The sequence below is a fragment of the Rhinoderma darwinii genome, chromosome 10, assembly GCF_050947455.1.
Source record: "Rhinoderma darwinii isolate aRhiDar2 chromosome 10, aRhiDar2.hap1, whole genome shotgun sequence".
Taxonomy (NCBI): domain Eukaryota; kingdom Metazoa; phylum Chordata; class Amphibia; order Anura; family Rhinodermatidae; genus Rhinoderma; species Rhinoderma darwinii.
The window spans coordinates 17,676,122-17,738,550 of record NC_134696.1 but is presented as its reverse complement, the minus strand read 5'-3'; the positions used below and the strand labels follow the sequence as shown (position 1 = coordinate 17,738,550).

Below are 62,429 nucleotides of genomic sequence, written 5' to 3'. Positions count from 1 at the left end.
ATCAGGAACTACTTCAATTTTTCTGTGCACCGGTTTTGAAGACCAAGCCAGAAGTGGATCCAAAAAGAAGGAAAGGGATTAAAAACAGACTGATCTACTTTCTTTTGTGCCCACTCCTGTAATTGGCTCCCAAAAGTGAGTAAAAAAAAACAGCATCAAAACCTACGTATGTGTGATCCTGGCCTTTTTAGGCAGGTTTCAAAGGGACTCCATACCTGGACCTCCTGTGGTTTCCACAATGGTGATCTTAGTTTGGTTCAGTAGAACTTTGGGGGGTCCAGATATTACATAGACACAGATGATGATAAAATGTGGCCACGTTACAGCCGTCATCTGAGAGCGGTTTTATAGGTTCCTTTCTAAGATCTCGGCTTTAAGCTACTTTGATTGTTTTCTTAGAACTCCTCTCTGATCATTCACGTTTTCTAATTAAAATCTATGGCGGGCCTTCAATCCTGCTCCAGTTGGGAACAATCTGCTATTCTCCTTAAACCTACCAGAGACTGATATTAAGTTCCAGGAACAGGTGATTCAAGAACTTTACTAGAAATTGCCCACGTAGTTCAAGCCTTCGCTGTGTGTTACCCACCTCGCACTATGGACTGTATTTTTAATAACCTCTAACATGGACAACGGTTTACTAAACTAATGTCATAGACGAACCGCTTGCGATTAAGGCCATCAGTACACCTGGTTGGCAATATTTACTCCTATCCTGTGCTGCCAACAAGTTCAGAGTACACTGTTCTGTCTAGTGCAGCACTTGAGCATGACAGAGGGAGTCTCTTATTCTTTGAGTCATGCTCTGTGTATTGTGGTATAGAGGACATGCCAGCTCTCCCGTGTGGTGTAGTCTAGAGGATCCGTCGGCTCTCCCGTGTGGTGTAGTCTAGAGGATCCGTCGGCTCTCCCGTGTGGTGTAGTCTAGAGGATCCGTCGGCTCTCCCGTGTGGTGTAGTCTAGAGGATCCGTCGGCTCTCCCGTGTGGTGTAGTCTTGAGGATCCGTCGGCTCTGCCGTGTGGCGTAGTCTAGAGGATCCGTCGGCTCTGCCGTGTGGCGTAGTCTAGAGGATCCGTCTGCTCTGCCGTGTGGCGTAGTCTAGAGGATCCGTCGGCTCTGCCGTGTGGCGTAGTCTAGAGGATCCGTCGGCTCTGCCGTGTGGCGTAGTCTAGAGGATCCGTCGGCTCTGCCGTGTGGCGTAGCCTAGGGGACCCGCATACTAAATAACACAGGAGCATTAAGTATGTGACCATACTTTCGTCTGGTGCTCTACATTACAGCTTGGCTTATCGTGTCATATGGAAATAGTGCCAGTACCTATTAAAAGTAAATGGTGGTGTATTGCTGTGTTTTCACCGGACTATGTGAATATACACAAGTTGCTCATCTTGTCTCCCTGCTAGTAGATCTAGAAGGGTATGTTCGGAAGCCCCATGTAAGAACCCGTTCCTGGTTTTATGGGACTGTAGAATCTAAAGTGATGACTAATCTACGTTCTTATATAACTCGTCTTCTACACTTGGCAGTAAATGCTGTGAACTCCACGTGTCTCCTGCTCATCGCTCAACAACCAGAAAATAAAACTGCTCTCAAAGACGTACGTATGTTTACTGAGGAGCCGGGACTTGTCTTGTCGTTCTTTGCATCCTTTCAGGTTTATTGATATTCTTACTGAGGACAATGGCAATAATCTGCGCAGATCCATCTATTCAGCTGAGAATCCCAGTCACCCTGTAACTTTCCACTCGACCGCTTCATCGGAAGCTTAAAAACAGGAGGTTCAGAGATTAACAGAATTAGATATATATATGTATCTAGCTCTGTCGCTCCCTCTCTTTCTGTCTTGCTCGCTCTATCTGGCCCTAAACAGTCTAATTACAATTTTGTGATGTAATTCTGAAAGAAGAAACACAAGGAGATGGAATTATTAGAAAATAACTTGGTCCGATGAAGTCAACTTCAAACTTTCAGATTCTGTTAATAGGCACAACTGTGTATATTACTCAGAAAACACCCCCTCCCCCCCCCCCCCCCAAACAATTGAAGAACAGTTGAGTCACCCTGGGGTTACGGATTGGGCGGCCCTCTCATGTAAAGGGGTATTTAGACCCGTCTTCTACAATACAACGGTCACCTCAGACCTGTAACATGATCCAAGAAAATGTAATACCACAATTGTAGTTGGAGGCTGAAAATGCAGACGATCTTCAGCAAGATGGAGCCCTCCTCACTTTGCTTTAGCGGTGCGTCATTCTCTTGACAATAAATGACCCAATGGGTGGCAAGGTAGATGAGGCCCGGGTTGAATGGCTGCAACAATCACCAGACTGTACCCCGATGGACTTTTTAGTTTGGGGAGTTATCAAAGATCAGGTATATTCAAAAAAACTGTGCAGGGTTGATAACAAGAGTGAGTTCATAAAAGAAGCAGCTAAAATGAATGCCAATAAAGAAAGCTGGGAAATGTCCTGCTAGACGCTGCGCTGACTCTGGACTTGATATAACACAGTGACCAACACCAGCAGATGACACGGCCCCCAAACCATCACTGACTGAGGAAACTTCACACTGGACCACAAGACACTTGGATTGACGCCTCTCCACTCTCCTTTCCAGACTCCGGGACCGAGATTTCCCAATGAAATGCAAAATTTACTTTAATCTGAAAACAGGACTGTGGACACTGAGCAAGAGTGTTGGTCCACTGTGTTATATCAAGTCCAGAGTCAGCGCAGCATCTAGCAGGACATTTCCCAGCACTTCATGCTTCCCTCTGCTGACAAGCTTTATGGAGAGGCTGATTTCATTTTCCAGCAGGACTTGGCACCTGCCCACACTGCCAAAACTACCAATACCTGTTAAGGTATCAAAAAAAATGAAACATTGATACAGAAGTGATAAATGACACAACGAAAAAATCAATAAGTGATAAGTGTAACAGAAAAACATGCTAAAAACATAATTATATGATAATTGAATATTCAAAAAGCTGTGTTGCGAATTAAGGCTGCACCACTCACCAATCAGAAGCATGATGTTTAATTTGTATATTAAATATTCACTTGATGTTCTGCTGGTATACATATATATATATATATATATACACTACCGGTCAAACGTTTGGGGTCACCCAGACTCACACGTATATTTATCAAATGAGTTGCAAAATGACTAGAAAATATAGTCAAGACATTGACAAGGTTAGAAATAATGATTTTTATTTTAAATAATAATTTTCTCCTTCAGACTTTGCTTTCATCAAAGAATGCTCCATTTGCAGCAATTCCAGCATTGCAGACCTTTGCCATTCTAGCTGTTAATTTGCTGAGGTAATCGGGAGAAATTTCACCCCATGCTTCCAGAAGCCCCTCCCACAAGTTGGATTGGCTTGATGGGCACTTCTTGCGTACCATACGGTCAAGCTGCTCCCACACACCTCTATGGGGTTGAGATCTGGTGACTGCGCTGGCCACTCCATTACAGATAGAATACCAGCTGCCTGCTTCTTCCCTAAATAGTTCTTGCATAATTTGGAGGAGTGCTTTGGGTCATTGTCCTGTTGTAGGATGAAATTGGCTCCAATCAAGCGCTGTCCACAGGGTATGGCATGGCGTTGCAAAATGGAGTGATAGCCTTCCTTATTCAAAATCCCTTTTACCTTGTACAAATCTCCCACTTTACCAGCACCAAAGCAACCCCAGACCATCACATTACCTCCACCATGCTTGACAGATGGCGTCAGGCACTCTTCCAGCATCTTTTCAGTTGTTCTGCGTCTCACAAATGTTCTTCTGTGTGATCCAAACACCTCAAACTTCGATTCGTCTGTACATAACACTTTTTTCCAATCTTCCTCTTTCCAATGTCTGTGTGTTTTTGCCCATATTAATCTTTTCCTTTTATTAGCCAGTCTCAGATATGGCTTTTTCTTTGCCACTCTGCCCTGAAGACCAGCATCCCGGAGTCGCCTCTTCACTGTAGACGTTGACACTGACGTTTTGCGGGTTCTATTTAATGAAGCTGCCAGTTGAGGACCTGTGAGGCGTCTATTTCTCAAACTAGAGACTCTAATGTACTTGTCTTGTTGCTCAGTTGTGCAGCGGGGCCTCCCACTTCTCTTTCTACTCTGGTTGGAGCCTGTTTGTGCTGTCCTCTGAAGGGAGTAGTACACACCGTTGTAGGAAATCTTCAGTTTCTTGGCAATTTCTCGCATGGAATAGCCTTCATTTCTAAGAACAAGAATAGACAGTCGAGTTTCACATGAAAGCTCTCTTTTTCTAGCCATTTTGAGAGTTTAATCGAACCCACAAATGTAATGTTCCAGATTCTCAACTAGCTCAAAGGAAGGTCTATGGATTTTTGTATTGATTATCCATGTTCTGTGACATAACTGTAAGATTTTTTTCCTGTGCAGTTTCCCTGTGTGCATTTTCAGGTGGGTAAGTAAAGGGGTGCAGAGGCAGAAGCTAGGAACTGGTTCTGAAGATGGCCAAACAGTTCCCCTGCCAAATCATAAGAAATCAGTCCTGTAAAATGTGTGTGCATTTGGGGGCCCTCTTATAGATTTTGCAGCAGGACCCAGGAGGAACTACAAGTTACACTGCTGACCAGAAGTTCCTTTTTTGCTACCATAGATGGACTAGAGAATCAACAAGCCCCGGGATGCTCTGCTATAGATGGCATTGTGCCATGAACCAGCATTATGAGGAGACATCCTTTAGCTCTTACTATAGGGCCCACTCTCCCCTTTGCCGGCTCCTGCCCAATGTAAAGATGAGGATTTTTTTGTTGTATTTTTTTAAAGGAAATGTTTCTGATAAAGCAGATTTATTGCATGTAGAGCTCACTCTTGTATCTAATAACGCACGCAGCTCGCCCTAAAGCTTTATTTAGAAGGCCATATTAGGGATCTTTTCCAATGCCGTATACACAGCCCTAAAAATCAGGATCTGATCCCATCAGGGAAATGCAGGAAAACTTGTGAGAGCTTCACTGAAATCAATGGAGAGCCTGAGGAATTGAAATCTCCATTACATGAGTGTAATAAGTACAATTGACTCCCATGTATGTATATAATAAGTGCTAATGACCCCCCACAATGATTGTACGTATACATGTATGTAATAAGTAAAACTGTCCCCATGTATGTATGATTTTACGTAATTAATGCAACGGTCACCCTATGACCGTATGTATGTATGTATGTATGAATGATTGTATGTATGTATGATTGTATGTATGATTGTATGATTGTATGTATGATTGTATGTATGTAATTAATGCAACTTACCCCATGTATGTATGATTGTATGTATGTATGTATGTATGTATGATTGTATGTATGTATGAATGAATGTATGTTTGTATGATTGTATGTATGTAATTAATGCAACTGACCCCATGTATGTATGAATGTATGTATGTATGAATGATTGTATGTATGTATGTATGTATGTATGATTGTATGTATGATTGTATGTATGATTGTATGTATGTAATTAATGCAACTTACCCCATGTATGTATGATTGTATGTATGTATGTATGTATGTATGATTGTATGTATGTATGTATGTATGAATGAATGTATGTTTGTATGATTGTATGTATGTAATTAATGCAACTGACCCCATGTATGTATGAATGATTGTATGTATGTATGATTGTATGATTGTATGTATGATTGTATGTATGATTGTATGTATGTATGATTGTATGTAATTAATGCAACTGACCCAATGTATGTATGATTGTATGTATGTATGAATGATTGTATGTATGAATGATTGTATGTATGAATGATTGTATGTATGTATGTATGTATGTATGTAATGCAACTGACCCCATGTATGTATGATTGTATGTAATTATTGCAACTAAACCCTCATGTATGAATGTACGTAATAAATAAAACTCACATCCATGTATGTAATAAGTATAACCGACCCCTGATGTATGGAAGATTGTACGTATGTATGCAGTTAATGCAAGTGACCCCCATGTATGTATGATTGTAGGTAAGCCTGTATGTAATAAATGCATCACCCTATGTGTGTATGTATGTATGTCATTTATGCAACTGACTCCTCAAGTAGAAATGTATGTAATAAATACAACTCTAACCCATACCTGTATATATGCAATACATACACCTGACTCATGTATGTATGTATCTGACCCCTCATATATGTAATAATCCCCCCAGCGTTAAGTAGTTATTGACTTCATGTTTACTTTGACTTGGAGTTTGTGATTTTACGTCATTGTTAATTTCCAGTTATTATGCCGCCCCGGGTTCTTGTATTTACTCTAATATTCTATGTAAAGTGGAGATTACACATAAGTGGCGCTCGTCCGCTCTTCTATACTTCACAAAGCTGATCTGTGTTTATAATAGAGTGGACATTGCAATCATTGTGCCGGGGGTGTCCTGCTACTATTATAACACCTATCATTGTGTCATTTGGCCGCTCATTTAAATAATGAGTTCCGCTCTTTGATACGTTAAAATAACAAATTTCCCATTCATGAAAGTCTGATGACGCCAGACGGAAAATTGTTAATTCTCTCAGGAAGACTTAATGTTTCATAATAACACATTACAAAGACAATTATACTCAACCTGCCTGACTGTGTCATACTCCCATCCAAATTACATTCTTTTCACTTTGTAAACGACAGTTTTGTAAATCTGAAGTTATATAACAGCGGGAGGGGGATAACATCAGATCTTACTAGAAGTTACTCGTCTGGAAGTTTAGAAATAGACATGAAGTAATAAAATTCAATTTTAGGGTCATTGTGATGTAACATATCGCACTGTGCCCCTGAAGATTCATTTTCCCCGCTGTGTAATTTATATTATCAATTGGCATTGACAATTAACACTGGAAAAGTGGGTCAAAACATGTAACTAAAATTTATATTTGGATCAAACTTAGAACAACATAAACTTAGCAGGAAAAAAACTACTATAATACTGCCCCCTATATACAAGAATATAACTACTATAATACTGCTCCTATATACAAGAATATAACTACTATAATACTGCCCCCTATATACAAGAATATAACTACTATAATACTGCTCCTATATACAAGAATATAACTACTATAATACTGCCTCCTATGTACAAGAATATAACTACTAAAATACTGCCCCCTATATACAAGAATATGACTACTATAATACTGCCCCCTATATACAAGAATATAACTACTACCATACTGCTCCTATATACAAGAATATAGCTACTATAATACTGCCCCTATATACAAGAATATAACTACTATAATACTGCCCCCTATATACAAGAATATAACTACTATAATACTGCTCCTATATACAAGAATATAACTACTATAATACTGCCCCCTATATACAAGAATATAACTACTATAATACTGCCCCCTATATACAAGAATATAACTACTATAATACTGCTCCTATATACAAGAATATAACTACTATAATACTGCCCCTATATACAAGAATATAACTACTATAATACTGCCCCCTATATACAAGAATATAACTACTATAATACTGCCCCCTATATACAAGAATATAACTACTATAATACTGCTCCTGTATACAAGAATATAACTACTATAATACTGCCCCCTATATACAAGAATATAACTACTATAATACTGCCCTCTATATACAGGAATATAACTACTATAATACTGCCGCTATATACAAGAATATAACTACTATAATACTGCCCCTATATACAAGAATATAACTACTATAATACTGCCCCCTATATACAAGAATATAACTACTATAATACTGCTCCTATATACAAGAATATAACTACTATAATACTGCCCCCTATATACAAGAATATAACTACTATAATACTGCTCCTATATACAAGAATATAACTACTATAATACTGCCTCCTATGTACAAGAATATAACTACTATAATACTGCCCCCTATATACAAGAATATAACTACTATAATACTGCCCCCTATATACAAGAATATAACTACTACCATACTGCTCCTATATACAAGAATATAACTACTATAATACTGCCCCTATATACAAGAATATAACTACTATAATACTGCCCCCTATGTACAAGAATATAACTACTATAATACTGCCCCCTATATACAAGAATATAACTACTACCATACTGCTCCTATATACAAGAATATAACTACTATAATACTGCCCCTATGTACAAGAATATAACTACTATAATACTGCCCCCTATATACAAGAATATAACTACTATAATACTGCCCCCTATATACAAGAATATAACTACTATAATACTGCCCCTATATACAAGAATATTACTACTATAATACTGCCCCTATATACAAGAATATAACTACTATAATACTGCCCCCTATATACAAGAATATAACTACTATAATACTGCCCCCTATATACAAGAATATAACTACTATAATACTGCTCCTATGTACAAGAATATAACTACTATAATACTGCCCCCTATATACAAGAATATAACTACTATAATACTGCCCCCTATATACAAGAATATAACTACTATAATACTGCCCCTATATACAAGAATATTACTACTATAATACTGCCCCTATATACAAGAATATAACTACTATAATACTGCCCCCTATATACAAGAATATAACTACTATAATACTGCCCCCTATATACAAGAATATAACTACTATAATACTGCTCCTATGTACAAGAATATAACTACTATAATACTGCCCCCTATGTACAAGAATATAACAACTATAATACTGCCCCTATATACAAGAATATAACTACTATAATACTGCCCCTATATACAAGAATATATCTACTATAATACTGCCCCCTATATACAAGAATATAACTACTATAATACTGCTCCTATATACAGGAATATAACTACTATAATACTGCTCCTATATACAAGAATATAACTACTATAATACTGCCCCCTATATACAAGAATATAACTACTATAATACTGCTCCTATATACAAGAATATAACTACTATAATACTGCCGCTATATACAAGAATATAACTACTATAATACTGCTCCTATATACAAGAATATAACTACTATAATACTGCCCCCTATATACAAGAATATAACTACTATAATACTGCTCCTATATACAAGAATATAACTACTATAATACTGCTCCTATGTACAAGAATATAACTACTATAATACTGCTCCTATATACAAGAATATAACTACTATAATACTGCCCCCTATATACAAGAATATAACTACTATAATACTGCTCCTATATACAAGAATATAACTACTATAATACTGCCGCTATATACAAGAATATAACTACTATAATACTGCCCTCTATGTACAAGAATATAACTACTATAATACTGCTCCTATATACAGGAATATAACTACTATAAGGCTATGTTCACACGGAGTATTTTGGGGGAGGAATATCTGCCTCAAAATTCCGTTTGGAACTTTGAGGCAGATATTCCTCTCCCTGCACGCCGATTTTCGCGGCAATTATCGCGCCGTTTTTCGCCCGCGGCCATTGAGCGCCAAGGGCATAAAACAGCGAGAAATACGCTTTCTCCTGCCTCCCATTGAAGTCAATGGGAGGTCGGAGGCGGAAGCGCCCGAAGATCGGGCATGTCGCTTCTTTTTCCCGCGAGGCAGTTTTACTGCTCGCGGGAAAAAGACGCCGACGCCTCCCATTGAAATCAATGGGAGGTGTTCTCGGGCCGTTTCTGCCGAGTTTTGCGACGCGGTTTCCGCGTCAAAAAACTCGGCAAAATACCCCGTGTGAACATAACCTAATACTGCTCCTATGTACAAGAATATAACTACTATAATACTGCCCCTATATACAAGAATATAACTACTATAATACTGCCGCTATATACAAGAATATAACTACTATAATACTGCTCCTATATACAAGAATATAACTAGTATAATACTGTAGTAGGAAACAAAGGGAGAAATCCTCCAGCTCACCTGACACAGAGATTTGAGTGTCGCTGTCAGCGCCTGGATCTTTTTCGTGTCGGCACACGATACAGGAACAGAGGTAGCAGAAAAAATGGTCCAGCGCTCTGGTAGTAGTAAAATAGAAAAAATATTTTTCCAAGTTTAATAGAATTGCGTTAAAAAGTCCATTGTAGTATGGTCTCGGTGTGTGGATGGAAGGAAAGAATGATCCTGTTAGCCTACGCGTTTCGGACGAGGCAACGTCCTTAGACTTGGCTGTAGTGTAGTTTGAAATTGGCGCTCTGGCGGATTTATACTGTGTCCAGGGTGACAGCTGAGTCCTAATTGTGTTTCACGACTCTGTGTCAAATGGACCGCAACCCGGAAGTGGAATGATGCCAGCGTTTGGTGCGCCCATGTTAGTGTTACGTAAGTTGACTTGTCATGTTGGGCAACTTGCCCTATGAAACAATATATGTTTCTTTGTTGGACTATGTTATGGATTATGGGTTATGTCTAGCATGTATCACTAAAGTATTTAAGGACGCTTATAAAATGGATCTTAAACTTGGTCATGTGTGCGTTCCAGGTCATCTGACTACGTGGAACGCAAACATGTAAGACGGATCAGCGGCATGCAAGCTGGATGAACGTGAGTCATCCTAATTCAATTACTTATGGTACGTAAATATTTGATTCCTATGGGATTAGCAAAACTTGTACTTGAAAAGTACTTAGGAAGGAAATGTCAAAGTTTGATGTCTGTACCTATGGGCATAATTGATTACCGTTCGGGTCACAATATATTTGGTGTTAATGTAACGAAGAGCGGCCAGATTAAAGACATGTTTGCGCATCTAAAATTCAAATTTTTACTAATTGAAGATGATTGGATCATAAGTGCACGGGTAAGGAAAGTGAAGTGAAAGAAAAAATTAAATTGTGAAAATGTAATGCATGACAATCAGCATATGTTATGCATGCACCACGGGGGGTGATTGGTTAAAATCATGATTATATGGAGAGGTTCCTGTGAAGACAAGATGTCAAAGTGTGTTATATTATGAATTCATGGGACTGTGTATGAGGAGGTGGTACGATGTTAAATAGTTTTATTTATCAATATTGGAACATGAGTTCTTTTTTCAAATTTAAGCCGTCTGGAAATCTTGTTTTTAGTCTATAAATCCAGAAGGCTTCTCTTAGGTGAGTTTTGTTTTTTATGTCACCTCCTCTTTTCGGCATGTGAATTTTTTCGATAGCGTAGCAGCAGAAAGTTTTAGTTGTCCTATTGTGTTTGTGTATGAAGTGTTTTGATGCGTTGGAAATGTTCACAATATTTGGATTTCTGACATAACTCAGATGTTCCAGTATTCTGGTTTTTAATTTCCTGTTAGTGCATCCCACATATTTTAAACGACACTCTGTGCATTCAATAATATAGACAACCGATTCCGTGTTACAATTTATATAATTTTGAATGGTAAATGTGTCCGTTTGGGTAGAGTTACTGAAATTTTTAGTAGGGTATGCATAAGAACAAACTTTGCAGGGGTGTTGGCCACACCTGTAAAAGCCTTTTGTTTCTAACCATGTGGTATTTGTTTTATCATGTGAACTGAAATAGGACGGGGATAGGACGCTGCCTAGGGATGGTGCTTTGCGGGCTACTATCCTGATTCCTCCTGCCAAGATGGTGCGCAAACTGTCATCCTCCATGAGAATTGGTAAGTATCGATTTACTAGATTTTTGATTTGTGAGAATTGATTACTCTGTTGAAGAATTAATGTAGGCTGACTGCTGGTATTTTGCTTAATGGTGTTTTTATTGTGGTACTCAAGTAGTTGTGTTCTAGGTTTTTTAGACATAATGTCACTTGCTCTATTCAGTGTCCATTGTGGATATCCTCTTTTGGAGAGTCTTGATTTAATCTGTTCTTCTTCTAGTAAGAAACGATTATGTGAACTGCAGTTCCGTTTCGCTCGGTGCATCTCTCCTACTGGTATGGCCCGAATGGTTTGTTCAGAGTGATTACTTTTGGCATGAAGTATGTTGTTAGATGCTGTTGGTTTGCGATGTGTTTCGGTGCATATTGTCTGGCCCACTTTGCCGCTTAGTTTTAGGTCTAGGAAGATAATCTCAGTAGTGTTGTGGTTATGAGTAAATTTAAGATTACAGTTATTACGGTTTAGACTCTCGACAAAAGCTGGGATGATATTAATGTCTCCTTTCCAGATAAGTAAAATGTCATCAATGTATCTACCGTACCATTCAATACAATTGCCATATATGTTGTTACTGGAAAAAATGTGGGACTGCTCCCACCACGACGTGACCAAATTTGCCACTGAGGGGGAAAATTTTGCCCCCATAGATACACCCCTTAATTGAAGATAATATTTTCCATCGAATAGGAAATAATTGTTTGTCATTAGAAACACCAGAACCTCCAGTATATAAATTTGGAAATTCTTGTCGTAACTACTGTGTGTAGAAATGTGTTCTTCCAAGGCAGTGTAAGCTATTTGGTGGGGAATTGAGGTATATAGTGAGACCACATCACAAGTGAGCCATGTGTTATTTTCTTGCCACCGTAGATTGCTTAGTGAATTTAGGACATTTTTAGTGTCACTTAGGAAGCCAGGTGTTCTTTGTACTAGAGGTTGCAGCAAAGTGTCAAGCCATTCTGATAGTCTCTCAAGTATTGAACCAATACCTGAGACTATGGGTCTCATTGGTGGAGGGAAAAAGCAAATTCAAACGAGACACTAAGGACTATGCACTAAATGAAATTTACACCTGGAACAAGAGAGAAAGAAACTATAACAGACCAAGACCCATCCTAAAAAAACGGAATTATCAACATAAACAATATAAGGATCTACCCAACAGAGTAAGCTTCAGCTCCACTGAGCCAGACTCAGCAGAGGGCTTTTCAGAAGATGAAAATATGAGAACACGGTCCTACTCCAACCATAGACAAGATGGTCCAGGTCATCAGTCAAAAAACGAGGAAGGAGGGGCGGTAGGAAGCACAAACAGACCAAATCAAGATCTAAATCGCCGCCTCCGTCCCCGAAAATTTCAGCATTATTAGAAACTAACGTCACTAACTTATCTTCTACTACGTTAACCAAGGAACAAAATCAAGTTCTATCATTGGGCCTCAATTTTGCCCCGAAAAATAATTTCAACTTGTTCAACACCATACTCGATATCAATAAATTTATCCGCAATTTGACTGTTAAAAAACATTTTTCAGCACCAGAAATTGCCACTGATAGCTTGATACCTTCATCGAATACAATTAACGTTATCGAAGATCCACCAGTGGACATATCTCACATTCCATCTAATTTCTCGTTTCAAGAACTTACGACCATGGTATGCCTGGACCACCTATGCACGGAAAAACCAAACCAAACAGTCATGACTGCTAGAAATTTTGAAACATCAAACCCCAAGTTCTATCCAATAGGTTCACGCACAAACGTTACAGTCCTGAACAAACACGACTACAAATTATCCATTCTGACCATGTTATCAGACGAAACAACTTACAAAATTTTAGAAAAAAACCCAGTGGATAACATTAAAACCAACATGAAAAAATTACTCACTGATGGCCTACAACAAGGTTTCATCACTCAAAAACAGTTGGACTTTATATATATTGATCAACCCATTACTCCAATAATCCACGCTCTCCCAAAAATACACAAAGAAATTTTCCCTCCACCAATGAGACCCATAGTCTCAGGTATTGGTTCAATACTTGAGAGACTATCAGAATGGCTTGACACTTTGCTGCAACCTCTAGTACAAAGAACACCTGGCTTCCTAAGTGACACTAAAAATGTCCTAAATTCACTAAGCAATCTACGGTGGCAAGAAAATTACACATGGCTCACTTGTGATGTGGTCTCACTATATACCTCAATTCCCCACCAAATAGCTTACACTGCCTTGGAAGAACACATTTCTACACACAGTGGTTACGACAAGAATTTCCAAATTTATATACTGGAGGTTCTGGTGTTTCTAATGACAAACAATTATTTCCTATTCGATGGAAAATATTATCTTCAATTAAGGGGTGTATCTATGGGGGCAAAATTTTCCCCCTCAGTGGCAAATTTGGTCATGTCGTGGTGGGAGCAGTCCCACATTTTTTCCAGTAACAACATATATGGCAATTGTATTGAATGGTACGGTAGATACATTGATGACATTTTACTTATCTGGAAAGGAGACATTAATATCATCCCAGCTTTTGTCGAGAGTCTAAACCGTAATAACTGTAATCTTAAATTTACTCATAACCACAACACTACTGAGATTATCTTCCTAGACCTAAAACTAAGCGGCAAAGTGGGCCAGACAATATGCACCGAAACACATCGCAAACCAACAGCATCTAACAACATACTTCATGCCAAAAGTAATCACTCTGAACAAACCATTCGGGCCATACCAGTAGGAGAGATGCACCGAGCGAAACGGAACTGCAGTTCACATAATCGTTTCTTACTAGAAGAAGAACAGATTAAATCAAGACTCTCCAAAAGAGGATATCCACAATGGACACTGAATAGAGCAAGTGACATCATGTCTAAAAAACCTAGAACACAACTACTTGAGTACCACAATAAAAACACCATTAAGCAAAATACCAGCAGTCAGCCTACATTAATTCTTCAACAGAGTAATCAATTCTCACAAATCAAAAATCTAGTAAATCGATACTTACCAATTCTCATGGAGGATGACAGTTTGCGCACCATCTTGGCAGGAGGAATCAGGATAGTAGCCCGCAAAGCACCATCCCTAGGCAGCGTCCTATCCCCGTCCTATTTCAGTTCACATGATAAAACAAATACCACATGGTTAGAAACAAAAGGCTTTTACAGGTGTGGCCAACACCCCTGCAAAGTTTGTTCTTATGCATACCCTACTAAAAATTTCAGTAACTCTACCCAAACGGACACATTTACCATTCAAAATTATATAAATTGTAACACGGAATCGGTTGTCTATATTATTGAATGCACAGAGTGTCGTTTAAAATATGTGGGATGCACTAACAGGAAATTAAAAACCAGAATACTGGAACATCTGAGTTATGTCAGAAATCCAAATATTGTGAACATTTCCAACGCATCAAAACACTTCATACACAAACACAATAGGACAACTAAAACTTTCTGCTGCTACGCTATCGAAAAAATTCACATGCCGAAAAGAGGAGGTGACATAAAAAACAAAACTCACCTAAGAGAAGCCTTCTGGATTTATAGACTAAAAACAAGATTTCCAGACGGCTTAAATTTGAAAAAAGAACTCATGTTCCAATATTGATAAATAAAACTATTTAACATCGTACCACCTCCTCATACACAGTCCCATGAATTCATAATATAACACACTTTGACATCTTGTCTTCACAGGAACCTCTCCATATAATCATGATTTTAACCAATCACCCCCCGTGGTGCATGCATAACATATGCTGATTGTCATGCATTACATTTTCACAATTTAATTTTTTCTTTCACTTCACTTTCCTTACCCGTGCACTTATGATCCAATCATCTTCAATTAGTAAAAATTTGAATTTTAGATGCGCAAACATGTCTTTAATCTGGCCGCTCTTCGTTACATTAACACCAAATATATTGTGACCCGAACGGTAATCAATTATGCCCATAGGTACAGACATCAAACTTTGACATTTCCTTCCTAAGTACTTTTCAAGTACAAGTTTTGCTAATCCCATAGGAATCAAATATTTACGTACCATAAGTAATTGAATTAGGATGACTCACGTTCATCCAGCTTGCATGCCGCTGATCCGTCTTACATGTTTGCGTTCCACGTAGTCAGATGACCTGGAACGCACACATGACCAAGTTTAAGATCCATTTTATAAGCGTCCTTAAATACTTTAGTGATACATGCTAGACATAACCCATAATCCATAACATAGTCCAACAAAGAAACATATATTGTTTCATAGGGCAAGTTGCCCAACATGACAAGTCAACTTACGTAACACTAACATGGGCGCACCAAACGCTGGCATCATTCCACTTCCGGGTTGCGGTCCATTTGACACAGAGTCGTGAAACACAATTAGGACTCAGCTGTCACCCTGGACACAGTATAAATCCGCCAGAGCGCCAATTTCAAACTACACTACAGCCAAGTCTAAGGACGTTGCCTCGTCCGAAACGCGTAGGCTAACAGGATCATTCTTTCCTTCCATCCACACACCGAGACCATACTACAATGGACTTTTTAACGCAATTCTATTAAACTTGGAAAAATATTTTTTCTATTTTACTACTACCAAAGCGCTGGACCATTTTTTCTGCTACCTCTAGTATAATACTGCCTCCTATGTACAAGAATATAACTACTATAATACTGCTCCTATATACAAGAATATAACTACTATACTACTGCCCCCTATATACAAGAATATAACTACTATAATACTGCTCCTATATACAAGAATATAACTACTATAATACTGCTCCTATATACAAGAATATAACAACTATAATACTGCCCCTATATACAAGAATATAACTACTATAATACTGCTTCCTATATACAATAATATAACTACTATAATACTGCTCCTATGTACAAGAATATAACTACTATAATACTGCCCCTATATACAAGAATATTACTACTATAATACTGCTCCCTATATACAAGAATATAACTACTATAATACTGCTCCTATATACAAGAATATAACGACTATAATACTGCCCCCTATATACAAGAATATAACTACTATAATACTGCCCCCTATATACAAGAATATTACTACTATAATACTGCCTCCTATATACAAGAATATTACTACTATAATACTGCCCCCTATATACAAGAACTACTATAATACTGCCCCTATATACAAGAATATAACTACTATAATACTGCCCCCTATATACAAGAATATTACTACTATAATACTGCCCCCTATATACAAGAATATTACTACTATAATACTGCCCCCTATATACAAGAATATTACTACTATAATACTGCCCCCTATATACAAGAATATAACTACTATAATACTGCCCCTATATACAAGAATATAACTACTATAATACTGCCCCCTATATACAAGAATATAACTACCATAATACTGCCCCCTATATACAAGAATATAACTACTATAATACTGCTCCTATATACAAGAAAATAACTACTATAATACTGCCCCCTATATACAAGAATATAACTACTATAATACTGCCTCCTATATACAAGAATATAACTACTATAATACTGCCTCTATATACAAGAATATAACTACTATAATACTGCCCCTATATACAAGAATATAACTACTATAATACTGCTCCTATATACAAGAATATAACTACTATAATACTGCTCCTATATACAAGAATATAACTACTATAATACTGCCCCCTATATACAAGAATATAACCACTATAATACTGCCCCCTATGTACAAGAATATAACTACTATAATACTGCCCCCTATGTACAAGAATATAACTACTATAATACTGCCCCCTATATACAAGAATATAACTACCATAATACTGCCTCCTATATACAAGAATATAACTACTATAATACTGCTCCTATATACAAGAATATAACTACTATAATACTGCTTCCTATATACAAGAATATAACTACTATAATACTGCCCCTATATACAAGAATATAACTACTATAATACTGCTTCCTATATACAAGAATATAACTACTATAATACTGCCCCTATATACAAGAATATAACTACTATAATACTGCTTCCTATATACAAGAATATAACTACTATAATACTGCTCCTATATACAAGAATATAACTACTATAATACTGCCCCCTATATACAAGAATATAACTACCATAATACTGCCTCCTATATACAAGAATATAACTACTATAATACTGCTCCTATATACAAGAATATAACTACTATAATACTGCTTCCTATATACAAGAATATAACTACTATAATACTGCCCCTATATACAAGAATATAACTACTATAATACTGCTTCCTATATACAAGAATATAACTACTATAATACTGCTCCTATATACAAGAATATAACTACTATAATACTGCTTCCTATATACAAGAATATAACTACTATAATACTGCCTCCTATATACAAGAATATACACTACCGTTCAAATGTTTGGGGTCACTTAGAAATTTCCTTATTTTTGCAAGAAAAGCAGTTTTTTTCAATGAAGATAACATTAAATTAATCAGAAATACACTCTATACATTGTTAATGTGCTAAATGACTATTCTAGCTGCAAACATCTGGTTTTTAATGCAATATCTACATAGATGTATAGAGTCCCATTTCCAGCAACCATCACTCCAGTGTTCTAATGGTACATTGTGTTTGCTAACTGTGTTAGAAGGCTAATGGATGATTAGAAAGCACTTGAAAACCCTTGTGCAATTATGTTAGCACCGCTGTAAACAGTTTTTCTGTAATCACACAGTGATCATAATCCCAGCGTACCACCATACAATAATGCATGTCACAAACAGAAATAATAAATACAGTGATGTCGCAATATATGGACAATAAACACAGTGAAGTCATAGGAAAGGATGATTGTGCACAGTGATGTCACAGAACATGGATAATAAACAGTGATGTCACAGATAGTGGCTAAGGACCACATTAAGGCTATGTTCACACAGGGTCTTTTGCCGAGTTTTTTGACGCGGAAACCGCGTCGCAAAACTCGGCAGAAACGGCCCGAGAACGCCTCCCATTGATTTCAATGGGAGGCGTCGGCGTCTTTTTCCCGCAAGCAGTAAAACTGCCTCGCGGGAAAAAGAAGCGACATGCCCTATCTTCGGGCGCTTCCGCCTCCGACCTCCCATTGACTTCAATGGGAGGCAGGAGAAAGCGTGTTTTATGCCCGCGGCGCTCAATGGCCGCGGACGAAAAACGGCGCGATAATTGCTATTCACACGGAGTATTTTGGGGGAGGAATATCTGCCTCAAAATTCCGTTTGGAGCTTTGAGGCAGATATTCCTCCCCCAAAATACTCCGTGTGAACATAGCCTAAAGGGTAACTAAACGTTCAACAAACTTCTGACATGTCAGAAGTTTTGATTGGTGGGGGTTCGAGCATTGAGACCCCCACCAGTCGCTAAAATGAAGCGTCAGAAGAGCTCGCGTGAGCGCTGTGTCACTTCGTTTCTGTTCGGCTTTTTCCAGAAAGCCGATGTAGTGGTGTACGGGCTCATAGACTTTCTATTGAGCCCGTACACTGCTACATAAATTTCCGTAAAAAGCCGAACAGAAACGAAGCAACTCAAGCGCTCACACCAGCGAATCTGCCGTTTCGTTTAAGCGATTGGTGGGGGTGTCTCAGTGCTCGGACCCCCACCAATCAAAACTTCTGACATGTCGCTATGACATGTCAGAAGTTTGTCGAATATTTAGTTACCCTTTAATGCCACAGCAAATAAATAATAAACACAGCATCATAATACAAATATCGTGTGCAGTGATGTCAGAGTACATGGAGAGTAAATACTGTGAAGTCATAGGAAAGAGTTATTGCACACAGTGATGTCACAGTACATAGATATTTATAGTGATGTCACAGCTAATGGCTAAGCATTACAGTGATGTCACAGTACAGAGGTTTCATGGATTATGAGTCTAAGGCCTCATTTACACGAGCGTGTGCGTTTTGCGCACGCCAAAAAACGCAGCGTTTTGCGTGCGCAAAAGGCACTTGACAGCTCCGTGTGTCATCAGTGTATGATGCGCGGCTGCGTGATTTTCGCGCAGCCGCCATCATAGAGATGAGGCTAGTCGACGTCAGTCACTGTCCAGGGTGCTGAAAGAGTTAACTGATTGGCAGTAACTCTTTCAGCACCCTCGACAGTGAATTCCGATCACAATATACACCAACCTGTGAATAACAAAAAGACGATCATACTTACCAAGAACTTCCTGCTTCCTACAGTCCGGTCTCCCGGCCGTTGCCTTGGTGACGCGTCCCTCTCTTGTCATCCGGCCCCACCTCCCTGGATGACGCGGCAGTCCATGTGACCGCTGCAGCCTGTGATTGGCTGCAGCCTGTGCTTGGCCTGTGATTGGCTGGAGCTGTCACTTGGACTGAATTGTCATCCCGGGAGGTCAGACTGGAGGAAGAAGACGGGAGTTATCGGTAAGTCAGAACTTCTTTATTTTTTTACACGTTCATGTATATTGTGATCGGAAGTCACTGTCCAGGGTGCTGAACCAGTTTAACTCTTTCAGCACCGTGGACAGTGACTGTCTCCTGACGTCGCATCCCGGAATTTTTTTTGCCGGGTTCGGTCAAAACGAGTTCGGCCGAACCCGGTGAAGTTCGGTGCGCTCATCTTTAATTTGACACTCCGTTTGGATGTTTGTAAACAGAAAAGCACGTGGTGCTTTTCTGTTTACATTCATCCTTTTGACAGCTCTTGCGCGAATCACGCAGTTCGCACGGAAGTGCTTCCGTGCGGCATGCGTGGTTTTCACGCACCCATTGACTTCAATGGGTGCGTGATGCGCGAAAAACGCACGATTATAGAACATGTCGTGAGTTTTACGCAACGCACTCGCGCTGCGCAAAATTCACGCATTGTCTGCACTGCCCCATAGAGTAATATAGGTGCGTACGACACGCGTGAAAAGCACGCGCGTCGCACGCGCGTATATTACGCTCGTGTAAATGAGGCCTAAATTTGAGAACAATGACAGACTCTATGGACCGTGTCTACAACCATTGTCTAGCATGATGGAGGATCAGTCCAGGTATCAGGATGAAGTAGAACATCTGAGTTGATGATTTCTTTATTACTGACGGCATCATGAGTGTTAATTCTACAGCAATGAATGTGTTATAAATTACTTGGATTGAGAGAAGCAAAAAATGTCCCTAGCTGGAAGGACTGCAGTGTCAGGCAAAGCTCAGCTCCCAATCGGGATTAGTATATTAGAAAGTGGCAGAACTTTTCATCGTCCACTATCTAAACAATATTTGCATAAAATATTTTACGCCAAAAAGTGGTGCTAGTTTGTTATTTGACGATTTATTTGTCACGCTGCTTTGTGCTTCGTTTTTTCTATTTGTCGTAGATGACATTTGCGCCATTTTTCTAATACACTTTACACCACTACATGTGTCACTATATGTTTCACATTCTCTGCTTGCCACAATCGAAGATCTTCCAGAGACGACCTCATTGGGTTCCCGCTCCTGGGATCTTACGTGATCAACTGGTTATTGCCAGGGGTAAGCCGCAAGGTACACGCTAATTTTCCAATATCATGCTGTAAGATGGAGTCCTCTGACGCACGGTCGCGCCATTATTTGCGGCTGTAATATGGAAGCAGAAATATACTCGTCTTACGCTAGTGAATTCACATTGGCGTTTCCCCTCGTTTTTGCGGCTGTGGTCATTTGCCGTAGTGGCCGGATGTTACATTGTAGTGAACAGGATTTTATTTCTTGCCCTACACAGCGCGGCTGAAAACGATGAACTTTTTATGGGACGTTGGTTCACTACGCAACGTGTGCATGTAGCCTAAAGCTATATGCACACGTTGCGTATTTTGCTGCGGAAAATACGCACCAAAACCGCAGTAACACGCAGGAAATTCACAGGTAAAAACCACACCTAAGGGCTTATTTAGACGAACGTGATATACATCCGTGCAACGCGTGTGATTTTCACGCGCCTCGCACGGACCTATGTTAGTCAATGAGGCCGTTCAGATAGTCCGTGAGTTTCACGCAGCGTGTGTGCGCTGCATAAAACTCACGACATGTCCGATATTTGTGCGTTGTTCGCGCATCACGCACCCATTGAAGTCAATGGGTGCGTGAAAATCATACGCAGCACACGGAAGCACTTCCGTGGGACTCGCGTGATTCGCGCAACAGCAGTAAAAAGTATGAATGAAAACAGAAAAGCACCACGTGCTACAAACATACAAACAGAGTGTCATAATGATGGCGGCTGCGCGAAAATCACGCAGCCACGCATCATACGCGGCTGACACACGGAGCTGTTCAGTACCTTTTGCGCGCGCAAAACGCACACGCTCCTGTAAATCCGGCCTTATAGTGCGTTGTTCAATGCATTTTTCAGTGCCGTTTTTACGTTTTGATGCATTTTTCGGTTCCGTTTTTACATTTTGATGCGTTTTTCAGCGCGTTTTCATGTTGCAGATTTTGGTGCAATTTTCCTCAGCACTAGGCAGATACAATTCGCAAGCGGAAACACAAGATAAATTGACATGCTGCAGATTTTAAAATCCACACCGCGGATCGATTTACGAGCAGAAAAATACCGCAAGCGTGTACATGAGATTTCCTGGAATCTCATTGACTGCGCTGTTTCTGTATTACGCTGCGGTTTGGCCACACGCAAATACGCGCGGCAAAACCACACGTAATACCCATCGTGTGCATTGACCCTTATGACTTTCTTAGCCTGCGCCCCTTCTAGACACTTTATAAAACTTTTCACAAAGGCACAAAAAGTGTCTAACACTTCATAAATGGTACATTTTGGCGCATGGCATGTACTCTCCTTTTTTGTGCAATTTCTGCCCAAATTTCGGCGAATTTTCCATCGTAAATCTACCACTGTAGCCCACATTTACATTTTTTACTCCAGTCTGTGTAAGGGTATGTTCACACAGCTTATTTACGGACATAATTCGGGCGTTTTACGCCTCGATTTACGTCCGAAAATGTGCCTCGATAGCGTTGGCAAACATCTGCCCATTGAAAGCAATGGGCTGACGTTTGTCTGTTCACACGAGGCGTATATTTACGCGTCGCTGTCAAAAGACGGCGCGTAAATAGACGCCCGCGCCAAAGAAGTGTCATGTCACTTCTTCAGACGTAAATGGAGCCGTTTTCCATGGACTCCATGGAAAACCAGCTCCAGTTACGTCTGTAATGGACGCGGCGTTCAAGCGCCTGCACATGCCGTTACGGCTGAAATGACGGGGCTGTTTTCTCCTGGAAACAGCCCCGTAATTTCGGCCGTTACGGACGCTGCCGTGTGAACATACCCTAAAGGAGATGGAGTGGTTTGCAGCAAATGAATTAAAAGGTGCACAGATCTTAATAAATTTGGCGCATTTTCACCTAACAGAGATTAAATTCATTCTACGCCTGCTGTGCCAAAATTTGCGCCATTTCCTCCTATTCTACATAATAAATATGGCATAAACGACTTCTCCTTTGGACACCACCGCCCTCTTTTCTCGTCGCTTTCCAAGTTTGGCAAGCAACAAGAACAGTCGCAAATTTTACTTCTGAAATGTTGCGCGTCATAAATTGTGCCAAAACCCGCCATTGACTGCTTGATAACTGTGGGCCAGCGTGTCTAAAAATAGAAAAACCCTTTAAGGCGAGATTCACACGAACGTTATATACGTCCGTGTGCGGTCAGTGAAAGCCACGGACAGCACACAGACCTATGAAATTCAATAGAGCTTTTCAGACATGCATTTTTCAGGCAGCGTGTTTTTTTACGTTGTGTGAATCTCAGTGCACGTCCTATTCTCGTGCGTTTTTTGCGGATCACGCACCCATTGAAGTCAATGGGTGCGTGAAAATCACGGACAGCCCACGGACATCATCCATGTGCTGTCCGTGATTCACGCACCAGTTTCTACAAAAAAGTGCACCAACACGGACATCAAACACTGATGCCACACGGAACTGCGACACATGAAAAACGCTGTGGTTTTTACGTGCGCAAAACAGACGCGTTCGTGTGAATCAGGCCTAAGCGAGACGTTTCCTCAGAATTCATGAGACATTTTTGTGCGCGTCACACATCGGAGACAAATCTGCGCTAATTTTCTTTCCTTTTCCAAATTTTATTTGGTGACTTTTTTGTGACGCGTCGTTAAAACTTTTATTTTTTAAACTTTTGACAGAAGGTGGTTTTGCTTTATTCTATTTCTATGGTGTAATTCTATCCTTTATATGCAAACTCTGAGGTAAAAAAAAAAAAATTCTGTATAAAGTGGAGAACTTTAGGGTCAAAATCTGCGTTGACCGTCAGTATCTTGAGGTGAGAAGATCCTGAGGTAAATAAATCTCGGCCATTCAGTAGTTTATCGCTGACTACAAAGAGAAACAACGACGCCTCCGATAGGCTGTCCTAACCGAGGGCGTGATAGCTTTATAAAGCAGTAGGCGTGTCGCTGGTTCGCCCCGCCCCTCTCTGCTCATGCTCCTCAGCTGTGGTGTAACGTGCTCAGACAGGTGACAGCATATCGTGTCTCGGAAACAGCACCAATGGTCGGATTTATAACAATGCTCCTCTTCCACGCCCAGGCCAATGAGAAAGAGGCGGGTAGGAATGTGCAGCCAATGGGAAGGAGGAGGGCGGGGTCCCATCACGTTGCAGGGTGAATGTGTGTTGTGTGTGTGTGAGAAGATGGGGAGTCAGTAGGAGAGCGGAGTGTGAGAGGGGTGCAGGGCCGGGACTTGTCTGCGTCTTACCAGGCTTACCTATCCTTGGGGTGTGCTGAGAGTCTTACATTTTGGGGTGTTACTCTGGAAGCTGCCACCTGGGTAAGTGCTGGGCATGTGTCTGTTATTATTATGGTGCCCGTTACTATGGCGTCCATGTATCTATTTTGCTATGCCTGTATATCTTCTATTTATGTATCTATATGGCATTCATTGTTGGTAACCCTGGCATTGCCCACATTTGCCCATTCCCCCCCAGTCTCTCTCTTATGCCTATGACTGGTACAAAGTTTTAGCCCCCCCCCCCCATCATACGACCTTTACGTTACATTTACATCACCCCCAAATGTCAACTGTGGCAAAACCATAAAAAATTCCTGACCGTGGTGGCGACCTTGACGAGAAACCAGAAAAATGTATCTGATCTGAGTTGATCGTTGCAGGTTATATTGATGCATCTATAGGTGGTGTATTAGGGGAGGGGGTGATGCCCGCTTGGTTATTGCCGCCATATATATCCACGATCATTGCTGGAGGGGTCCGGTCATTTGCTGGGTGTAGGGGGCCCCCTTTATCAGTTGGGGTCCCAGTAGTCACCCATCGACCCTGTAGATTTGACCGGACACAAGTTGGCGAGGTACGGCATTATTATGGTGGGCGATATTGCCAGGAAAGGTTGGGAGTTGTAGTTACAGAATCCATTGGAGTCCCCCTAGCGGTGGCATGGCAGTGAGTGGGTGCTTGGAGATGATGGGAGTTGTTGTGCCATAATGTATACTCCTGGAGGTGTTTGCAGGGCTATTGGGTACAGGAGTGGGGGCTGTTACTAGACAGGGGATTTTGTGCACGCGTCTTCGCTGGGTTATTTTTCCGCTGATCGGACGTCCGTGGCGCTGGTGTCGTGTGGATCCGTGAAGGGCACGTATGACATTGTGTCTCACCCCCTGTGCCCTTACAGCTCTGACCTGCAGCTCTCCTGGAAAACTAACTCCCAGCATGCCCTGACCGCCGCAGCCAGGGAGCCACAGGTTGGACATCACCTGGTGGACAATGATCCACAAACCTCTTCCACTGCTGATGCGTATTCAGCCAGATACAATACAAATAATTGTAATATGCTGGTAGTTGTAGTTCTACAGAATGCTGAGCACAGACTGCATGGTGATAGGGGGCACCTGGGGGCTGTCTGTGCATGTTAACATTTTTAGTTCGACAGCCGGAGAGCCCTAGGTTGCTAATAGCATTGTTATAGGGGGCATCTAGTGGGCAGATATGGTGGGGGGCTGTCAGAGCATGCTGGGAGTTGTAGTCTCCACAGGTTGCAGATCCCTGCCTTATGGTATTTCTATGTTGGGCAGAATTTAGGACTCATGCACCCAATTTTTTGCGGATCAGTGTGTTCGGAGGAGTGGGATTATTTGGGTATTTATGGCCCCGCACAGGTCGCCCCTCTACCTCCTATGTTAGTGCTACAATTTTAGAAATCATGTCACTGTTTTTAGCAAAAGGAGGATAAACCTCATCATTTCAGATCTCATCTGGGAGTAGGCAGCAGTGTAGAGGGTCTGTGCCAGGCACATGCAGCAGATTGGCTCTGCCCTAAGTGCCGATGAGAGTGGCCGGGCTGAGATGGATTTCTATTGGTCCTCTTCTGATTGGAGAGTCTCAGGCTCGGGGATTCACGTGAAGCAGACATGCTTTTCTGAGCTTCCGGGCTCTCACATGTCCCCACCGCCCCCTCCACCAGCGTCTCCGCTCTTACAGAAAACCCTCCACAGAGCGGACACTGATATCAATGGCGTCTTCTATACATTGTATCCTCTGCACGGTGTATGTATTAAGTGTTACTCTGATAGAGATAAAATAATCTATTTGCCCGGTCTGAGTTTTGCCAATAGATTTGCAATCCGTCCTCCGTTGATGTAGCTGAGGTTAACTAATAAAATGGCGCAGATCCATTGGCTTTTCTGTAGTTCCAGTAGATCCTTCTAAATGTGTTACATTTCTCATGTCTATGATGAGTACAATGTATAGACATCTTGAAATTATTTTTAATTTGGCATTTGATAATCCAGAAAGTCTGATAATCCGCCGGTTGTGTCCAGTTTCTTTCCATAAATAGCGCCACATCTATCCATAGGTTGTGTCTGATATTGCAGCTCAGCCTCATACCAGATCCAGCCTATGGACAGACGTGGGTCTGTTTATGGGGGGACGGGGACTTATATATATAATTTTTTGGTTTTTTTCCGAATGTTGGACACCCCTTTAAATAAGGAAGAGGATAGAAGCATGAGCGGGATGCATTCTCCACGAGCCCCATACTACCATCTAAGAGGGACAGGGGTACAATCATATCCAGTTATATCAATGTCATGCGCCCAGTTCCCAGATTGCCGTCTGAAGGCGACCCCCATACTGTGCCAGGAGCAGCGTGTTCCTAAATCATTATCGCTCCCCTCCTCCACTGGGCGTCCAATCCCTGGATCCACCTCCCTTAAAGAGGCTCTGTCACCAGATTTTGCAACCCCTATCTGCTATTGCAGCAGATAGGCGCTGCAATGTAGATTACAGTAACGTTTTTATTTTTAAAAAACGAGCATTTTTGGCCAAGTTATGACCATTTTTGTAGTTATGCAAATGAGGCTTGCAAAAGTCCAAGTGGGTGTGTTTAAAAGTAAAAGTCCAAGTGGGCGTGTATTATGTGCGTACATCAGGGCGTTTTTAATACTTTTACTAGCTGGGCGCTCTGAAGAGAAGTATCATCCTCTTCTCTTCAGAACGCCCAGCTTCTGGCAGTGCAGATCTGTGACGTCACTCACAGGTCCTGCATCGTGACGGCCACATCGGCACCAGAGGCTACAGTTGATTCTGCAGCAGCATCAGCGTTTGCAGGTAAGTCGATCTTACCTGCAAACGCTGATGCTGCTGCAGAATCAACTGAAGCCTCTGGTGCCGATGTGGCCGTCACGATGCAGGACCTGTGAGTGACGTCACAGATCTGCACTGTCACAAGCTGGGCGTTCTGAAGAGAAGAGGATGTTACTTCTCTTCACAGCGCCCAGCTAGTAAAAGTAGTAAACACGCCCCGATGTACGCACATAATACACGCCCACTTGTACTTTTACTTTTAAACACACCCACTTGGACTTTTGCAAGCCTCATTTGCATAACTACAAAAATGGTCATAACTTGGCCAAAAATGCTCGTTTTTTAAAAATAAAAACGTTACTGTAATCTACATTGCAGCGTCTATCTGCTGCAATAGCAGATAGGGGTTGCAAAATCTGGTGACAGAGCCTCTTTAAGTACCTTGTTCTCAGGTTGCAGAGATGCTGCAGTGTTTCTCTCAACCGGCTCAGATCACTTGTGCTGTCCTGATGGTAAGCTCTTGGGACTAATTTCACCCCCCCCCCCTCCTATACAATATAGTAAGGTGCCAGATCTCGCCAGGGTGCTCGGATTTCTTGTAGCCGCCTAATAATCTAATTGCAATCATTACTTTTTGTATCGGGGGGTTTTATTGGCTGCACATTTACGTCACATGAAGGCTGCAGGGACAATGATAGCCGGAGCTGGAGTTTTTGTTGTACGCAGGAGAGTTTTGGAGCGAGTTGTTTGTGGCGATATTGTTTACCAGAGGTCACCGGCAATGCCGGGCAGATCAAGTTTCTATCAGTAACGTTACTCTTAATCCGGCAATCGGTAGTCCAGAAATTCTGACTGTCCGGCATAGCACAAATAATCTCCAATCCTGACCAGATCAGAAGACGAACCCTGTGTAGTCTGACCCTGCAGTCACGTTCCTCCACTCCCTCTGCCCCTTGTTTGTAAAATACAGACGGTAGAAGAGGGGAGAGTAACACATGACTTCTGGTTTACAGTCTGTTACCATGGCGACACATAGGTCTGCATAGGTGCTGAAGCGTTTTTTTCCATTAATTTTTGCAACGATCGTCAGAAAAGGAACATACGTGAATAGATCTGTCCCATCTAAATAACTGTTCCTATAGATGGAGCAAGTTTTCATTTCTTGGAGCGGATCATTTTTAGTATCGTGGACATAAGTTACTATCCCGTATCTTCATAGTAAAGTTTTCCAAGTTGCAAAAGTGAGCGAACAAATATGCAGCAGAGTTACATAAAGCTGGCACGTATTTACCTGAGAATACCCACCACCACCACCAGCCACGTGGGCAGACATGACCGCTGTGGACCAGTCATGATTCATTTCTAAGAATGGGCGGGAGGGGTGTTATTAAGAAGCTGATGACGGTGATCACGTCCCATCCAGCGTTTACTAATCGTGTGATTCCCTTCAGCTCGCGGTCATTAATCGCTGCCTGCGCATCATTGGCATTATCTTCACTTACATCAGGGCTCTGAGGAGGGAGGTTTGGCATTCGCTATGAATGACGATAATCTGCTCCTGAACTCTTGTTCATCTTGGGGTCTTTTTTTGCAAATTTTTCTTTTTAAATCCTGTTTACTTCAATCTGAAATCTGGTCGCCAAATCATTGTGCTCCTGTGTACACAGCTACACTGCTGTTATAGGGGGAGCTCCAGACTACACAGCCAGACTGCTGTTATAGGGGGCGCTCCAGACTCCAGTCAGACTGCTGTTATAGGGGGCGCTCCAGACTCCACAGCCAGACTGCTGTTCTAGGGGGCGCTCCAGACTACACAGTCAGAATGCTGTTCTAGGGGGCGCTCCAAACTCCACAGCCAGACTGCTGTTCTAGGGGGCGCTCCAAACTCCACAGTCAGAATGCTGTTCTAGGGGGCGCTCCAGACTCCACAGCCAGACTGCTGTTCTAGGGGGCGCTCCAGACTCCACAGCCAGACTGCTGTTCTAGGGGGCGCTCCAGACTCCACAGCCAGACTGCTGTTCTAGGGGGCGCTCCAGACTCCACAGCCAGACTGCTGTTCTAGGGGGCGCTCCAGACTGCTGTTCTAGGGGGCGCTCCAGACTGCTGTTCTAGGGGGCGCTCCAGACTGCTGTTCTAGGGGGCGCTCCAGACTGCTGTTCTAGGGGGCGCTCCAGACTGCTGTTCTAGGGGGCGCTCCAGACTGCTGTTCTAGGGGGCGCTCCAGACTGCTGTTCTAGGGGGCGCTCCAGACTGCTGTTCTAGGGGGCGCTCCAGACTGCTGTTCTAGGGGGCGCTACAGACTGCTGTTCTAGGGGGCGCTCCAGACTGCTGTTCTAGGGGGCGCTCCAGACTGCTGTTCTAGGGGGCGCTCCAGACTGCTGTTCTAGGGGGCGCTCCAGACTGCTGTTCTAGGGGGCGCTCCAGACTGCTGTTCTAGGGGGCGCTCCAGACTCCACGGCCAGACTGCTGTTATAGGGGGCGCTCCAGACTCCACAGCCAGACTGCTGTTATAGGGGGCGCTCCAGACTGCTGTTCTAGGGGGCGCTCCATTCATAAGTGTAAAAGTACTACAAGTAGTCTACAAGTTTGTAAAGAAGTAATTAAAATGTTTTTATTTTTTATATACAGGAAGCGTATAATACCCACTCCCTTCATGAACGTACTTCGTGCTTTTGAAGCTACTTAGAAAACCACCGGAGAACCACAAACGTGTAAATCTAAATTGAATCTTCTCGTTTTACCCATCCTATACCGGAGATTAGAGGTGAATATACAAACCCGAGCAGTATTATTCCAGATCATCCACAGGTTAGCATTCAAGTTCTACATCGGTGTCGGAGGCAATGTTGAGCTGGGCTGCTGCTTTGTAACACGTCACCGCTACCATGAGCTCAGAGGCCCAAAGTCAGGGCTTGCTCCAAAATGAGAGCTGGTCTACATCCACTAGAACGGAGGAGGGAAGTCCCCTGGAAAAGACATTTAACTGCGAATCTCCCGAAGAGCAGAACTCCGAGCACCATGATGACATGGAGATGCACTCCAACGGCAACGAATCCAGCGGCAATGACTGGAACGGTCACGAGTCCAGCGGAACCGAGTCCCATGTTAATAAATCTAACAGGAGATCAAACTGCACCTTCCGGAGACCGAGCAAATTCACTGGCAGCAGCAATAACAGGTAATACTGTCCTGCATATAAATATTATATACTTAATAGTGGAAAATTGTTAAAGTGGAAAAACTGAAAATTCAACCTTTACCCCCATGTTGAACCCCTAAAGTTTTACAGTCAATGAGACCGCCGCGTCCCGCTCCACTGCCGGCCTGCAGTGTTAGAAGTGTAAGGCACAGTTACTCACATAGGAGCGCCCTCATGCAACTTGGACGCTATGGAAATATGTACTCGCTGGTAACGCTAGAAACTATCACAATTATATTTATGTTTTTTATTAAAGTGATCAAATGGACAGGACCCGTTCACACAAAGAGCTGATGACCATGGTGCAGGAGATGAAACGACGGCTCCCACCTGAAAATCTGAACCGCAGCAAACCCAGTACTGTTGATGCGCTGAACTACGCCTTGAAGTGTGTACAACAGGTCCAAGGTGAGACGCTTTTTAGGCGTTGTATGTTTTGTTTTTTTAAGTAATTTCCTTCTCAGTCTGTAAAAACTATTTATTCTTCAAGCAACTGATGCTCCGCACTAAAACAAATCCTTTCTGGTCAACAGAATCTGGGTTTGGAATGGTTCTGTCTCTGCTCCTCTGTGTTGGCTGCCTCCGATAGCGTAGAGCACGCAACCGTTCTAACTTTGCTTTACTTTATACCGATCTTGAGTTAATTTTTTTTTTATATATATATATATATATATATATATATATATATATATATATACTCCAGTCACATCCAGAGCTGCATTCACAATTCTTTTAAGCTTTGCAAATTGATACACCCAAATGATCTGAGAGAAAATCCCATAATGTGTTACTCAATTGTGGGATATTCATTACTTGTTGCTTTTTCTAAACTTCCCACGGTGTACCCCAGCAGGACATGTTCTGACGCTAAACTAAAGAAGCCGGCAGAATGCGGCTCTGGATGTGACTGGAGTACAAGACATGATGTAGCTAAACATTTGCAAACTTACTGAACGTGTTATGTATATTATATCTGGATACAAATTTTCAATTGTCTTCAAATCGGAACCTACATCTTAAAATTATTAACCCAGCTTAGAAGAGCTTTATTCTCCCTTGTCATGTAATATCACATCCATTTGACGCCGTGCATCTGACCTATAATTTTACTTTAATCTCTACTTGTCAAATAGTTTTTAATTCTCTTTTTCTTTTTTTTTTTTTAATCTTCTTTAGCAAACGGCGCCTTTTTCCAGGTCCTCGGTGACAGTGGTGCGTCTAAAGTGGATACAAATGTACATACCCTTGAAGATCTAGAGACCATAACATCGGAACATCCGCCAAAGAACACGGTAAGGCCCTCTGCCCTGTATTTCTAGAGCAACACTCATGCTGAGAATTTGGAAAATGCTTGGTAACCATGAGTTAATCGACACTTTGTAGCAACAATTCCAGATCCCTGTATACATCACTGACACAACTGACGGCATCGCTGCACTTACTCACCTGCCTTACACTATCGGCAGATATACAAATATATTACTTAAAGGGTATATTTTTTTTTGTCGTCGTTAACCTACACTGATACATTGTAGCAAACTATCAGGATAGGAGAAGCACAGATTACTACGATTGGCGCACAACTCCATAGTTTCCCTATAGAGGAAACTATTGTGCTTGTGCGACGGTCGTGGTAAAACCACGATTTTACCGTGACCTGAAAGTCACCGTGGAGCCTTAGCCTTATGCTGCTGATTTCTTTACCACACAGAGGATTTCCTAAACTGGATACAATTGTAACAAACCCTCAGCTGTAAGCAGTATTAGGTATGTACAGGTTTTCAGCCTCGGGATAAGAATGTTCCCATTCATTGACAGCAAGCAGAGATCTTGAAAATGGTAAGGAATTAATGCACACAGTAATCTTCGTAAAATGATTAAGCTTTATTTACATAAAACTGGAAAACCCCTTTAACTTGCGTCTAGTTATTTTTTTATTACATTTACTACAACCTATCAAGAACAGGATCTTAATAGGGCATGTGATCTGCGCGGACGCACGTTCCCACCTCAAGCTCGATCCCGTGATTTTAATATATGATCGCAAAGTAGTGATGTCATAGACAAACTGCCCATGCGGCCGCATAGTTTGTAAGGCCTTGGCATTCTATTTGGAATAGGTGAAAATTGTGTCTAGCCCAAAAAAGGTTGCCACCCAGCTTTCCCAGGCTCCTAAACGGCACATCATGCCTAGTTACATACACAGTGATACATCTTCAGTATTGCAGCATGATGAGGCAGATCTGCCAAACTAAGTACTGAGAAAATTGCATAAAAACCCTGTGTAGGGTTTTTGCGGCAACCATATTGGTTTTAGGGTTTTTTCTTTAAGTTCCCATCCCACAGCTTGGATTTTAGGACATACGGGACTAACTTTAAAGAGGTTTTCCAGGCATTTAAAAAGTGCTTATTTGCAGGCAGAATATAAAAATAACAAAACTTTCCAATATCCTCACCTGACCGATATGTTTTAGCTTCCTTGCCGATCCTTGTTTGCAGGGGTGCGTGATGACGTCTTGTCCTGCGCCCCCTGTCCTTGCTCTGTGGTGGTTTTCTGTCATTGATTTTTTTTTTTTTGTTTTTTTTTTGTTTTTAATATTACGCTTCTTGCTACATATATATATGTATGTAGATGATTCAGATTTGTTTATATATACGTCTGATGTAAATCCTTTTTATCGCTCCCCTCTTCTAGGATACATTTGTAATCGTGTTTTCATTGACCTCTGGGAAGATGGTGTACATCTCCGAGCAAGCGGCTTACATCCTGAACTGTAAAAAGAAACTGCTGGACTCGTCACGGTTTGTGGAGCTTCTGGCCCCTCAAGACGTCAGTATCTTTTACAAGCACACAACGCAATCCCATCTTCTACCGTGGAACATCGGAGCAGAGACCGGTAAGAGATCCAAAACACGACTAGCTTATCAAAATCTACCCTGTTATACACCCCTTTGCCAATGGGCAATTCTTGGCCTGTTATTGAACAGTAATTAATAGTCAGTGTGCACCTATAGAGGTAGGGCAAAGCACTGCTATGGGGTCCCTGGTTGGAGGGGGCAGGTTACGGAGCTGCTACCCCTGCTCTCTGTGACGCTGTCATAGCGGCTATCTGCAGCCACCACTAGGTGGAGCTCACTGCATACAGATTTTTACAGCTCCCATTCAGTTCAAAACTAGTTCTAGAAGTCTATATGCAGTTAGCTCCCCCTAGTGGTGGCAGCACAAAGCCAGAATTATATAATTTATCGGGTCTGGAAAAACAGAGCTCCCTTATACAGATATATCGTGAAACTAATCGGCACGGTATTTTGAAGCTGAAAACAGAATAGTGAACATTTAAGGTATTTTTTTAAAGATACAGTACATTTGATGTAGCTCTCAGTGGGGGTCAATTCTGAGATTTTGCTATGGGGTCGTTATTTCTCGGTACATTCCTGATTGTAGGAATAATTGGATTGTATGGATGATGGCATACTTTGTGTGGCACAGAATAATTTTTTTCTATAGTTAGAAAATATAATTTCTGTCAGCAAGCTTGTCGACAGACACGCCCCTGAATAGCCTAGCTGAGCTCCTATAATGCAGGGGTAGTTAGTTTTTCCTAAATCGGATTACTGTACAGTTCCTGGTGTAGGGACTACAAATCATCAGAGCAAACTATACAGATGCTGAACAAGCAGGGAATGACCTTGGTTCTGTTTTCATTGTTTGCAGCTTCTCTTTATGAATACACGCAAGTGAAGTCGTTTTTCTGCAGGATACGGTAAGATTGTTTTTTGCTTACAAAATTCAGGCAAATCAAAATTTTACAACGTAGCGTGTTATTTTTTTGTGTGATCTAAAGATTGTACACAAAAATCACAGCATTTATGATAGTGCTCTGCGACCCTTCAGCTTTTTTGTGACACTACAAGTCCCATCATGCTGTGAAAGCTGCAGACTATCGGGGCAGGCTAGGTTTGCAATGCAGGGTTGCAGATCGCCGACATGGGGTATCGGCAGTACACGTTACATTATACTGTGGCGGCGTTTAAGCTCTATTAAAGAAAATGGGGCTGAGCTGCAACACAACTTGTGGACAGATGTGGCGCTTTTTTTGAAAAAGCAAGACCTGTCTTTCTAATCTTGGACAAAATGCTGAGGAATTGAAACAAAGTATATTAAACCAATTTCTGGAGCCGTGATCTTGCTTTATTTTGCATAAAACTGTTAATAAAATAGTGTGACCGAAATTCTACAACTCGGCTATTGAGGAACACCAGCATGTCCTGCCCATTAAAGCTGGGAGGTGCCAAGATTGTGTGCCTGTGCTGCTGTACAATGTGTACCCCTGGTGTATATAGCTGGAGGGCTCCCCCCTGGTGTATATAGCTGGAGGGTTTCCCCTTGGTATATAGCTATTTCAGATGTCAGTGGAAAAGCCTTCCTACTAACCCCCCTTACTAGTGAATGAAAGTAATGAAATGCCGTTTCACAGCAGGCTGTAAAATGTGCTGTGCAAAATGTCTATTCTGCTGACATCTAGTGGTCAGCAATAAGATGGCGTTATCGTTGCTTTTTTTTTTTTGTCTCAAATTATATAAAATAGAGAATAAGGCTCTGTTCACATTTGCGTTGGGGTCCCGTTCTGTTGTTCCGGCGGAGCTTTTCGTCAGAATGGGACCCTGACACGAACGGAAACTAGAGGTTTCCATCACCTTTTGATTTCAATGGTGGCTGATCCGGTGCCCATGGTTTCCGTTTGTCTCTGTTGGGCACCGGACCCGTCGTTTTGCCGGAAGCAATACTGCGCTCGTCAGGGTCCCATTGGTCACATGATGGAAAGCTCCGACGGAACGTCAGAACGGGACCCCAACGCAGATGTGAACAGAGCCTAACCAATATATTTTTTTGGTATCTTGTGCGGGGTGGTGACTTGCCAATCATGTGAAGGTGTTATTGAGGAGAGGTAACAGACTGAGAGCTACGTAATGGTAAGAGCAGAGTTCGCAGCAGCACAGAATATTTCAGGAGAGGAGCGTGCAGATGTTGAGGAGTGTATGACGCTGACTGGTCACTGATTGGTCAGCGTCATACACATAAACACGCCCAGTTAAAAACACAATACACGCCCAGTTGGACATAATGAAAAAAAAACACCCAGTTGTCCATTTCAAAGCTCATTTGCATAAATATAAAATTGCTCATAACTTGGCCAAAAATGAACGTTTAAAAAACAAACGTTACTGTTCTCTACATTGCAGCGCCGATCACATGCAATAGGGGTTTGAGAATCTGGTGACAGAGCCCCTTTAAATCAATGGAGTTTATGGAAAGCTGAGACTGCTCAGTATCAGTTTTGTCTCATCGATGTGTGTAATTACATAACTGTAATTGCAATTAAACGCTTTTTGCTTCGTGTTGAGACGATTAGATCCTCAGCTGGTTTATCATGAGTCACATGGTCTTGTAAATACAGTTTTGTCCAGTTCATCTTGCACTAATTGCCAGCACATTGACAGCCTGCAGAGGGATGAGGGCTGAACGACTCGGCACGGCGGAGGAACAGCTTAACATGCTGCGCTGCCTTTTTTTTTTTTTCTCCTCCCCATCTTTCTGAAACCTTAAAGGGACACTAAACCCAGAAATGAAAGAGAAAAAAGACAGCAAACAGATAGCAATCAGTATTTTTAATCTGTCAGTGAATTGGAACATTCTTGTTTAAATCCAGTAGCTAAAAACCTCTACAGACGTGATTTCTCACAGCTGAGAGTTTGTTGCTGTTCTAGTTTGCTACAGTGTAACAGTGCAGGTAAAATGTATTGGTCTGGTGTTCGCTCACAGGTGACATGATTTTCTACCTTCTGTGTAGCAGTAACAGAATTGGCTGGGCTTTTGTTCCTCTTCTTGGAATCGGTTCCTCCAGCCGCACTAATCAGCCTAGTAGAGATCAGTGAGAATGGCCGGTGTTGTTAAATGTGCATTTGTGGCGACACTCGGAGCCGTTGCTATTGAATCTCGTTAAAATTGAACACAATTTCCCTTTTAGTCAATTTTCCTCCAAACCTTCCTGTAATGAAAAGAAATGACAATTCGGTGCGATGCCTCAATGACCTCCCCTCCCCCTCAGAGCGTTAGCAAAGATCCGTTCAATACGTGTTACATAATCTCACTCTGTGAAGTGGCAGGAACGCGTTTCGCGAAAATGGCGCATCTGCAGCCTCCATAATGGAAGAGCCGACCTGCTGAAAAGACATGAGACCTGTCGTGTTTAGACTCTTATTACTACAACAAATGGAAGCGGTGTAGTCAAGTCGCAGGTGCCGAGGACTAAACCACAGGCTTTCTGCATAGTCAGACGCTGGTTAAAAATAGATTGCTAGATCCTAAAAATAGACCCTTCATTATCGCCCTCAGACAGGTCTTTCTCTACACCGTACGGTCCACTATGGCATTCTTCCTCTGGTCTATGCAATGTAACGTTTGATGCCAGCGCATTACATAATGCGGGAACTCTTCCCATTTAAGCCTCACGCACACGGCCGTCCGTAGCGATTACAGGCACGTGGGCCGTGGACAGCCACCTGCGTTTTTGGCCCGTGCTCCCATATAAAGTATGGGGGCATGGTCCGTAAGAAGTAAAAGATAGGACATGTCCTATCCTTTTCGGAAGCTTTCTACGGCCCGGACACCTTCCCGCAAATATACGGGAAGGTGTCCGTGGTCAATAGAAATGAATGGGTTCGTAATTACAAACGAAATTTACGGTCGTGTGCGTGGGGCCCTAAAGGGGGGGTTTAAAGGGTATGTCCACTTTTGCAACCAAACTTGCTTTAATGCTCTTATGCATCTAAAATAAAGCAACTTTGCGAATAGTATTTATTAAAAATCCCCTACTGCTTTGTGTATACAGCTCCTATGCAGGGCTGTGTCTCCATGGTTACAGACTACAAACAAAATATGTAGTCTGGTCCTGCAGTCATACTCCCTTTCATCTATGTTCTGAAGGTCAGCAAGAATATGGGGAAAGAACTGGTGCATTGAAAATACGAGGGGTTTCCGTGACAACCAATAGGCAATACTTTTTTTTTCAAAAATACTTACACAGGTGCAGGACTTGTTACACTTTATGCCTTATGCTACTTCATTTGGACTGCACTTTGTCCATGACCCATGGATCAACGTGTCTTTTGGTGGTGGAAGGGGCGACCCTCAGGGTTTATTCATCATCTTACATTGGTGATTAAGCTTTGCACATTTTTAATACTTATACATTATTTTTTTTCAGGACTGGTAAAGACAGGGACCATGAACTCCGATACAATCCCTTCCGAATGACACCGTATTGCATCAAAGTCCGCACTTCTCCGGACGTGGAGCCAGAGCCCTGTTGCCTCGCTTTGGTGGAAAAGATTCACTCCGGATATGAGGGTACGTCCTGGGAAGGGTTATTACATGAGACTTTACATTGATGGCCTCTCCTTTGGATAGACCATCGATGTGTGATTGGTCGGGGCCCCACCTCTAGGACTCCCGCAGGAGGGGCCGGCAGTGGCGCTCCCTCACATGTCCGCGATGCTGCAGGACCGGGTGAAGCCTCATACGCATTGATGTCACTATGTCCGGTTCTGCAGTGATGGGATCCCAGTACTACATCTGCCCCTTTATTCTGCTGATCGGTGGGAGTTCCCAATTACACATTCCCTAGGATAGACTATCATTGTAAAAACCCTTTCTACCTGATAGCCTTTCATCATCAATGATCGCAACGCACCATATATAGAAGGCCATGCTTTTAACTTGGGGTGTATATTTTTATTGCAGCTCCCAGAATTCCCATGGATAAGCGGATATTCACTACGACGCACACGCCTGGTTGCATGTTCCTGGAAGTAAATGACCGGTGAGTTGTTGTTTTTCTTCCGTCCTGTTCTTCTGTGGGAAGAAACTACTTTCCAGAAAGCTAATCAGACCGCGGAGTCCTTCATAACAATTGCTCCACTATTGTGCGGAAGTTACTTGGCAGGAGTCACCTGTGAATAATAATAATTAACCTCTTATAACCCGGAATATGACAGCAGTCCCTCTTATTCTGAATTTCATTCATTTTCCTACATCCTCTTTTTCAGAGCCGTCCCGTTATTGGGCTACTTGCCCCAAGACTTGGTTGGATCCTCTGTCTTAACGTATTTGCACCCCGAGGATCGTCCTTTAATGCTGGCCATGCATAGAAAAAGTAAGTTGGTTAAACATTTTTGTAGAAATAGAGGGGTTGCATTCGTGACCGTGAGATTTTATATTTTTTTTACGATAACACTTTTCTTATCAGAATTGCATAATATATATCCAGATGTGATGTATATGGATAATTTTGTTAAAAAAATAAAATCCCCCTTAAAATTCAGTTACATCTGTGTAAAGAAAAGGCACAGTGAGTAGAGCATTAAAGGGGGTCGTCTGATTAAGACAACGTTTACAGATGTAGCAGAGCCGAGTTTTTCAGTTGTTTGTTCTGTGCACTGTGACAAGGTGAGATTTCTTTGTAGTCCTGTGGAAAGTCACACACAAAGTGTCATGGCATATTATTCAGAAGGACAAACTCTTCTCTGCTGCATCGTGACTATGTATTCATTTTATTACACATTGCCTTATCTCCTGCCTGGGCACTTAACAGGCTGCTGTGTAAACTGTAATATGTGATGTGTTTTCTTCCTCCTCCTCCTCTTCTGGTTTCCTTTAGTCCTGAAGTATGCAGGGCAGCCTCCGTTTGAGCATTCGCCGATTAGATTCTGCACTCAAAATGGTGACTACATCACACTGGATACCAGCTGGTCGAGCTTTGTCAACCCCTGGAGCAGAAAAGTGGCGTTTATAATCGGTCGGCACAAAGTCCGAACGTAAGTGTCATAAAAAATGGCTTAACCACACTTAAAGGGATTGTCCACTGTCGATGGGCACATGAGCAGCTAATGCATTGGAGGTCTCAGCCCTGGCAATAGTGGCTGTTCGCTGGGGACTTTAGCAGCTGGACCTCTGACGATCACTTTCTCTTGGGTGGGAGCTGCTTTAGGAATGAGGGTTTGTTTTTTTGCGGACAACCCCTTTAAGGCCTGTGTGGTAACCGCCAGTTGGTGAAGCGTGCGATCCTTCCATTTGACGGTAATGAATGTGAAGTTCATTTTCTATAAATGAAGAAAATACCTTTTTTTTATTTGGGGTTTTCAGGGGTCCCCTCAATGAAGATGTCTTTGCTGCCCGAAGTACAGAAATCAACAACGTCGACAAGGAAATTAAAGAATTGCAGGGACAGATCTACAAGGTTCTTTTGCAGGTACAGACAATATTTAGTTACTTTTTTATGCGGTTGACGTTGCTGTTTTGTGCAGTTTTTCTGTACGTTGCTTCCATTTCGGAGTAATTTACAATAAGCTGGGATTAGACCTTCACGTGGACCGACTATATATAGGAACCCAGTTCGTAGTGATTTCCAAGGTCTCAAATCAGTCCCATCAGCTAAAATTGGTGCTTTAGCCTTTCTGTCTCCTCTCCCTTTAACCTGGCCATACATGGTGAGATGAAACGCAGACGAGCTCCATACTTACCTGGTCAACACTCTTCCAGAGCACCACGAGGGGTATTCATGCTGATAGTATGAAGACCCCCATGAATCTCTGGAATGGAGGGGACGGGGTAAGTGTAACATTGATCTTGGGCGCCTTTTTCTGTGGTCAAAAGTGTGGTGTTCAGGAGGGTCAGATGTCGTCTTCCTGCACCTTTTCTGTGTCTCGCGGTCTGATCCTCTGTTCCTCGGTCCCTAGTTCACGATCTGTGGTCTGTGTCCATTGGCAAATTTGTATTAGAAGTTTTGCAGGACATAATTATTTCTCCTCTATGTATTTTATGACGTTTCAGAGCAAAGCGATTATGTAATCCGTAAATACATGAGCAGAGAAATGGTTTTGGGGTCTATTTAGGCCAAGGTAATTTTTCTTTTTTTTCTTTAACCAGGCCGTCTCTGAAAGGTCCTCTATTGTTACTTTCCTCCAGTCGTTGTGACATGTAATTTGTCACTGCAGGAAAGAATAGTGTATTACATCACCGCTCAGCCAGGTCGCCAGCACCCGCTCTCCTTACACAGCCGCATTTCTCTGACCAATCTGCAGCCGGACCGGGGTGACTCAGTACCGTCACACGGATCTGTATTCGCAGCCTTCATCTATGCTGCCATTCAGAAATGCTGCTCGGCTATTGTTTAGTTTCTGGTCCTTTTTCTCAATAAGACACATTGTCTTTTTACACACAATGGGACATGTGTCGAGCCACAAAGGAGCTCATGAGAGCACAAAATCCCTTTTTATAGGCGGATAAAAGTTATAAAACTTCTAGAAGATACAAAACCTTCCAAATTTTAGGATTGATTTAAAAAAAATAATAATAATAATTCTGCAATTTTATTATCGTTTCTCCCTCCCCATATATCAGTCTATAATAGCACCAGCACCTTGTCTGTTACCATTTTATTTATTCTAACATACTTTGTGTTTCAATTCCTCACCAATTTCACCATATCTGCTTGCGGTCATGGAATAACACATCTTACAGCTTGCCAACAACCAACGGGACAGCCGGATTTTAATTTTTCTTTTACTCTTGCTGTGTGGCTTCTTCTCCTTATGATGGGCAGGCAAATTGTAGTAAACACCCAGGACTTTATTTTTACTATGAGATACAGCTGCTTTGTATCCTGTATATAGAGCAGATGTATCTATTGCTGAAACCTGAATCCATCAGATCAGCGGGATTGACTGGTTCAGTGTCAGCCGGTCCTGCAGGATCAAGCTGTTACCGATCACATCTAAGTTCATAATTTAGATGTGATTGACAGCGGGTGAATCCTGCGGGTCAGACACACAGGACTCGCTAACACTGAATACGTCCGTTCCGCTGACCTGACGGATACAGGTTTCAGCACTAGATAGAGCTGCTCTATATACAGGATACAAAGCAGCTGTATCTCAAAGTAAAAATTTATTTTTTAGTAAAGTATTTAGAAAGTTGCATCAATCACACTGGTACACATTTAATAAAAAAAAAAAAAAGCAAGCCTTTAAAGCCTTCTGAAGTTGGAACATATTAATGGACTCCTTTATTTGGTGACCTGCTTTCTGCACTACTTTATTAGGATAAATCCTCTCTGGTTACAGTAAGACCCGATTCCCTGGACAGACGGCATCAGTTATTGTGGCCATAATTTTCCTTCCCCTATAATAATCCGCTCTTCTACACTTCATCATTCACACCGATCAATAGGGACGTCTATCTTGAAAAGCAAATGGCTCTCTAGTGTTTCACGATAACCCAATGAAGCTTTCTACTTCAGAGACATAAAAGCTTCCAAGTGCGAGACCTCTTACATAAGAGAAGCCTCCATCACTTTTACCTTGTTTTCTTTCGATCTACTGCAGTGTGGACATTACTCTCCCATTTAACTCTTAAAGGGACAAGCAAGCTTAAAATCTTAACTACTCTCCAGTTGCTACAATTATTTATCAGCCATTCCAAGTGGGAAGGGACTGACTATTGTTTTGCTGCATTAAGGGACTCCTCCCCCCCCCCCCCCCCGTCAGCCCATCTGCAACACGATTGCGGGGGACTAATGGATTACCATGGCAGCCAGGGGCATAACTAAGGACCTTGTGTCTGCCGTGAGCATCTGCCTATGCTTCTGCTTGGTCCTTTAAAAAAAAAAAAAAAAAAAATATTGGTTGAATTGTATATGGGGCAGTGGTCTGTATGATGGGGGTGTGTGGTCGGCTTTCTTATTTGGCTGGGTTCATTAACATGCTTTCTCTAATCCTTTCGTGCAGCCTGTACACCATAATGGTTCCAGCGGCTACGGGAGTCTGGGAAGCAACGGCTCTTACGAGCATTACATAAGTATCGCCTCTTCTAGCGATTCCAATGGCAATTGCATGGATGAGACACACAAAGAACCGGTAAGTATTATTGACACTAACGTTGATTATTAGATGTATCTTAGGTCTTCATATTTGGCAACATAATCCATATTGTCTGTCGTACGTCTAGGGGTTGTCCGGGAGGTTGTGTAATGAGACCCATTTTTTATTTCTGCTTATGGAAAGTACAGAAACTCTTTAAAACTCAAATCATGTGTCCTATAACTTTCATTAAAATCCACTCCGTCCATAGAACCCCAAAGCAGTGGCCGTCCTTCACCTTAACACAGTTCTCCAGATCCCCTCTCAAAGGCCGAATATTGTGGCCGCCTGCATTACACAACTGGTCCCATTGAGATCAATGGCTCAGAGTGCTGTGCGTGATTTTCACACACCGCACACGGATGAGTTTAACGCTCGTCTGAATGAGCCGTAACTGTTTTTCGGAAACTAGCAATGCAAAACTTAAGTCAATCAGAGACTATTTAGAAGTAAAGCCGGCCATAGATGTAAATGTCAGAATACTCCATGTCAGGGGAAGAGCTTCACTTCACGTCTATGACCGGCTTTACCAAACATTACTCACCAGATTTCCTGTAATTTTGATTTTTGCTTGGTCACAGATGACTCTAAAGCAGGTGTGTACAGACATTAACCGTATCAAGAACATGGGACAGCAGGTTTACATCGATACAAGAAGCAAATCTCAGCCCAGTAGACGAGAAGTTCGAGGTACGGAGGTTCAGAAAGGTGAGGATACCTGACTGCTGCCTGACAGTCATGGTTTATTTAATCTCTGTGTACTATGATCTTTAAAGGCTTTAGATATTCACGCTGCCTTCCTGCATAGTGGACACTTGTTTGGCATGGGGCTGGGTAGTCCGGTGCCACATAAGAGGCTCGTAGTCACATTGTAGCCGTCCTGGCTATGTATTTTTTTTATTTTAGCCCCCTGATAAAATCCGGATTAGCGTAATAGCTCCACCTAGTGGTGAGATAGAAGAGTACATATAGATATGTTATTGGACATTATACTTCACATACATTATGACCGCAAAACACATTTGTATAATGGTGGTTGCATCAAGAAGCGCCGTGTGATCCTGGACATTAGGAGTCTCCATTATTCTCATAGGTATTGCTTAGGTAGAGGGCCTGTTTTTGTTGTTTTTTAACCCCTTAGTGACCAGCCTATTTTAGGCCCTAATGACTAAGCTATTTTTTTGGGGGGGTTTTCTATAGTCTCATTCAAAGAGCTATAACTTTTTTTTTTCCGTCGATTATAGCTCTGAGGACTTGTTTTTTGTGGGATTAGTTGTAATTTTTATTGGCACCATTTTGGGGTACATATAATTTTTTTTATTAACTTTTGTTGGGGGGGGGAATAGAAAAAAAACTTTAAAACGCATAGAACCCTGGCGGAATTTCAAGAGAACTTTTCACCTCCCCATACATGTGCAGCGTGTAATGGGCGGAGCTACACAAACCCTGGGGAATATTATATATATTTTTTTCTACCCTCCTCCGTTATTTCGCTATCTGTGCCGTTCTATTTGGCGCCCAATATTTAAATAACCCCCTGAACTGTCAATGGGGCGTGTAATGGCAAGGCGGCGTGTTACTATGGCTGTGACCCTGCCCAATCGGATACGGACAGTGTTGCAGCAAGAGCGAGGATAGAGGAGAGCATGTGCGCGCACGCCCTCACTCTTCAACTGTCAAGATCAGTCTTCTGCCCAACTGGCAAGGGGACGTGTCACTGCTACAGATCGTGTAAGAGCTGGAGAGAGGAAAGCGTGCATGCCAAGTAAAATGGACAAAAAAAAATAAACATTTTTCCAATATATCAGTGTTTTTTTTTTTGTTTTTTTTACTGGGAGATGATATATGAATTGATCATGTTGTGTTTTTGTTTTTTAATTGAACAGCCAAATCAAATCAAAATGCTTTCTTGAGACCTCAAGAGAATGTGATGGTGGACGGACCAGCAGCTTCATCGTGTGACGCCTCCAGGAAAGGACAGCATATCCCCTCGTATCAGCAGATCAACTGTGTGGACAGTATTATTAGGTAAGGGACTAGGATGGGTTGTCGGCATATTGAGGTATGATGTTTTCTTCTCCAATCACATCTAAAGTTTAGTACAGAATTTTTCTGATTTCCTGTGCACCGAAAAAGAGAGCAGTGCATTGTGGGACTTCCGATAACTGTAAAGCAGAGCTCAGTTGTTCGATCAAATGACTGACAGCAGAGTGGAGCTAAACCGCTGTCTGTTTCCAAGGGCAACCAACAGAATTTTTAAAGCAGCTATGTATATGGGTGAAAAGAATACATGACAACAGCGATTTCCTAAATTAGCATTCAGATTTGTCTCAACCTCCTCTTTTGGGGGGGACACTACAACTGTCACAGGCTCCTGGACCACCACTGATACCAAAAGTGACATTAGAGACATGTCAGAAGGTTATATCTGCGCTTTTCTGAATGTAGTAAAAGTTGTGCCAGCATATGCAAAGTAAAGTCACTTGAAGGTGTACGAAAAGCTGCCCAGCATCCATAAATTCGTAGAGTGTCTGACAACCAGCTCGCTGACTGTTTCCAGTAGAAACCGACAAAATTGTGACTTGTGCTCTAGTCTACAATACTGGCTTTAAACCCTCGTATTTCTGACGTATTTTCCCTTTGCAGGTATCTAGAGAGCTACAACATCCCAGCTTTAAAGAGGAAATGCGAGTCCTCCACCAATACCACTTCCTCCTCTGAAGACGACAAGCAGGGTGTCCCTGGACAGAATGACCTGGGGACTTTGGAAGGTAAAAATATTTTCGAGGTGGGGGGGATATGAGCCAGAACAAAAATCGAATTATCTTATTTTTTCTTTCATAAAAGTTAAGCACACGCACACGCGTTTCAGGATTTTGTCAGAACAGAAGACCGGGCGCTGTGGCACTGAGGGGAAGATATTTCCTACACATAGCAGACTTCCTTAGTTTGCAAATAGGCCTACCGACAAACAGTACATCCGAGTTTCTTCATAGCCGAGCAAATTTATTATTCAGGAGTCTGAATCCCCAAGTTCAATAGATTTTTCTAATAACTTTACAGAAGGGGATTAAGGAACTTTTTTTTTTTTTTTTTTAAGAGGCATTTTTAGTTTCTTTATGGCCAGGTTATCGGGTATTTTAATTGCTTTGTTTTGTAGTGCTTGAAGCTAAAAATAAACCATGTACCTCCAAAGAGGCAGCAATTTTCTTTGGGCATATTGCTCTTTCCACTGCACGTGGCTACTGCTGCTGCTAATCCAAATCGCACATAACCTATAGATTGGGAAGCCGCTTCTCTGCGGTGGCTGCCTGCCCGATAAAGCAATACAAGGTAAATTTACTTCTGAGCAAACGAGACTCCATGGTGCTTAAAGGGGATTTCTCGGACTATTATATTGATGGTCTGTCATTAGGGTAGGCCATCAATATCAGATCAGTGGAGGTCCAACTCCTGGCATCCCTGCTGATCAGTGGGCTGAATAGTCCGTGAGCACTGCTTGCCTTTCATGGTTTACCAGGCACAGCGCCGTACATTTAGTAGTGGCAATGCCTGGTAATGCAGCTCAGTCTCATTCAAGTAGAATAGGACAGAGCTGCAATACCAGGCACAGCCACTATCAAATGTGAGGCGCTGTGCCTGGTAAACCATGAAGGATATACGGTTCTTGCAGGGGTGCCGGGAATCGTATCTCCACCGATCTGGCATAGAAGGCCTACCCTATGGATAGATCATCAATATTCTAGTCCTGGAAAACCCCTTGAATACATTTTACACAAAGCAAATAAAATCTAGGAGTAACCATTCTGACAGGTACAAAGCAAATGTGATTATTTTATTTTTTCCACATGCCCCAGAAAACCTGTGTCCTTATCTGTCTTGCTTACTCTTGTTTCTCAATTTGATAAATACTTACACCCCGACTACTACCACCAACAGCCCATCGTGTTTTGGTGATTAGTCTGAGGGCTGTAGTAGGTTTCCTGGCAATGTTGTACCTCATTTGCACTACCAAGATTTCATAGCGACGACCTCCTGCACATGTGATAAATCGATCTTTCATATTTTTTGAAGTGTACCTGCCACCTACACCCCGCAGAGGCCGCCATGTCATCAGCACTAAGGCTGGGGCTACACGTGACTGTCGCTGTCCATAAAGAATACATTGATTTGCATTAAAGTCACGGGACGATTGCTCTGTGAAGCCCCTTATAGAGATTTGACCAGATGAAAATGAATAAAAGGCCGGTTCATTCAAAAAAAGTGAATCTATTTTTAATATCTTCCTACTAAGCTGAGATATGATAACTTTAAGTTGCAGGCCCAAAGCCTGAGGCTGCACTACTGAGAGATTCTGATGTCCTGTCTCCTTTTGATTTGTCAGGTGCGGTGTTGTCATGGAGATCTTGTGTCTACATCAATATCTACATCCTACCTGGCTTGACTAGTGGGCAATATCTGTGCACTTGTGAGGACATTGATGTATCTGAAGCCACACATGGTTTCCATGACAACACTTCACCTACAGACACAAATCAGAACAGGAAGTGTTGTCATGAGGCTCTCTCAATATTGCTTCTAAGCCTTTGGGCCCGTAACTATAAATTAAGGCCTGTTATTCATTTTCTGGAAGGTATGACGTGTGAGGATGTGGTGCACTGATCACCTACATCTGCATTGTTTGTCCTTATACTAATCAAAGTTTTGTCACTGTGCTGGAGCGTTAACTTATCTATAAACCTGATCATGTCATATGCAAATATAATGGACCCCGATCACCGAGCATTATGCTCTCATGAATGTGACTAGTCCGTGCCGAGTCTCATCAAAATGTCCCCGCTGAGAAAGTGGAGAATTATGTGTAAAGTTTTGTGAAGAAACTACGGAAAAGTTCAGTTCAACCAAAAGTCTGGATTTCCTGGTAATCTGGCATTGGGCAAAAAAAAATTAGTTCCAAGCGCCGGGAAATCACTCAGAGATGGACTGATGGGAAGGCCTGGGTGGCTGCCATTTTTCCCCCGTGGCTCTCTCTAAGAACCTCTTTTCCAGCGTTTCCAATATGTGCAGCAGAATTTACGTAGGCGAGGCGGCCTCTGACCTGAAGAGTACGACATAAAGACAGCAGAGCGGGCTAGGGAATTTTTTTTTATATTTATTTTTTTTTTTTTAACTTTTGGCAATAAAAAAAAAAGCCCCAGTCCTTTCTGCTTTGTCTTCAGGCTGTGCTCTTAAATATTTGTAAGAAACCTGCAGCGTTGGGCTAGGCCTCGTGGAGAATTTACAGGAACTGAAAGTTGCATGCGACCAAGTTGCAAAGAAATCTCGTTTTGAGTTTGTGTGATGATTGTGAGGTTCCTTGCAACTTTTTTTTTTTTTTCCCCATTTGGAAACCTTAAAGTGTAGCTAATTGTTCGACAAACTTCTGACATGTCATAGTAACATGTCAGAAGTTTGTATATGTGGGGGTCCGAGCACTGAGACCCCCACCAATCGCTAGAACGAAGCTGTTGAAGTTTTCGTGTGAGCGCTCAGCTGCTTCGTGTCTGTTCGGCTTTTTCCGGAAAGCTGATGTATCGGAGTACGGGCTCATAGACTTTCTATTGAGTCCGTACACCGATACATTTATTTCCGGAAAAAGCCGAACAGACAACAAAGCGGCTCAGCGCTCACACGAAAACTTCAGCAGCTTCGTTCTAGCGATTGGTGGGGGTCTCAGTGCTTGGCCCCCCACCAATCAAAACTTCTGACATGTCACTATGACATGTCAGAAGTTTGTCGAACATTTAGCTACACTTTAATGTTGCCTACACGGTAATACTACGATTTTACTGCAAATTACGGGTGACTCCGTGTCACCTTGGTGGTCTCGCCTAAATTATTTGGAGTTTTTTCCTACTAGACTTGATGAGGCTCCGTTTCTTTTGTACAAATCACCATTGCTCTCTGCCGCACTCACAAGTATATATCTCCGCTACCTGTTCTCACCACTAGGGCGGCGATCTGTGTGTGGAAGGTTCTCTGCACCGTAGCCTTATCAGGTATATTCGGAAAATGCTTCATGCTGCCGGTTTCTTAGAAAAGTTGCATAAGTAATTACACTTTAAGGTCCGACACTTCTCTGCTAAATGTCTGACGCACCGGGACAACTTCCAGTAATCTGGCATTTCCAATATTCTGGGAATGTTACTGTATTGGTCGTTACACTTGCACTGGTTAAACTTTTGATGAGGGATCCCATCTTGAGTTTCCACAAATCATTGAAGAGATCTTGATATTTAAACGTAAAAACTCAAGTGTCCTCGAATTTGTCTTGTATCGTTGCAAGATGTTCCTGTGTTGAGAGCGCCAATCTCCACGAGACCATTATCAGCGGAGTCGATGGTCACTGCCGACGCTCAGACAACAGCCGCTGCGGTGGGAGCTCCACTGACCGACCTTACCCTGTCCAAGGCAATGAGTGTGGTTTCTGTCACCAGCCAGTGTAGCTACAGCAGTACCACTGTACATGTTCCTCAGCCCGAGTCAGGTATCTATCGGGGGGATATATTATGGGGAGAATTTCACAAATGCTGTTTCTTTTTTCACAGTTTATAATGTTTGACTTCTGCTTATTGCGTTTAAATCTGAGTTTATACGCAGGGTTGTGCTCAAGGAACAAGCCACACTCACTTGCTCCATAAGATTCATAATGAAATGTAAGGGAAGTCGCCAAATAAAACCCTATTTAATTTCAGGACAAGCAAAACTGACTGTCCAACAAACAAGCACGTTTTTTTTTCCCCCCGACAATTTAAGATATCTAACCCCCCCCCCCCAATGGAGATAAGCGGCATTTGGAAATATCTGGCACCACTTATCATCAGGTGAAACGTAGCACCCACCACCAAAATACTAATCTATGTGATCTGGTTTTTGTTTTACCCCTCAATATCAGACCTTGGAGCACGGTCTGGCAGCCCCAAAGACATTCGACTATTTCAGACCTGATGTCTACGGGCAGCTTATTGCCGTTTTTGCACCACGATCAGGTGGACATCCAAACCGTTTCCGTTATCAAAATCTTTTTCACTGTAGCGCTGTTTTGCTATAATGCCGATAATGGAAGATTCTCTACCGATTCCATTAACCCTGTAGGATCGTGTTTTTGGAGGTCGTTTTGGCCGATTGTTTTTTTCTGTGTGCAGATCACCAGCGATCAGCTGATTGCAGGGTGATCGTCGTGATCAGCCAATATCGCTGGAGGAACCAAATCGCAAGGGCGTCCATTGTTTTACATAGAGGATGTCGCTCCTCCAGAACAAGGGCTGCTTTATGCTTTGCATAATAGAGGGGGGGGGGGGTATTTTTTAGTATGTGGAACCCTCCCTCCCCTGTTCCCTCAAAATACCCTAGTAGGCCAAATGGAAATGGATTGACTTTCACTGAAAACCCGTCTTAAAACCGTGATAATAGGACAGGGTTCAATGGGTTCTATACCGATGGGAAATCCAGCTACAGGGACTGGAATTGGGACGTGGTAAAACTTTCTAATATACCATCTAGCTGTTGGCCTTTTCAAAGGTTGTTTTTTTTTCCCCACTATTTTCAATCTTTGCTTGCTGTCAGTGAATGGGAACCTTTTCTTACATTTATAAGCTGAAAACCCATGCAGACTTACAATTTTATCCAGTCCAGGCAAACTTTTTGTGAGCAAAATGCATCCTCAAAACACAGCTCACCTGATTTTGCTAGTGTATTAGCGCTGCTTTAAAAAGGGAAGCTTCCATTCACTAACAAGAAGCAGATATCTTGAAAATATTGATGTATTAAAAGGCAAAGTGTATTAGAAAGGCATGATGAGTTGTAGTTTTGCAATAGCTGTACAGCCATAGGTTGGAGACCTGGAGCTTCCACTTATGGATTGGAAACGGGCCAGGGCGTGATGTATGGGGGATGCACCACATCCCCGTAATCTGTACTGAGCAGAATTGGGACAGGGTCAATTTGAGGCCATACCCCATCCCTGGTCCAGCCTCTTCAGCCGAATCTCATGTTGGTATAGAACCCTTAGAGTGAGATATATATATATATATATATATATATATATATATATATATATATATATATTTTTTTTTTTTTTTCTACATTTCCCCCCCAATTATTTTTTATTTATCTTCTCTGGCTAAATTTGCTGACACCGCTTCCCCTCTTCAGTCAGAAATGTCTCCGCTGTCCAACAATTGAATTACATAACCGCGGTTATATTCGCCTAGTGCTTTTTGTTAGGGGTTCATGCCACATACCCTGGCAAAATATCGGGATAATTAAGACTCCAGCAGTTTTGTTTTTGTATTTTTTTTTGCTTTCACTTCCATTTCTGTTTTTGTTTGTCTGTTCAGGTGTGCAACCCCCTAGGTGTAGTCTGTGATTGGGGTGTGTAGTATTTAGAAACCTTGTCGGCCGCCTATGCATCATTCAGACGATGACCCTTGTGTTGCTTCCCTTTTGTCTTCAGAGGTGACGGCCATAGAAGACGCTACAGCTGGGAGTGAACAGATCGATATGAGATCTTCCCAAGCTGCAGGTTCCAGTGTTACCCCAGAGGAGTTTAAACAGGTCGGGTTAACCAAGGAGGTCCTGTCTGCCCACACGCAGAAAGAGGAGCAGAACTACGTGGACAGATTCCGGCAGAGGATCCTGCAGTCTCCATACAGCGGTTATCTACAGCCGGACAGTCAGAGCAAAGCCTGCTCCCATGAGCCGGGAATACAAGGTAGTGGTCAATGATTAGTCTCTCTCTTCCCCTCAGTTGTCTCTTTGTCCTTCCGCCAAAGAAGTGAAAAAGAATGGAGATCTAGTCCTGGTGAAGACTACCCGAGAAGGAGTTCAATACTGTACCGTGCCAAAGCATCACGGTCGCAAAGTTCAGGACCATGTAATAGTCCTATAGAGGCAACTTAAGAAATAGAACATCCCTGATGCGTAATTGTGAATACTAAATGGCAACGGGGTTTGCCCGTCTTGGTCCTTCATGCCATAAATGTCTGATAGATGCAGGTCCCACCTCTAGGACCCGCAACTATCTCTAGAACGTGGCTCCTTGCCCCCCCCCCCCCATCTTAGCTTATCCCACTGTCGCTGCGCCGACCACTAACTGACGTCAGTACGGAAACTGGGGAGCACAACGAGCGCCACTATTTCCATGCTACCGACCACCTCGTCAATCAGTGGCCGGAGATAAGTGAGAGCAAGAAAAGGTGGGATGGGTGTCAGGGGGCCCAGTTCTAGATAGATGGGGGTCCCACCTCTGGGATCTGCACCTATCGGACATTTACGGCATGTCTTTTGGATATGTCTAAGATGGGAATACTCCTTTAATGATCAATGATCTGTAACATTCAATGTTCTAAAACCTCTAGAATTTTGATGGGTTTTTCTTTTCTCTGCAGAACATTCCTCTCCCCAAACTACCCCGGCTGCTTTGAAAAAAGGTAAAAAACAGGGCAAGCACAAGAGGCAGAAACCCATGGAATCATCAGACAGTAACGGATCTCATCCCAATCTGCCACCACGTCCAAGAAAGACAGGACCTTTGCCACCATCTTGGCCACAGTCTGAAGTCTCACACCCAAGTCCTTCAAACATAGCCTTCCCAGCTCCAATGATGATCCCAATTCCACCAGCGTATCCCATGCCTGGGTTTCAGCTCCCACACATGGGCACCACCGTAACAGGAGACTGTACCAATTCGACATTCACTCCGGAGTCTATACCACAATCTAACATTTCCTACAACGTGCAGCCATTCCCAGCGTTCCCATCTCCATACATGGGCACATTCATGGCTGTGATCCTCCCCAATTATAATGTGTACCCACCTATCAACCAACAGATACCTCCGCCTTTCTTTCCCACTCAGTACCCTTGCCCACCACCATATCCATATGCTGGAATGCCAGTTGCTCCCCAAACTGTGCCACCCCAAATTCCCACAGACTTTATGGAGCCAACATCTCGAGCATCTTCTGCCATGTCTGCAGAGGAGCAGCAGGAAGTTCAGAGCGATGATCCACGTCTTTTCAGTAACTCTAGAAGCAGTTCCCCATTACAGCTGGTCCTTCTTCAAGAGGAATTGCCAAAACCAGCAGATCCTCCCGAAGGAACCAAGACCGAAAACCAAGTGGCCATCAAATGCGTGAGTTGTGTTCTTTCTATGGAAACTTATTGGCCTATACATTGCTTTACCTTTTTAGTCTACAATATCCATTCAGATATGTATACATTCTAACTACTCCAGAACCATATTCGAATCAATAGCGGGTAGTATTATAGTAGTTATATTCTTGTGTATAGGGGGCAGTATTATAGTAGTTATATTCTTGTATATAGGGGGCAGTATTATAGTAGTTATATTCTTGTATATAGTGGGCAGTATTATAGTAGTTATATTCTTGTGTATAGGGGGCAGTATTATAGTAGTTATATTCTTGTATATAGGAGCAGTATTATAGTAGTTATATTCTTGTATATAGGGGCAGTATTATAGTAGTTATATTCTTGTATATAGGAGGCAGTATTATAGTAGTTATATTCTTGTATATAGGAGCAGTATTATAGTAGTTATATTCTTGTATATAGGGAGCAGTATTATAGTAGTTATATTCTTGTATATAGGAGCAGTATTATAGTAGTTATATTCCTGTATATAGGGGGCAGTATTATAGTAGTTATATTCTTGTATATAGGAGGCAGTATTATAGTAGTTATATTCTTGTATATAGGAGCAGTATTATAGTAGTTATATTCTTGTATATAGGGAGCAGTATTATAGTAGTTATATTCTTGTATATAGGGGCAGTATTATAGTAGTTATATTCTTGTATATAGGGAGCAGTATTATAGTAGTTATATTCTTGTATATAGGAGCAGTATTATAGTAGTTATATTCTTGTATATAGGAGCAGTATTATAGTAGTTATATTCTTGTACATAGGGGGCAGTATTATAGTAGTTATATTCTTGTATGTAGGGGCAGTATTATAGTAGTTATATTCTTGTATATAGGGTGCAGTATTATAGTGGTTATATTCTTGTATATAGGGGGCAGTATTATAGTAGTTATATTCTTGTATATACGGGCAGTATTATAGTAGTTATATTCTTGTATATAGGGGCAGTATTATAGTAGTTATATTCTTGTATATAGGGGGCAGTATTATAGTAGTTATATTCTTGTATATAGGGGCAGTATTATAGTAGTTATATTCTTGTATATAGGAGTAGTATTATAGTAGTTATATTCTTGTACATAGGGGGCAGTATTATAGTAGTTATATTCTTGTATATAGGGGGCAGTATTATAGTAGTTATATTCTTGTACATAGGGGGCAGTATTATAGTAGTTATATTCTTGTATATAGGGGCAGTATTATAGTAGTTATATTCTTGTATATAGGGGGCAGTATTATAGTAATATTCTTGTATATAGGGGGCCGTATTATAGCAGTTATATTCTTGTACATAGGGGGCCGTATTATAGTAGTTATATTCTTATATATAGGGAGCAGTATTATAGTAGTTATATTCTTGTATATAGGGGGCAATATTATAGTAGTTATATTCTTGTATATAGGGGCAGTATTATAGTAGTTATATTCTTGTATATAGAGGCAGTATTATACTAGTTACATTCTTGTATATACGGGCAGTATTATAGTAGTTATATTCTTGTATATAGGAGCAGTATTATAGTAGTTGTATAGAATTGTGTTAATCTCTAAAGGTTCCCATACACATAGAGTAGTAAAAATGGTTAATATATCCAGTAAAGACTATCCTTGTTTCTGTAGTAATAAACACCATCATTCTCATACTTGTTCTTACAGGCTGACACGGCAGAGGATAGCGGTAACGCTGATAGCCATTCAGCTTCTAGTGAACTCTTCGACCTCTTACTACAGGAGGACTCCCAGTCAGGCACTGGATCAGCGGCTTCCGGAAGTGGATCTGCGAACTCCTTCTCCTTAGGGTCTGGTTCTACCTCAAACGGAACGTCGGGAAGTGGCATAGGTATGAATTGACTGGAAGTTTGCTGGTCACATAAATAAGTTGTGTTTTATTGTAATTACCCTAGTCTGACAATGGCACAATGTCTTGTTCCGCTTTGAACTGTATACCAGACTGGATGGTATCGGTGCATAACAGAATAAAGCATGTACGTTTTAGGTGGAGACGGTGCTGGACAGATCATCTTAGTTACAATGATCGTATAGCCATAAGCCATGGGTAAGCAACCTGCAGCTCTGGATGTGACTGGAGTACAGGGCATGGTTTATTACTATGGAAGTGTTTGCAAAGGTACTCCATATTATATGCAGATGTCAGATTGTATCAAAGTGTGTCTACTCTTTAACTGATTTGAAACCGGACAGTAAAGGGGCTCTCCACTAAATTGTCTCCCGTAATATGTGTTTATGGGATAGATTTCACTTTTTTCGTTTCAACACTGTTGTCCTTTTGGAGGCTTCAAAATCTGCATTCATTGCACATGTCTAATGTCCTCCTCTGTCGCATACCTGCAAATTACAGGCGCGCTGGGCCCACTGAATGTGCTGTAATGTTAACGAGGCTTAAACTGTACATAGAAATATAACCTTTGTATTCAATAATCTTAAATATAAGGCCATCACTACACACACGACCTTATGGGAAAACCAGCCTTTTAGTGTAGAGCCACTTTATTTGTGCCTGTCCATTGTAGAGCGCGCAGACTGCAAAAAAAAAAAGATTAAAATGGGCATCGTGAAGGCCATACTGAGCCCACCCAGAGATGTCGCAGCGATGCATCTGTGTTCATTTATTCCGTCATGCACGGACTCTTCATAGGGATCAGCGATTTTCCCCTTCTCAAAACCTAAATTGTTTACACTCTGAACATTGTTTATGATGTGATGTTCTAGATCTGGATAATGGCGAGCGGTGCACCTGTATGTGTGAAAGAAACGGTTACCGTACCCCATGTTTTATTCTTTGTTTTTTCTCTAACATCTTAAAGGGAGTAATAACAGCAGCAAGTATTTCGCCAGCAAGTCCTCCGATACCTCCAAGAAAGGGCATAAGCGACAGGAGGGGGCGGAATCTGATGCTTTCCCCAAGGCTGCAGGAGACTCAATATGGGCTATGATAGAGCGTACACCTACCCCTATTATGATGACATATCAGCTACCCGAAAGGTAAGAAATGGGCATGGCGTCAGCCTGTTATATGCGGTTTTTGTCATTTTATAGAGGCTCTATATTAAAATGGCAGCATTTTGGAAGTGCTGCAAATTACACATACACCCCCGTTCCAATTCTGCCTCCTCCAGCAGTGTTCATGGGGTTGGAGCTAGAGAACAAAATGTCTCTTCCAGAAGGCGCTGGAGTATGTTGTAGAATACATTATCCGTAAGAGAATTTCTGTGAGGATACATCGACGACATTTTATTTATTACTTTTTCACACTCCACCCCTTGGGCTTCTGTAAGCTCCATTTATCTGTGTGGGGATGCGGAATTTGACTGGGTTATTTAATAGCCCTTTTTTTTTTTCTTTTTACCTCTTAAAGTGCATCTGTCTTTTAAACACAACAGTGGCGCTTCTGTTGTTTTATATAATCATTCGTTAAAAATGGCCGCCTCCTCTGTTTAAAGTGACTGGTCCACTTTACCTGCTTCATGGGCTGAGATCTGTCCTCTCTTAGTATATTATTTCTAGGTTCTCTTGCTTCCTTTCTCCAGGGATAAAGAAACCTTGTTAAAAGAGGATCTTGAGAAACTGACGGCCATGCGGAACAAGCAGCCCTGGTTTACAGAACAGCAAAAAGAGGAGCTGGCGGAGGTGCACTCGTGGATTCGAAACCGCACAATACCTCAGGAGATCAACACTCAAGTACGCGATAGAATTCTTCTTTTCCTCTATTTATAAATCCTATAGGAAAGCACTAAAAGCTGACCTGTTATATATGACAAAAATGTATAGCGGAGTGGCATCCTCACCCCTAGTAAAGCTGGGTGACAGCCGCCTCTAATATTAGCCATATTGGTTGTCAGCCAGCTTTCCCAACCGCTAAGCAGAATTTTTTTAACCGCATTAACAGAGGTGCACGAATCAAGGATTTACTGCCGACGCTTTTTAAAGGAACATTCCAGGCAAAACGGATATTGTTTTTCCTATTCCAGGGCCTGAGGGGGTGGAGCATGACCCAGGGAGTCCAAGAACACCAAGTCGAAAATTCCTGTCATGCTCCGACCCTTCAGGCCCTGCACTAGGCACAACACATGTATAAGTTTTGCCTGAAGTGTTCCTTTTAAAAAAAATAATTAACTCCTTAGATCTGCAATCTCCAAGCGGTGGCTTTCCAGCTGGTGTGAAACTACAACTCCCAGCATGCTGAGTTTCATTACAGCTAGAAAGCCGCAGGTTGGAGACAAAATCCCTAGATTGACCGCAAGAATAAGACTACGGAGAGAGTATACCAGGCTGCTGTGTGTAGATTCTGGAATCTCATGCCCGTGTCTTTTGCTGCCCACAGGGATGTCTCACATGTGTAAAGGGCACCACCGCATATAAGGAGCCCAAAAAGAAGGAAGACCAAAGGGCAGTTGAAGACTCCACCAAAGCTACAGAACACTCAACGACACCACAAACTCCGTGCCTGAACAGTCCCAGCGACCCGGGAGAAAACACGAAAAACTCTGAGACGTGACTTTTTTTTTTTATTTTCTCTCTAAATATTTATTTTTTCTATATAAAATGTTTTGTTTTATGTCCGTTCGACTCGCGGCACAAAAGAGGAAGCTTTACGTTCCTTACATCTCGGGGAAGAAGCCGACCGTTTTCATGTTCCATGACTTGACCCTGTGCCAAGACTCTCACTGTCCACACTCCAGCCTGACATTCTTACTATGGACACAGCTGTAATATTTCCCGGTGGGCCCGCACAGTCTTATTTTGGAAAACTTTTTTGATAATTTTTCTTTCCAGATGGAGGTCGTTGCCTTTTGCTCTTGTCCGGTCTGTAAATATCCGTCGTTAAACATGTACTAGAGCGGAGTGAGTGGTTTCCAGTCATTTCTTTTTTTTATTTGTACATTTCTATATTAATAAAAATGAACTTTGAAGATTACAGTTGTCTAAACTGGTGTTTTTCTTACGTCCAAAAAATTGTTGAAACCGCCCTACGAGCCTCAATGACAATGTTCACACACCGCAGTTCCATTGTACATGCCTTTGTAAATGCATTACTCCTCTTGTACTGATCCTGAGTAACAACTTGTATTCTACTCCAGAGCTGCACTCTGACTCCAAAGCAGAATATAGTGTGCATACATTACTTATCCTGTACTGATCCTGAGTTATATCCTGTATTATACTCCAGAGCTGCATTCACTATTCTGCTGGTGGAGTCACTGTGTACATACATTACATTACTGATCCTGAGTTATATCCTGTATTATACTCCAGGGCTGCCCTCACTATTCTGCGGGTGGAGTCACTGTGTACATACATTACTTATCCTGTACTGATCCTGAGTTACAATCTGTATTATACTCCAGAGCTGCACTCACTATTCTGTTGGTGGAGTCACTGTGCACATACATTACATTCCTTATCCTGTACTGATCCGGAGTGACATCCTGTATTATACTCCAGAGCTGCACTCTCTATTCTGCTGGTGCAGTCACTGTGTACATACATTACACTACTTATCCTGTACTGATCCTGAGTTACACCCTGTATTATACTCCAGAGCTGCACTCACTATTCTGCTGGTGGAGTCACTGTGTGCATACATTACTTATCCTGTACTAATCCTGAGTTACATCCTGTATTATACTCCAGAGCTGCACTCACTATTCTGCTGGTGGAGTCACTGTGTACATACATTACATTACTTATCCAGTACTGATCCTGAGTTACATCCTGTATTATACTCCAGACCTGCACTCACTATTCTGCTGGTGGAGTCACTGTGTACACACATTACATTACTTATCCTGTACTGATCCTGAGTTACATCCTGTATTATACTCCAGAGCTGCACTCACTATTCTGCTGGTGCAGTCACTGTGTACATACATTACATTACTTATCCTGTACTGATCCTGAGTTACAGCCTGTATTATACTCCAGAGCTGCACTCACTATTCTGCTGGTGGAGTCACTGTGTACATACATTACATTACTTATCCAGTACTGATCCTGAGTTACATCCTGTATTATACTCCAGACCTGCACTCACTATTCTGCTGGTGGAGTCACTGTGTACACACATTACATTACTTATCCTGTACTGATCCTGAGTTACATCCCGTATTATACTCCAGAGCTGCACTCACTATTCTGCTGGTGCAGTCACTGTGTACATACATTACTGATCCTGATTTATATCTTGTGCTATAATTCTGCGGGCTTCAGAGATTAAATCTTCCAGCATCCAATGCGGATTCATTGTCTGTACAGAGCTTGCTCTGGTGTTTTGTATTCTGGAAAGTGTTATCTTTGCACTAGACACTGAAGTGATGTTGTTCTTATACATATTAGATGAAAGTTGTCCGCTGATGTCCAGGTAAAGGATTAGGCCTGTGTGATTTCAGCATGCCGATCATTTGTTCCCGCGGGAGGTGTCTTCTTCCTCTCAGACGAGCCAAGTGTGCATGTATATGGGAGAGTCGGGAGGAATAGCTTTCGACTGAACAAGCATTTGGCCTACAGCTATCTACGGGCAGCTTATCTGTTACCTCCTACACTATAAGGGCTCACTTAAGATGCTAGGGGTGTGCTTGACGACCAGCTTGTTGAATTCAGTGACCGCCACCAGAATTGTGAATGCAGCACTGAACGGAAGCCAAGATAGTAGGTTAAAGAAAAACTCAATTTTCCTATTCTTGATGCCTGTGATGCAACCACAACTGTGTGCATGCGCTCGAAGGACATGTTCATATGAACATAGATCAGGGCCATCATTTCTTGCAAAGCTAATCCGGTTTCCCTTGCAGACCAATTGGCTTAGAGGGACAGATTTTTCAACATATAGGGTGCGCCATCTTATGCCCCTCCACCCCCAGGAAGTTGGGGTCCGTTCCTTCACATTTTGTTTTTTATAAGGCGATCTTATAGGAGAGTAATGTAAACTCTGATATTGCCAAATTTGGGGTCTAGAGGGATGGGTGACCACTCCAGTGGATTGTCACCCATCCCACTGTCTCATTATACATTTTTTTTAGAGCCTGCAGAGACTTAGGACCCTCTACAAATTCCCTCCACTATTTGGGTTAAAGGGAACCTGTCACCAGCATTTTACCAATCAAACCAGCAATACCTGGTGAAAAATCATTGTTATGTAACCTATAATTATTTTCTAAGTAGCGCTGTACCATTTAACTTTTTAGTGCTAATGAGCAGAAAAGAGTCAAATCCTCATTTGCAAAGAGTCACATCTTCATTCCTCCAGCGTTTCTCAGTTGCCTCCACCGCCTCCTTTTTAATTGACCGCTCCTCTCCCTCCACAGCACATGAAATCCTGTGGATGTCTACGACCGCGGCGCATGCGCATTGGACGGTTTCAGGGACGAACGAAACCGGCAAGGGTAGTGTAACTCAGATGAAGCCCTTGTGTGATATTTTAAACGAGCTGTCCGGGCCGAACAGGCGGTGGCGGTGGGCGTGGGCAGGCTCTAGAAGCCACACAATAGAGTGAACATTTACCACCATAAAAGGCGCAAAGATTTTAAAGAGCGATATTTACAGGCAGTGGAGGAATTTAGGACCGGGAATAACGGAAATAAACTGGACCGCTGCAGCCATTGAGCGGTGAGGAGAGTTCAACAGATATGTTGATGACCGGTTCCCCTTAAAGCGTCAACCTGAGAGAGGCGCCGATCCGGTTTATGGTCACCTTAGCAGCCTGTGTGTGTGTGTGTGTGTGTGTGTGTGTCACACACCACCCCCCCCCCCCCCTCAAATATTGTATACCATGTACTGCATAGACCTAGGAATATATAGAAACCTGTATGGAAGCTGATGGTGCTATTATTTCCTGAGCCTAAAGTTAGATCTGTGTAATCTGGGCCGGTAGCGATCCATCCTCCACACGTTGTCACCTGTCAGCAGTGAGTTATCATTCCCAGAGGAGTAATGAAGGAGAAGATGAGGCCCGTGTCCAGTAAGAGATTCATTGATCTGGGGTCTAGACATGTGGGATGTAATGATTCTGAGGTTATCAACGTCCCGGGTGCCGTGTTCTACAGATGTAAAGAAATTCTCCGGCCACAACTGATCTTAACATCTGCAGGCAGTAAAAAGCCTTAAATTGGCTTATTTATATGGCCTGTCCAGGTTAGAAAATGAAATTTCCATACACTCTATTAGGGAATTCTGACTTAATAGAGGGGGGTCCTGTGTTCAGAATCCTCATCTTTTGACCGGAGTGGAGAGCGGTTACAAAGAGTGTCTCTATCTCTGGAGGACTTGTCCTGTCCTGCATTACCCAGACAGCCCTTTGATGTGAAGGAGCACCGTGTAATGCTAAATTTCCCCTGTGGTGGCGCTGCAGAAAAACTGTACACTAATGCCTCATGCACATGACCGTTGTGCCACTCGGGCCATTCTTGACAGCATCCAAGTAGCACCTGATAGTCTTCACGGACCCGTTTACTTTAGCGGGTCAATCGGGTCCGTGAAAAATGGTCCGAGTCAACGATCCGAGGAAAGATAGAACATGTCCCATCTTTCCTCGGATCACTGATGGGACTCGGACGGCGCACAGGGTCTTGTCCATGAGGCGTTACAGCCAGGTTCCCCATACAGATTAGACAATCACTGAGGGTCCCAGCAGGAGGACACTTCTAATGAGTAAATAAAGGTAAAAAAAAAATAATAATCCAACAATTTTATGGGATGCTAAAATCTACACGAATTAGGGAGGTCCTCGTATTATAATGAACAGCGGTGTTGGAGATTGATTCATAGATGAACTAAACGTTGGGGAAAAAGGGTAATTCCCGCGGGTCCTCCACAAGGTAGGCTCCAGGTGTGTGGTCCCATAGGCAGCACAGCCACAGTGGATACTCCTCTGTACGTTCGGTTTGGCAAGCATAGAGCATGCATTGGCTGCTGCCTCTGAGCCCAAGTGACCCTGGCATTTTCCCAGTGCTGACGTCAGCCCCCGGCCTCCCCCAAGTACATAGGTTTGCCCCGCTTTCTATTTGGTCACAACTGCAGGGACTGAATGCAGCTTTTCTTAACTTACCTTTCACTTACCCGCTCAGGTGCCCCAACATGCGATGGAGGGTGCCCATAGAGGGCGATGGAAAGTTCCTCAGTGAGTGAGAGAGATATATTACAATGTTATTTTTATATTATATGGGCACAGTGTGGTGGTATTATTTGTGCATTATATGACAGTATTATATGGGCACTATATGGCGTGGCTGTGGGGTTTCCACCAACCTTAATATGGAGCTGCCTCGTTGGCATGAACGCTCTTCACGCATTCCTTTGAAAGCCCTCTGCTGGCAGCCATACATATATATGGCCTCTACCCCGCCGACCTCAGCTGGTGTTGGCCTCATGAACAGGGCAGATCTTGAGACTGACACCTAAACCTCCCTCGGGCTGGGTCTCGTGAGTAGTTGTACAGTCTTTGGCAGGTCGCCGGTGACTTGGGTGCACACCCTAATAATGGGAATGACCGCACTCGACTATTCTCCGTTTCGTTCTTTTATAGGAAATTTAAGTTAATGAGGTTTTATTTTAGCCAATTATTGTAAATGTGAGGCATACGCTCCACCACTGTATGTGATCCACAGGGTTAAGCGCACGCTGGAGGAGCAGCTTATGCAGAACCTATTGGATCATTTGTCTTCCCTGCAGACCTGAGGCGCAGACCCTG

At 42.2% G+C, this 62,429-nt stretch overlaps 1 protein-coding gene across 1 annotated transcript; it reads left to right on the top strand.

The window, feature by feature from the left end:
• The first annotated feature begins 24,397 nt into the window (after nucleotides 1-24,397).
• Nucleotides 24,398-57,662, top strand: LOC142661814 (period circadian protein homolog 3-like). The gene is made up of 22 exons (XM_075839408.1): nucleotides 24,398-24,571; nucleotides 29,969-30,518; nucleotides 30,796-30,947; nucleotides 31,716-31,831; nucleotides 33,235-33,436; nucleotides 34,255-34,303; nucleotides 37,808-37,950; nucleotides 38,344-38,422; nucleotides 38,649-38,755; nucleotides 39,260-39,416; nucleotides 39,745-39,850; nucleotides 42,387-42,515; nucleotides 43,100-43,226; nucleotides 44,405-44,546; nucleotides 45,165-45,289; nucleotides 48,844-49,044; nucleotides 51,013-51,270; nucleotides 51,947-52,692; nucleotides 54,383-54,566; nucleotides 55,552-55,729; nucleotides 56,275-56,425; nucleotides 57,069-57,662. Exons 2-22 carry the CDS (start codon nucleotides 30,226-30,228, stop codon nucleotides 57,240-57,242), a joined length of 3,819 nt encoding a protein of 1,272 aa, XP_075695523.1. The 5' UTR covers nucleotides 24,398-24,571; nucleotides 29,969-30,225; the 3' UTR covers nucleotides 57,243-57,662.
• The last annotated feature ends 4,767 nt before the right edge of the window (nucleotides 57,663-62,429 follow it).

What these genes read in the sequence shown, in the direction of transcription:
- LOC142661814 (XM_075839408.1), top strand. Translation starts at nt 30,226, where the DNA reads ATGAGCTCAGAGGCCCAAAGTCAGGGCTTGCTCCAAAATGAGAGCTGG. An exon ending in ACTGGCAGCAGCAATAACAG is followed by an intron (nt 30,519 to 30,795) that starts GTAATACTGTCC and finishes TTTTTATTAAAG; the next exon opens with TGATCAAATGGACAGGACCC. An exon ending in GCTGGCCATGCATAGAAAAA is followed by an intron (nt 38,756 to 39,259) that starts GTAAGTTGGTTA and finishes GGTTTCCTTTAG; the next exon opens with TCCTGAAGTATGCAGGGCAG.